The sequence below is a fragment of the Canis lupus genome, chromosome 14, assembly GCF_048164855.1.
Source record: "Canis lupus baileyi chromosome 14, mCanLup2.hap1, whole genome shotgun sequence".
NCBI lineage: Eukaryota > Metazoa > Chordata > Mammalia > Carnivora > Canidae > Canis > Canis lupus.
This window is the reverse complement of record NC_132851.1, coordinates 34263607-34335695: the sequence shown is the minus strand read 5'-3', so window position 1 is coordinate 34335695 and position 72089 is coordinate 34263607. Positions and strand designations below refer to the sequence as shown.

At 36.6% G+C, this 72089-nt stretch overlaps 1 long non-coding RNA gene across 1 annotated transcript; it reads left to right on the top strand.

The window, feature by feature from the left end:
- Positions 1 to 22627: 22627 nt before the first annotated feature.
- LOC140603428 (uncharacterized) lies at positions 22628 to 59914 on the top strand. Its single transcript, XR_012006412.1, has 3 exons — positions 22628 to 22855; positions 24917 to 24963; positions 59829 to 59914. It is a non-coding gene; the product is annotated as an uncharacterized lncRNA (long non-coding RNA).
- Positions 59915 to 72089: the final 12175 nt, after the last annotated feature.

Here is a 72089-nt window from a genome sequence, read left to right as displayed (position 1 = left end):
TGACTACACATTCCTGATACCTTCAGAGGTCTTAATAAGGGTCTTATAGGCACACTACTCATTGGGATTCAGTCTCAAATTCCAGGGTCTTATTATGTACATCAGATCTGATATGACTCCACAAATCTAGGAACTGAACAATGAAGTCTACCTGACTCTACACACTCTACAGATTAAATGGTGTGGTGGAGACAGGTAATTTCAACTATCATTTACTTCCACAAAAGGGGAAAATAGGGCCACAGCAAACACTGCTAAACAGTAAATTCAAACTCCATTTAGGCAAATGTTACAAAGCTCCCAGTTTCAGGGGTAGAAAAATTATTTGATTGTGCCCTGATCATGCTTCCTAGATGTCTTTTTGGGTGAGTTCCCCAAGGATCATGACTCTACCCTCTGAAAGAACTTTCCTCTTCCATTGTCCGTCATATTCATTGATGAAGGAGACATTGGAAATATGCCACTGAATGAAGTTGTCGGCCTGCTTCCTCCCTGCGGAGAGCTGGAGACCCAGAATTCTTTTAAAAATTAACCAGTCTCAGTTATTTTTATTCCAGCCTATGGCACCTTCACTGGTACAATTCTCTTAAAAATTTTGTGGGCTTGCTGTGAACTCACTTTGATAATGCTATAGGTTTTTAGTCGCTTAGAAATCCATTTGATAAAAGCCACACCCAAGACATGTCTCTCTGTCTAGGCTGAATCACTTCTATTTCGGGAACGTCTTGCTGTTTGGGAGAAAAACCCATGGGATTCCTTGAAGTTATTTTGTCTAGAAGAGACATTGAATACATGCTCTCTTAACTCATCCAGAAGGCTTAATAAAGAAGGGCCTTTATCAAAGCTATGACCCTGGCTTAACTTCTATGCTGAATAGCACTTTTTGCTTTGTATTTTACCAGCTTAAAAGGCTAGAGGTGATAATCCATTTTAATTTTTCTAAACATCAGTGATCTCTTTCCCAAATATATTCACTCTAAGTTACACTTTGCAAGTGTGCTAATTTGTTCTTTAACTCATCTCTTTCTTGTAATTTCTGATCCTATACAGTCTAGGTAACTTGTGGAGTCCTGTATCAATGTGCTTGGAAATCCTATTGCTCAAATCCAAAATTCCACTTGATAAGTTGTCCCAAATTCCAAGACTGCAGATGCTTTTATCAAATGTTTTCTGTCACATAACATGGATTGTCATTTTTATGCTCTCCTATAACTTCCAAACCACTTTCTCAAAATCCACAACTAATATTCTGTTTCTCTATCTTCTACTATAGCAACTTGCCTTGTTATCTCTGCCTCTGCCCACCACCCAATTTCAAAGCCAATGCCCCCCTCCTTTTTTTTTAATGAGAACGTCCCTCTTCTGGTAAGGATTTTATATCAGTGAGCTATTTGCTCTATAACAAAACACACCAAAAGAAAAACAAAATCCATCCTCTCTCTTGAACATATAGGCTAGCTGTTGGCACCGTTAATTTGGCCCCAAATCAGCTGACCGCAGCTGGGCTTGCTCACGTTATCTATGGTGAGCTGGCTGTTTAGCTGGGGGTTGGCTATTCTAGGGTGACTCTGGATTATGCAGCTGGGCTCTCCTCCGCATTTACATCAATTATCTTTTTCTTTGCAATGAACCGTCTAGAATTTAGAAGATTAAAACAACATCCATCTTATGTCATGCTGATTTGGTGGATCAGTAATGTGGGCTATGCTCAGGCAGTCTTATTCGAGGTTACCCAAAAGCTCACTTGGCTCAGTTAGATCCACATAGTTTAAAGTGGCCTTATTTTCATACATCTTGCAGTTGGTGCTGACTGTAATGATTCTTCTCTCCCTAAATGCTCTCTCAAACTCAGAAAGGCTAGTTTGGGCTTCTTCAGATAGAAGACATTGTGCTGCAAGAAAGTAAAAGTGAATGCTGCCAAGTCTCTTGAGGTCTAGGTTTGGAAGTCATAAGCTCTTCTTCTACAGTATTCTGGGAAGAGCAAGTCACAAGGCCAGGTCACATGCAAAAGAAGGTGAAACAGACTCCAGCTTTTGATAGAAGGTACAACAAAGAAACTGTAGGCATTTTGACTCTACCAGAACATGTCTTTTAAATCCCTCTTGAAGACTGGCAGTTGAGGAAAAGGAAGAGAAAGCGACCCCAGTGTAATAGAGAAGAAGCAGAAATGCACACACAGATTTTAAGACTCTACTTATGTCCCATCTGTTAACAACCCCCTGGCCAAAGCAAGGGCCATGGGGCCAGGTCAGAGCACCACGTCAGGATGGGAGAAAGTTATAAACTTATAGGGAAAACAACAGATATAAGAAAGTTATTAATTGGAGCAATTAACGCAATCAATCCACAACAGCTAATGACTGGCAGAAATAAAATTTAAACATAATCTTAACTTTACTACAAAGCTGGAATCAGATAGATTTACCTTAACTGAATAATTTAAGGACATTGCCTTAAGAATAAATGCCCAAATTAACTTTTTTAAACTAAGAATAGTTAAAATGCTCTCTATAGTTGGAAGAATTTAAACTATAGTTTTTAAAGACAGATGAAGATACACAAGATCAAATTCCAATTCTACAATAATTGTTTGATCTCTGGCAAGTTAATGTAGCTCTCCTAAATTCTCTTTTCTCATCTATAAAAAGCATTGCCAATATCTACCTCAATTACATGTTATAGAGTAAATTAAATAATAATGACAGATCACAAGGTCAAACATTTTAATATCTTTTGTTTCAATATTCAAACCCAGAACTTAGAGAATTTTTGAAGCATTGTCATTCCCATGGCATTTAGACAATTCCCCTTTTACATTCCAATTTTAATTACCATTAATTAGCCATATTGTTCTAAATTTATCTCATTAAGAAAAAGTCCCAAGTTTTTCTCAAAGCTTCTCTTTGTCTGTTTCTGGAAGGACTGTCTTTCTTATTCTGCTCAATGATCACTGTTCTTGTAAAGAATACTTGTTCATTGAATTCTTTTCCAATCCATTTCCCCTATAAAATTTGCTGCATCCATATTTTATGTTTCATTAGATTCCAGAGATTTCTAGCACAACACCTCTTAAACCTTGCAGTGTTTACTTATTTATATGTCTTGCTTTCCCATCCAGACTCTGAACTTCCCTAGGGTAGTATTAACCTTAAACATAAAACTGCTAGTTATTTTACCAGCAAAAGTGGGTTTATTTGGGAATAGTTGAGAACAGCAACCTGGCACAAACAAGCTATGGCAAAATGATAGGCAACTCCAGAGAACAAAGGAGAGGAATGCTCTTTTATGGAGGCAAGGGGGATTTGGGAAGGGCTGTTGTAAACTCAAAGTCCATGAGAGTAGGCCTGGAGATGGAAGCATAATGGCTTTCCAGTGGCTGAGTCTTGAGTCTCTCACTGGCTGGGCTGTCTCCTGGGAAGGAGGAAAGCCGTCCTCCTTCCCAATGGAGTGGTAAGTTAGTATTCCTGCCAAGGTCCCTCTTTTCCAGTTAGGGCTGCAATTGAGGAGTTGTAGGGCATGAGAGCTCCCCCTGCTGGCCTCCCAACGCCATTCTAAGTGATGTTTCCTTTAATTTTCATGGTAGACAGTCTCGAGTCACCAGTTTTTTGAAAAGTTTAAACCTGGCAGTGTTCCATCACATAATTTTATTTTATTTTATTTTATTTTATTTTATTTTATTTTATTTTATTTTATTTTATTTTATTTTTTTATTTTATTTTATTTTCAATCAATACTTTCAACCATTTTCTCTAGAATTTCCCATTTCCATCCCACAACATTGCATTCTAGTACAATCCTTTTGTATGGTTTTCAGTAGTTAGTTACATTCAGTTCAGTTTCAACTTTTTGGGTTTCTGGACCCAGTTCCAGTGTGGGGTGGGTTCCTTATACCAACATGCAATTCTCAGAACACCAGCAAGGTCTTAATGTGATTTGATGTGAGGGTCCTGGAGCAAACAATCAAGAAAGAATTTTTGCGACATTTTGAGTGCAAAAAAGGTGGTTTTATTAAAGCAGAGGGACAGGATCCAAGGGCCAGAAAGAGATGCCTTGGGATTGTGAGGAGCAATTGATTATAGACTTTTAAATTGGGGGTGGGGAGGGAGGAGGTAGAGACAAAGGAAGTTTTCCAAAAGATTCTTCTATCTTTAAGAAGACTTACAGGATAGTGCAGGTCTAGCTATTGTCAAGGTAAGGTTGCTTTTTGCCTCTAGCAAAGCATTAACACTAAGACAGTTGGAAGTTCCTGGAGGAATGCCATACTCTGCCTGTCTCCATTGGGCTGCAAGTTGTAAGGAGATTTAATTTTATCTACATTTCCTTTTGTCTTTGTTCTCCACATCCAGTTCTCTAATTCAACTCCATTTTGACACTTTCCACCCAGAGGCAGCATGAGATTCCACAGGTGAAAGCCTTGACCTTCAGGACTGCCCCCTGACCCCTCCTCAGCCCTGTTACCTATGGCTACCTATTGTGCTTCTCACATGCTACAGGCTATATGAGGTTCCCATGACCTCTTCCTTATTTTTTTTTTAATTTTTAATTTACTAGAACTACTTCCAGAACACAGAGGAACATTTTACTTACTAGATCACCTGTTCATTACAAGAAGACATAACTCAGCAACAGCCAGAGGGACAAGATGTTAGGGAAGGGCATGGGAAAAGGATGTGGAGCTTTCAAGTCCTCTCTGAGCCCACCTTTCTTGATGAACCTCCATGTCTTCACCAACCCAGAAGTTCTCAAAATTCAGTTCTTTTGGGCTTTATGGAGCCCAATTCATTACATAGACATGACTCACTAAATCATTGACACCTGGAGACTGAACTCCATCTCCAGCCCCTCTCTCCACCAAGGAGGTGGGGCCGGGGTAGGATTGGAAATTCTAGGTTATCCAATCACCAGGTTGTATCCACTGGCAACCTTAGTGGCATCCTTAGTGGACCTACCGAGGGGCATTCCAAAAGTCACCTCATCAACATAATACAAGAGACATTTATATCTTCCAACACAGGAAATTCCAAAGATCTGGGAAGCTGAGAAGGAGAAGCCTTGAACAAAGACCAAGAATATATGAAGAATATTCTGGTTGCCTGAATAACCAAAGAAGCATTTTTCTTATAAATCACAATATCGCAGCCCTCATGCCTCATGCCTGGCTATGCCATTCCCCCACTTCCTGCTCAGCACTGCCTGAAGTGTAGTCATTCCATTCTCTCCCCATCTCTTGTGGACTTGCTGCCTCCAGTATGGAAAATAGGACCCAAGGTTTTCTGCAAGTGGTTCTCTTGAAGCGCCCCCTTGCGGGTAGAGATGGTCATAAAAAAAAGGAAAAAGCCCGAGAGCCCAAGGGTAAAGAAATTACCTCAGTCCTACCCCAATCTTGAATACAAGGGGCTACAAGGAGAGGGACAAGGGAAAGGTGCAGTGTCAGGGGGGCAAATTGAAACCGAATTAGTCAACCTGACCAAGCCCCGGAGACAGGATGTGAATCACAGATAATTGCAGACTATTTTAGGGCAATGGTTCTCAAACTTGGCCTGCACATTGGAATCACCTAGGGCTATTAGGAAGCACTCCAGATAGTCTAATTTAATTCATCCCTAGTGCAGCCTGGGTACCAATTTTTAAGAACTCCTTATTTTATTCTAGTATGTTGCCCTGTTGGGGGCCATTGCTAAAGAATGCAATGCATTGCTTAACTTCTCTTTTTGACAAGCGTGTCTTTGTCAACAATGACAGGGACCCAGAAAACATACCCCTGAACCTCCCATCTTACTTCTATCCCCTAAATCGACATGATCCCTGCCCCCAAATAAGCCTGTTTTAAGTGTTTATCGAATGAAGCAGAGCATTGTCATTGCTTTTACTACTTTGTGAGCTTGGGTAAGAGCTTTGTTTGGTTGACTTCTTTAAATTCTGCATCTCATACTTTCCACGACAGGGGTTCGACTATTAAAGCAACTTAATAAGCATTTATAGAATTGAAACAAAATGTGGAGATAGTCACTCCTTTTATTTCATTGGTACTTTTCACAGTGGAGGGAAAAAAATCACTATGATCACTTCTGTGTATAGCTCTTTACAACTTACAGAAAGCTTTCTTTCAACTTCAGCATCTCTTCTTATCTTTACATCATTTTTTGTGGGTTTTATTCTTCCTTTTAAAACATAAGGGGGAATTGAGGCCAGGAAAATTTAATGGCTAGTCACCCAGTGGTTCAGAGTAAAACAGAGACTTGAACCCTGGCCCTTGATCCCAATTATATGTAACTCCCAGGACGCTTAGCCATTAATTCCAGTGGCTTCTGTAAATGTTTATATATATATATATATATATATATATATATATATATATATATATATATATTTTTTTTTTTTTAACCAAAACTTCCATAAAAGCTCCACAGGGAAATCTGATAAATAATATAAGAAAAACTTGCTTCCTTTGGTGAGACTGTGACACATTTAGCAGTAGAATGAGCAGCAACCAATATCTAACAAATAGAAATAATAATTTAAAAAAGACAATTATATGATAACTACCCACAAGGTGTTGCAATCAAGCAAGTATGGTTAATATAGGCCCTTTGCAAACGTAGCTTATTGTCTCATTAGAAAAGCCCAAAGGAAGAAAAAGGAAATTAGTCCAAATTAGATGTTAATTAGAAATGTATGATGAATGGCCTGTTGCAGATATATAGATATTAAAAAGAAAATGTGGATGTTACACACGTTATCAAGGAAAATATATGCCTCTTATTATATTTGGGGGAAGGAAGAAAAGACACATTAATTGCAACTCATTTAAGATTTATCTTCAATGAAAGCTAAAATAGGCACAGTGCAAAAGTTTATTCAAATCACTTCTGTTCAATAGGCCAGGAAGAGATGAGCTGTTACAGGCTGAAGTAACCAGTGGGGCAGGCCTTACAGCTCTTATTTTGGTATGAAATTAGGTAGCCAGATTCAGCAAATAAAAATAAAGAACTCCAAATTAAATCTGAATTTTAGATAAACAGGTTTTTTTTTTTTTTAAGGTATAAATGTGTTCCGTGCAATATTTAGGACACACACTTAAAATCAATTATTTATCTTAAATTCGAATTTAACTATACACCCCGTATTTTATCTGGTAATCTTCAAATGGGGTCAAAGACAATGAGGTTCCTAATACAAATCCAGTAAGTTTCATCTTAATTAAATACCGTTCCACATTTGAGCATCACATAATCTGGATTGAGAAATACAGTTCCCCTCCTCGCCCTCCATCTCAAAGTATCTATTCCTAGGACTTCTTTCGTAAGCTGAAATGGTTGTAAGCGAACCTTGGGTCTGTATTCCCAGACCCAAAGAATAGCCTCTCTTGGGTTTTTTTCTGATACATTAGGACACATCTTGCCAGTGGATGCACTAAATAAACAAAGATGAAGCGCAGATGCTCACACAGCTCACAGCTCAAGCGGCTTGAGGCCCAGATGCTGGGTGTCGTTCCCAGAGGAGGCGCTGGGTGGCGCCGCTCCCGCTGTTAGGGGTGCGCTGTCCCTGCAAAGGCTTGCTGCCAAACAGGTGCTCCATGCTACTTGCCCTTTTCATCTTTTTGTCATAAAGAAAGCCCTCTGGGGATTCCTCTCGGTTACCAAAAACAGGTCATAAAAATGTGAACTTTTGAAAAGCAGGAGATATCTGTCTAGAGAAGAATTTAAGCGAACTTATGTGAAATCTCAGCCTGAAAACTTCATTATTTTTATTAAATATTGTATTAACTGTGTTTTCCTTCTTTCTTTCTCTCTTTCTTTTCTTAAGATTTTATTTATTCATGAGGGATACAGAGAGAGAGGCAAAGGCACAGGCAGAGGGAGAAGCAGGGTTCCTGCGGGAAGCCCGATGAGGGACTTGATCCCAGGATCCTGAGATCACGACCTGAGCCAAAGGCAGATGCTCAACCACTGAGCCACCCAAACACCCTGTTTTCTTACTTTCTATATTGATGGTCTGGCATGTGGGGCCTTGCTGACTGGGACTGGGGGAGGCCTCCCCTCAAGGGCTAATCAATTATTAAAAACCACAGATAACTTCCCTGGGAATGCAAGGTTCTCAGGCTCACCAACCAATCCAGAGCATATACCTACAGCCTGCCTCTTGTACCATAGGCATCAGACAACTCAGGGCAGCTCTTACACTCCAAGGTCCCCTCATACCTTTCAAACTAGTCAAGCCAAGCCTGATGACCCTGCTTTGACCATTCTTTCCCAGGAAACCACAGTAAAGGCTCTTGTCCACATTTTCTTGTCACTCCTTCTGCCTCCTGACTGACCCTAATGCACCCTTCACAGTGAGCCATGCCTCTTGCTCCTGGGAATTTCCTTCATGACGGTCATTTCTGTGTCTTACCTCACCTAATTAAAACAAAACCCAGGTACTTAAAAAGCGATTATGTTACTACAAGAAAGCTAAAATCCCTTTTTAAAGTACTAAAAATGATACCTCAGCAATAACCAATCTTATTATTCATTTTGATAAGGGCTTCATGTGTATAGTAATCACATGAAAACTGGAGAAGACCTACCATCTAACCTTGGCCCTCTCATGGGCCACATGATTTTATCAAGTCACATTTTTCTATCTCTATAATTTAGATAAAGCACACTAGAAAACAAGTGAAACACAAAGCAACATTAAACACACACACCCACATAAAAAGACATAGGAGGACACTCTCTACCTTCACACCTGGATGTCATGCTACCTGAAATAATCTCCCATCCTACTACAGCTTCCTACTCCTATACAACTTTCATATTTAACTGTTGCTTGACGACTTGCTCCCATTTCAGATGTCTTTTCAACGTGTTCTCCAAATGCGTGGAATTTCCCCATCATTGTTTTAACCACGGATGTTATAATTTCAAATGGTCTTTCAAATAAGACCAAATGTCTTTCAGGTACATTATTGGAATGAAATTAAAAGCACTTTTTTTATCCCACTACTATCCCCTTAAAATCATTCAGAAATGAAAGCTTTTTTTCTTACATCAATTGAAAAAAATAAATGGACAGACCTTATGACTTTTCTGCTCATTCTTGGTCAATCCTTTGTCTTAAAGCCACTTTACATCCCAAAACACCCTTATTCAAGTAATTACAATGCCTAACTCTTTGTAAGAAGCAAAAATCTAGACTAGCTTCAACATATCCATGTCTGTCAAAGCCCTGATAGCCTTGCATAGTGCACCTTCTTCCTTCTCTCTTGCTACTCTAACTGATGCTCTTGAGGTTGTTGTGAACAGGCAAGGGAGATGGGGAAGAGGGAGATCCAGTTCTTACTGGATGATCTCATGATGGGTTCTTTCTTAGGATAGGTGAAAGGTTTTTCTCTTATGGGCTGTAGCTGGAAATTGCTCTTTCTCTCTGACATAAAGTTTCTTTGCCCTGGGTAGATGGATCACTACTCCAAGAAATCTCTTGCAAATCTTTTCAGAGCAGCTAAGAAATGAGTGTTCACTTTTAGAGTCTTTAATCCCCTTGGCAGTTCTATAGGACAGGACACAGACAGCACTGTTGGAGCTCTAATCCATAGTGAATGGTAATTCCTTCCATTCCCACAGAGAACACACCCGGGAATAAAGGTAGAGCTCAACATGTATACAACCCTGTTGGCTTACCCATCAGGCAGTTAATCCCTCTCTTATCTTAAGGATTTCATGGGCAGTAGTTTGCCTCCCACACACCAGGCCTCCCAACTTTCTCTCTCCATGAAGTACTCTTAAGCTTGAAGTGAGGGGTCAGGCCTCCCTAAAAGGTGGAAATCAGAGCATTTAATTGGTTCTGTTCGATCACCCCTCCCCATCCTCCCTCTCCCCCCAGCAAATCCTCTAATTTTTCTGCACTTTGTATATCCAACTGGACATAACTCTGTGAAGGCAATGTTCACACTCAGCTTTCCTACACATTATAGAGGATTAATGTGTGTAATACACTGTCATGTACTTTGCAAATGTCTGGTACATATTTTTGAATTAATTAACTAATTAAACATTTTTGTTTATAACAATTCGCTAAAACTTGATAACTATCCAAGCAAAGACAAATAGGCATAAGAACGATTTACTTACAAAGTGTCAAAATCAGCTGTCTCAGATTTTACCTAAATATTCACAGTGAATTTTAGGGTTAAGGATGTTTTACTTAGCTCACTTGTCAAGGTATCAGAAGGATCACTATGAAAATTGGATCAAATTGCATAAAGAAAAAATTCATCTAAAAGAAATTCACCCAATAAAATATACAAATGACTAACCCATACTTAAAGATTTGATCTTGTGAGTAATCACATGAACTATTTCATCAAAGGAGAGTCTTGATTTTTGGAAAGCTATCCTGTGTCAGCACTGGTACTTTGTTAGTAAAGAACAGATCTCTGCAAACTGCTTGGAAACCACACTAGTTGCATAATCAGATTTTTATCCTTAATTTTGTAATGCTTATTCTCAGAATCCAATCCAAATAATTCAGTAAAAACACTTTTGAAATGAAGGCTTCTGTATAAGTATCTTGATTACAGCATAATGCATAATAGATAATATTGAAAAACAGTAAGGGAATGTTTAAACATATTATGATAAATCCATAAAATAAGACACGATATAACTTTTAAAATGGTGACCCTAGCAGCACTAAAATCCTCCTTCTATAACTTCCCATTGATACTGTATTTTAGTGTATGCATATATGTGTGTTTACATTAGGTTTGGAGAGTATTGATCATAGGAGGAGCCATAGTTGTAGCCTATCCATGTATTATACACACTGATGTTTGTTCCTTTGTATTGTATTGTTGTGTTGTTGCATTTCCCAATCTTTACAATTTCCCTAAATGTCAGGTATTAGACCCATAGTATAGATAAGGAATCAGAACAATTAAGAGATAGAAAGTAGATTATAACTTAAATCTCAATCTCCAAGTAAATTTGTCCATCTTATAATTCTATGGGTTTTTGAATGAAATCAATGTTTTCTGATTCCCACTGTGCTAAATTTCTAAGTAAGAAATGAAGAGATAAGACAGTGTCTGCCCTCAGTTCTATTAGGGAATAAAGGTGACTAATGTCTGCAAGGGGGAGAAGTAAAGGCAATATTAAATATCTGCATTAAGGCAGAATGATATGTCAGAGAAAGAAGTCACCAAAGGTGTATGTTCTTTCCCTTTTTGCCGTGTAACTTTAGGCTAGTTGCTGGATACCATGGGTTTGTGATTCTTTAATGAGAATACCGACCTCATAAGGTGTTATGATGATTAACAGAAGTCATCCTTGTAATTAACACCGAATCTGATCGTAAGTGAACAGTAAATATGAGTTGCTTCCCCCTTTGCCCTGGTCTATAGATGTACCTACCAGTTCCTAGGCCAGCAAATCAGCTCAAGTATGTGAAGGAAAAAAAAGGCCAAAGTTAAGCACATCAGTCAAAGAAAATGGCAGAAAGAATTACAAGATATTATTCCAGAGCCAATTTAGTCTCCATTTATTTGACAGATTGACATCTTGTAAATATGTCACTTTTTATAATTGGGCTGTCAGAACTACAACTTGGCCTCACATAAATGGCTGCTCTAATAGTTACCTGCTGGCACTTTCTTTCTGCAAAGATATGTGCTAGCTTAATACCCAGTACTCCAGTGTGTCCTCATATTATTGGGGGGTTCTATGTAGTCCAGTACAATAGCTCCATTCTATGGATTTACATTGTTGTGGTTTCCTTGATCCTTCACTGGGTTGGATAATGAGCTTTTATGTTAGTACATCTAGTACCAGGTCACATTCACTTTACTTCCTAGGTACAATGACAATGAGCTCAGCTACCTATGCTTCCTTCTCCCATTCCAATTTCAATGTGTGTGTTGGGGAAGCTTGCTGTATATAAATCTGGGGGATGTTATCAAAGCAATTGAAAGTACCACTAATTCCTAAGCTAAATGGGTGATTATATTGCTTGGGAGGAAGTTATAACATTCCAACTTACTACTGAGAAAGGACAATATGCCAAAGCAGGAAATGGCAGTGACCCAGGACAAACCATTTTACAACTCTCACTTAGAGAAAAGGTGGGAGGTAAAATGTTTGGAGAGCCAATTCCCTCCCACCTGCCTAGAGCAAGGTCTAGGGATCATGCTTGGTGTATGTGGTTGCAGAGGAGGAATGTGTGATGGGATGAAAAGATAGCAAACAGAAAACAAGGACAGTGAACGGGAGTACTCAGTAGATAGCAAACATGTTTGACTTATCTTGGACACGGATGACTGGACTTCATTAAATACAACAAAGGAAAGCAGAGGCAAATTGTACTGCAGAAAATGTGTGATTTCAAGTATCTCTCAACTTACATAGGCTGATACAGTTCTGGACTTCTACATCACATTAAGAATATGCTTAAACAATCCAATCATAAAGAGAATAGCACCTACTCCTGTAATAATAGTTGGTAGAGGGACATCTGGGTGGCTCAGTGGTTGAGCATCTGCCTTCAGCTGGGGTAGTGATCCCGGGGTCCTGGGATTGAGTCCCGCATCGGGCCCCCTGCAGGGAGCCTGCTTCTCCCTCTGCCTATGTCTCTGCTTCTCTCTCTCTCTGTCTCTCATGAATAAATAAATAAAAATCTTTAAAAATATAGTTGGTAGAATCTATTTTTAAATGTCTAGATTAAGTACCAAATTTAGAAAATAAAGAAAAATCACCAAATCTAGAAAACCATAATTTAGAACTGCAATTCTATAGAAGAGAAGCTCTTTGGAAACTCAAATCAATGTTTTATTCTCCAAAAGATTAAAATATATATATAGAAACTGATTTTAAAAGTGAAGTGGAACTCCCAGTAGAAATTACAGAAGACATTGCTTCAATGAAAAGAAAGAAAGTAGTTATTAAAATGAAATTATTTTAAATCAAGAAAGACATATGAGCTTCACAACCAGGTGAAACATTTCAAATCTTTAAGATTATAGAAGAAAAAAAAATGTCATGCTGAAGCCTTTAAAAAATTTAACAACAGGAGAAGTCAAATTTTCAATTTTCTACCAAACATAACAGTAAAACCTGCTACAGAATTGAAAAGGTTGTAAGAAAGAATGTGAGGCATTAATAAAAGAATTAGGGCATAACATAACAAAGATAACAGAGTACACAAAACAGAAGCACTGATTGAAACCCATAGAATAAAACTTTATTGAGGTTTTGACAGAGTAACTGGTCCTGGACTGTCTGCCCAACTCTAAACAGCCATAAAACTAGGGAAAACTATACGAGGCAACAGTTTATAGACACTGGAAGACATCCGTGATTTTTAAAAGTGGGGGATCTCATGAGGTGATGCCCATGACCAGCCCAGCCTGCCTTTACTTTCAATGATTTCTCGATTATCACACTATAAGCTTTTGTCCAAGAAAAGCAGGCTAGTTTCCTTGAGCTGAAGGGGCAGAAAGCAGAGTTTAGGGCAGCTAAACTAATTGGAATTTCCAAGACAAAACACCAGAGGCAAGGAAGTCATACAAAGGGATCCAAATCCATGTGTGATTCCCCAGGAGTCTTGGGTTGGAGGGCAGGCTGAAGATGTAGTCAAGGATATACAAGTTTATCTGGATAAAAGCTGTAGAGTTGAGAGCAGAAGAGAAATACTAGGGTTTGAGCAGCTCGGGAAAATGCTCAGATTCTGACTAAGGCACAGTGCAAGACTTTTTAACTTCTAAATATCGAACTGAGACATCAGAAATCCGGTCTTAAAAGTAATAGCAAGACTTTAGAGCAAGGTGTTCTCTAGACATGCCCTAATTAAGCTCAAAACAAAGCCATGATCTGCAAGAAAGATAGAATGTGAAGGCGGAAATGGGGAGTCGCACTGGGCTTCCACAGGTCTTCCTTAACAAACCATAAAACTAAACCTTCACTAGTCTGTGGTGATCACTCAATAATTAAACTGCCTTCTAGGAAAAATATCAAAGCCTGCAAGGGACAGCAATAGAATCTAGAGTATCTATAGTGTATCAATCATAATATCCTCATATAATCAAATATTAGGAAACAATCAAAGAAAAGTTAAAGCATATACTAGAAAAAGCACAGGGGAGGAAACAATCCTGAGATGGCCAGAGGTTGAATTTAGCATAGGCTTTAAGTAAGCTAATCTGAATATGCTTGAAGAACTAAAGGAAAATGTACTTATAGTATCTATTTCTGTAGAATCAATTTCTCCCAAACTTAGCAGCTGAAAAAGCAAACTTTTATTCTGTCACAGGTTTTATGGATCAGTAATCTGGGCACAGCTTAATTTGTTTCTCTACTTCAGGGTACTCTGAGATTGCAAAGTGTTGGCCAGAGCTGGAGTCTCATCTCAAGGCTCAACTGGGAAAAGATGTTCCTCCCAGCTAAGAAGGTTTTGGCAGCATTCAGTTCCTTATGGGTTGTTGGATTGAGGACCTGGATTCCCTGCTGGCCACCCATAATCTCTTCCAGGGAGTGCCCCTCCAACAAGGCGGCACAGAAAGCCTCTGCTAACAAGGTGGAAATTATAACTTTTGGTAACTTAATCGCAGAAATGACGATCATATAACCTTTGCTCTATTCTATCGATTGTAAAAAGTCCTAACCAGCCCACACTCAATGGAAGGGGCCTATAACAACAGGGCATGAATTGTGAATATCCAAAGGTGGAGATCACTGTGTGTCATGATAGAAGTCTATATATATATATATAACATCAGCCATTAGGGAATGCAAATTAAAATCACAGCAAGATACCAGTGTACAAGCACTGAATGGTTAAATTTGCAAAGACTGTAAACACCAGATGTTGGTGGGTTTGTGGAATAGTTGGAGCACTCTTACACTGTTGAGTTGAGCATGGGAAATGGTACACTATTTTGGCAAGACAGTTTAGCAGTTTTTATAGAGTCAAGCAAACATTTAATTAGACTTTTCTTAAGGTTTATTTATTTGAGAAAAAAAGTGTGTAAGCACGAGCAGGGGTGGGGTGGGAAGCAGCAAAGGGAGAGGGAGAGAATCTCAAGCAACTTCCCATGAGCGTAGAGCCCCGTAGGGCTCATCCTAGGACCCTGAGATCATGACCTGAGCCAAAATCAAGAGTCAGATGCTTATCTGATGGAGCCCCCCACATGACCCTCAAGCGAACATTTATATTATAACCTAGTAACTGATTTTATGTACTTATCTAAAAGAATTACACATGCATGCCATACAAGGATGGTGCATAGAGTAGCTTTATTCACAATAACAGGAAACTGAAGACAGTCCAAACAAACAAGAATCAATGGGTAAAAGGATAAATATATTTAGTTAGCACAATACTACTGAAGAAATAAAAAGAACAAATTACTGATATATACAATAGCACAGGTAAAACACAAAAGCATTATGGCAAGTGAAAGAAGCCAGATATAAAGGAGAATATATTTTGTGATTCCATATGTTCGGTAACAGGCAAAATTAAGCTTTAGTAAAGGAGTCAGATGTGGGGGCAATTTGGAAAGAAGAATATGTGACTTTTTGGAGTGATGGAAATATTCTGTAATTTAATCACAGTGGTGTAAAATGAGTGTTTATATTCATCAAACTCAGAAAACTGTATAGATATAAATTGAGTATTAATTTATTTATTTATTTATTTATTTATTTGAAAGAGAAAGACAGTGAGTGTGGAAAGGAAAGGCAGAAAGAGATGGAGAGAACCCCTCAAGTGGACTCCATGCTGAACATGGAGTCTCACTTGGGGCTCAATTTCACAACCCTAAGATCACAACCTGAGCCAAAACCAAGAGCTGGACACTTAACTGACTGTGCCACCAGATACCCCTTAAGTGGATTATTTTTAATATAAATATATAAATTATGCCTCCATGAAGTTACCCTTAAAACTACATAGACAGTTATTAAGACCAAAAACTGAGAAGTAAACACATCTCAACCAAACATAAATAAAATGAACACAATCTTATTATATAATTCTGTGAATTTTTTAAATTAAAGTTTGGCAACATTGTCCTAGAAATGATAAACAGGTTAACAATGGGGAAGGGGGAATAGATAGCCTGGCTTTACACTAGCACCATCTTGAACAATAAACATCAAAGATACCAACTAACTGTGTGTGGGGACCCTAAGTATATTCTTAGACAAGTGGTCATTAATGTGTCAATGAAATATTTTCAAATAAGCAGGGCTCTAAAAGCATACTACCAATATCTACTACATGCATCATTAACTCCAAGCAGAACTGTTCACATAGAATACACTATAGGTAGTCTCCTAGAGCAGCGCAACGTAGCTGCTCTGGATTGTTCACATGCCTTTCCTGAAAAGAAGTGTGTGTGTGTGTGTGTGTGTGTGTGTGTGTGTGTTCATTTTATTATTTTTTTTAATTTTTTATTCATTTATGATAGTCACAGAGAGAGAGCGAGAGAGAGAGAGAGAGAGAGGCAGAGAGAGAAGCAGGCTCCATACACCGGGAGCCTGATGTGGGATTCGATCCCGGATCTCCAGGATCGCACCCTGGGCCAAAGGCAGGTGCCAAACCGCTGCGCCACCCAGGGATCCCTGTGTGTTCATTTTATATATAAATATAATGCATGTGCATGTGTATATGTATACACATGTGCATATATATATATATATATATATATATATATACTGACAAGCATGTATATATATTGTAGTTACTCAGATGTTAGCTCTTCAGAAAAGGGAAAACAGTTTATAAAAGCAGTGTAAAAAGTATAATGAAATAATTTTAAGTAAACTTATTTGTATATGGATGTATAACTATATGTATATAAATATGTGTATACTCATGCCAATATAAGAAATAGTTTTGAGGGATGCCTGGGTAGCTCAGTGGTTGAGCATCTACCTTTGGCTCAGGTCATGATCCTGGAGTTCCGGGATCAAGTTCCACTTTGGGCTCTCTGCATGGAGCCTGCTTCTCCCTCTGCCTGTGTCTGCTTCTCTCTTTCTGTGTCTCTCACAAATAAGTAAACAAAAAATTTTAAAAAATAGTTTTGAGATACAAATAAATCAAGAGATGGAATTGGACAAAAAAAAGAAATAGAAATAACACATGTAATGAAACAGATATTTTACTGATAAACACCTACAGTTGAAAATCTTGGTGATTTAACTCAAGGGAAAAATACATGGACAGAGAAAAAATTCATGAAAGTAGATTTTTGATAAATTCAATACGTTACTCAAAGATACTTTTTTTTTATTTCTGAGATGCATAATCAGAAACCAGTGGATCAAAAGTATCAGAAAATTCAAAGGCAGATATTAGTCAAATTAATAAATTGATGTATTATTTCCCAGTAGATTCAAAGCAAATGACACTTAAATTATTAAGCGAAATTCATGGATTTAAAAAAAAATCACTAAATTCTACATCTGAAACTAATATTACATTATATGTTAACTAACTGGAATTTAAATAAAAACTTGAAAAAAATAAAAAGAAACTAAAGCAAAACAAAACAAAAAACACTTAGCATTTAGAAAATAATTTGAAAAAGAAAACCAAGAATGAGGGTTATAGAAACAAATATAAATGATTCAACTAATAAAAACCATTTTCTTATGTCAAAACAAAATTCAAATACACATATTTTATAAATGCCCCACTAAAATATAACAGCTAAATATAAGAAAAGGCAAATATGTGATGTGTTTGTATACATGTGAGATTTTATTAATATTAAAATAAAATTGAAAATAAAACATGGACTAAGAAGAACTTTAATATATTGACAAGATTTATAAGCTGCAATGAGTACATAATTGCCCTAAACTGTAAAAACCCAGTAAGAGTATTGGAAAGTTTAAGTATTTAAATCATATCAAAATATTTAGAAAGTCAAGGCTGTGGTATGAGATTTTAACTCACTTTCATCCTAAGCAGCAAAGAATATTTCATTCTAAAAATATTATATTCAAAAAAGTATACAAATATGTAGTAAAAAGATATTAGCTATACTCTAATTATTGGGAGTCAAAATATGAACAATAAAAATATCCAAAAATTGAAAATAATTAAAAATGTTATAGCATGGCCTTATAAAAGTGATAATTCTATATAAAATATATTTAAGGAAAAACATACAAGATTTGATAATAATAAAATAGTATATAGAAAACTAAAAAAAATCAAATCTATTGAAAAAGATACATTTTGAAAATCTAGTGAGTGAAATAGAGCAGCTATTTGATTTTTTTGTACTTTTACACCATTATTAACGAGCACTGATAAGGTATTTCTATGTGTATTTGCCATTTGTTCTTATTTTTTTAATTATTTCTTTAAGTTCTTTGCCCATGTTATATAATTATTAATTCAAAAGAGTTCCTATACATAGTGCTTAAATGTTCAGATTTAGAAAAAGATGAGTACACAATAGGGACTCCACTAATCTCATATTGAAATAGCCATAAATATATGTGAAAGGATAAATAAAGCAGTATCATCATAAATCAATTATACCAGAAGCTGAAGGAAATTTTGGCATGGGATATAAGGACATTTTACTGAATTTTATGCAAATGTATTCAATAGCTCCACTTTTAATAATTTATCTTAGGAAAAGTCAGAAAAGTAGAATTAGTATATAACCAATGATAGAACCTTTACATAATTTTTAATATTATGGTAAAAGCTTGTGGTAGAATGTTAGGAAAAAAGTATAGAATAAAATAATAATTATAGAATATGAGCTCCAGTCAGTAAAGAAAACGTTTTAGAAGCAACTCTGAAAGTGAAATGTTTTTTTCATTCATTATCTCAATGATCTGAATGTAGGTGATTTTGTTTCTGCTTCCTTCAGTTTTTGGTAATTTCTATATGTACTACAACGGGCAGCGTCACTTTGATGCACAACAACATAATAAGGTAAAATTGTGAAAATTTATTGTAAAATATTTGGCATTTAAAAATACTGTAACTTGAGATGCTTCTTTTTTTTTTTAAGATTCTGTTTATTTATTTGAGAGAAGGGGTATGCATGAGCAGGAGGAGGAGCAGGGACAAGCAGACTCTGTGCTGATTGCAGGATCCAATGTAGAGCTTGATCTCAGGACCCCAAGATCATGACCTGAGCTTAAATCAAGAGCTGCTCAGGGCAGCTGGGTGGCTCAGTTGCTTGAGTGTCTGTCTTGGGATCAAGCCTCACCTTGGGCTCCCTGCTCAGCTGGGAGTCTGCTCCCCTCTCCCTCTACCCCTCACCCTGCTTGTGCTCTCTCTCAAGTAAATAAAAATCTTAAAAAAAAAAAAAAAGAAGTTGGATATTCAACCAACTGAGCCACCCAGTCTTCCCACTTGAGATGCTTCTTAAACGACAACAAAAATATCTGTGATTATTGAAGTAGGAACTTAAGTAAGAGGAAGAAGAAAAGTTCCAGTGTAGAGACATTGGGACAAGAGTACCTTTGGTTGAACGTGGCAGTTTCTGAGACCTAGAGGAACACAGTAGTCTACTATTTCCTTAGTCATAGAGTTATTATGAGTTATTGCCTCCTGGGGAGAGAAGAAATTGAATAGAGCTTTGATAGTGTTTTTTAATTACTAGATTTACCAGATAATCTTTCTGGTTATTACTGCAGAACATGCACTATGTACTCAACAAACCCTGCTGTGAGCTCCAGACGGTGCAAAGAAGACTAATTTGAAGAACTTTTCTATAAATGGATCTTCCCCTGGGATGAACGGCTCACTCATAGTCAAGAGTTTTGGTACCGTGTGAGGAAAAGTCTCTTAAAGAATATTGCCTTGGGTTGTCTCACTTCTTCCTAGGCTTGGGACATACTACATTGGCACTGTTCAAAGCTACAGTTGCCATGCTTGTCTAGCATTATATCCTTGGTATTATCTCCCCCCCACCCCCGACCAAGCTGGTGTGCTAGATCCTTCCCTTCTCACTTCTGTACAAGACACATGATCTTTAGAAGCTCCAGCTTTTCCACCATTTCATAAAACACCCTATCTCTCCCATTTTCTTCTTTTGCTTATTCCTATAATCAAACTCACTGAAGGATGGAGGGAAGGAAGGAAGAAAAAAAGGAAGGATAGAAGGAAGGAAGGAAAGAAGAGAAAAAGGAAGGATGGAAGGAAAGAAGGGAAGGGAGGAAGGGGAAAGAAAGAAGAAGAAAGAAAGAAAGAAAGAAAGAAAGAAAGAAAGAAAGAAAGAAAGAAAGAAAGACTGATTGATTAAACTCCCTTTTGCTCCATATATTTTCAAATTCTTTCCAGCTGCATTTAATATTTCCTTTCAGTATACTCTTGTATAAATTTACTTTTATCATAGCAGTAATCACAGGAAGTTTTATATTAGGATCTTTTTTAGGTAAGCACCTTTGCCTGTTAACCATAAGCTGTTGTAGGAAAGAAGTTCTCTCTTTAATTTTTTCATCCCTTGCACTGAAAATGCTCAAGAAGGAATCATTAGATTTTAATGTTTAAAAATCTGTGTAAAAATATTCCATTCAGGCACTTGTACATTTAATTCAATGAACATGTATCGCATCTAATTGTATATCAAGTTCTGTATTAGATATAAAAGACATAAAGATAAATAAGAAGAGAACTTATATTTAAGGAGTTTAATAACTATGTATCATTTTTGTAGGAAGGCGGAAGCACATTCTTCCTTGCTGATTAATCAGCAAAAATATTTCTATAATTTTATAAGTTTTCTGTGTAACGCAGATGCCAGTTGCCAATGATACAATTTAACTCGACAATGACTGAATTCCACAAAGACTCTGGAAGACCCATATTTGAATGGTTCATCTTGAGGGGTTTTCTTTGAACTCTTTGTCCTCCAATCAGAAAATTATATATATGGTTCCCTGTCTTGTGAACAAGCTGTTACACATAAGATCTAAAGGGAAGAAATCAATAGAACTTTGTCATCTCTAAACCAGAAGGGATTATTTCTCAGACTATCTCCCTTGTGTGTAAATATGTGCATTTTGTTAGATTGTATCACTTGTGACAAGAGAATCTGTTTAACAGACACTTGGTTTAGATGTTGGCCAATGTTGAGGAAAGGAAAATAAACCATCAATTATTTTTTTTTAATTTTCATTTATTTATGATAGTCACAGAGAGAGAGAGAGAGGCAGAGACACAGGCAGAGGGAGAAACAGGCTCCATGCACCGGGAGCCCGATGTGGGATTCGATCCCGGGTCTCCAGGATCGCTCCCTGGGCCAAAGGCAGGCGCCAAACCGCTGCGCCACCCAGGGATCCCTAAACCATCAATTATTAAGTATCATTTGGGTACAGTGTTAGACATGCTCACATTTTAGGATTTATCAGTGCCATTTCACAAATAAAGAGACTACAGCTCAGAGAAATAAGCCAACAGAAACATGTTCACTAATTTTAAATCATTTGACAACTATTAATTCATAGATTATTTTTTTTCAGGAATAGCTTCATAACAGATCATCCTCATCCTCTAACTTCCCATTATGCTCTCCAGTGTCTCACCAAATAGTTACAATGGGAATTACTGTGACACTTGGATACCTATTCTACTTTAAAATATTAAAATACATAAAAATATTTTTTCACCTTTCTCCCCACCTCCCCTCCTATCCATTCCTGACTACAGGAATTCATATACTGGAAAAGAGTTGAACATGTTCTTTTTTTTTTCCAGCAGGAGATTGGCAACTTCCATGGTCTTCTCTAGATAACATACAAGACTTCCCATGTTCAGAAACTGTAAGACGTCTACATTCCACTGACTATATCCACAGCAAATGATTCAGCATTCCCCAAACATCAGCTCTCCCATCTAAATTTACAACAACCCAATGACTTGGGGCTAATTATCTATTCACTTTTAAGTTTAAGAACCTGGATCTCAGAGTAATTAATAAACTCAAGCAATATCTTTATTTTTAACCATTATTCACTCTCTACCTTAGATCGAGTGAGCTGCCATAAATTAATATTCATTACAGGAAGCAGATGGAAAATGGGCAAGTGTTTGAAAATTCTCACCATGTGATTTTATTTTTTATTTATTTTTTTTCTTTTTTCACCATGTGATTTTAAAGTATAATTTAATCGTACATTTGGGGTGTCAAGGAGTATTTAGTTCATGTCTTTTGCATTCAAATGAGGGAACTGGAAATAATCAGTTTTTCTATTCATTCATTTAATTATTCAACTAATAAAAATATTGACAGAAATCACATCAACAGCTAACATATATTTATTTATTTATTGCTTACAGTATATCAGGCACTGGTCTGAGAATTTTATATGTATTAACTCACTGAAATATTTACTGAACACCTAACATGTACCAAGTACTGTTGTATCCTGGGGACAGAGTGCCTAATAGAGAGATGAATCTATCTTCATAGAGATGATATTTTAGTGGAATAGACAATGAATGTGCAACCGAAGAATAATATCATTAGAAATTTTTCTAATTGTACTGACAAAATTAAACAGGATTATAATACAAAGACTAACTGAAGTTGGTTATTTTAGTTAGAGTTATCAATATAGTCCTCTCTGAGGTCTCACACAAAACCAGCCAGCCCTATGCAGACAGAATTCGAAGTGCAAACGTGAGATAAATTACTAAAGATAAGGTTATTTATCCTCATTGTCCATAGTTACATGTTTGAGTTTTGGTTCAGATTTCTTTTTTCTAAGATTTTATTTATTTATTCATAGAGACACAGAGAAAGAGGCAGAGATACAGGCAGAGGGAGAAGCAGGCTCCCTGCAGGGAACCCGATGTGGGACTCAATCCCGGGACTCTAGGATCATGCCCTGAGCTGAAGGTAGGCAATTTTAACTGCTGAGCCACCCAGGTGCCCCTGGTTCAGATTTAATAGGGAGATACTGAAGAGTTTTAAGGAGGAAAATGAAATGGTATAATTTACATTTTGGAGCAACCACTTGTGGTATATGTGGAAAATGGTCTGGGGAGGGAAAAGCTTGAAATCCAAGGAGACCAATTAGAAGCCTATTGGTGATCCAGCTTAAGGATCCAGCTTAAGGATAATTCTGCCTTGGGCCACAGTGAAGGCTTGTGAAAAAGGAAAACAAGGCAGAGACTGACTATATTTTGAGACTGAATTAATGGATTTGGAAATAAAATGTGTGGGGATGGGGAGGAGAAAAAGAAATATGAAGATGACTCCCATGATTTTTGCCTTAGCAACAAAATAGTTCATGCTGCAGCAACTCACATCCCCCGGTGAAGGCTAAGAGAGAATCAGGTATAATGGGCAATCAAGAGCTCTCTTTAAAGATATTCACTCTGAGGTCTCTTTAGACATGCAAATAGAAAAGCCAAAGTGGTGTTTAGACTTATGGGGTTTGGAGCTCAGGAAGAGTAAGAAGCTTAAACGAATAGTTTGGAATCATTAATGCATAGATATTGATAAAATCTAGGAGGCTGATGAAATCACCTGTAGAAAGAATATAACAAAGGAGATGAATGGGGTGGGTTCCAGGACAAAATGCAAAGGCACACCTACGTTTAGAGGTCAGGTAGGGAAGAGGGCACATAAAGAGTAAATAAAGTGTCTGAGTAAAGAGGCCAGGGAGTAATCAGTGAGGAGGAAAGATGGGGAAGGTTAGTGTGGGATTACAAAATCCCTGAACGGAGAGGTTTTCGGGGCACGTGTGGTCGAGGGCAGAAGGCAGAGGATTTGGAAGCATGTTAAGTTTATCATGAAAAAAAAATCTGTGTAGTTTTGGATTTGAAAAGATTGGAATTGATTGAAGAAAGAACTGGAATTGAGAACACGTAGACAGAGCACATGAAAATTCATTGGAGAAATTCTGCTGTGAAAGGGAACAGATGGCCACGATAGCCAAACTGTGGAAGGAGCCTCGGTGTCCAACGAAAGATGAATGGATAAAGAAGATGTGGTTTATGTATACAATGGAATATTACTCAGCTATTAGAAATGACAAATACCCACCATTTGCTTCAACGTGGATGGAACTGGAGGGTATTATGCTGAGTGAAGTAAGTCAGTCGGAGAAGGACAAACATTATATGTTCTCATTCATTTGGGGAATATAAATAATAGTGAAAGGGAAAATAAGGGAAGGGAGAAGAAATGTGTGGGAAATATCAGAAAGGGAGACAGAACGTAAAGACTGCTAACTCTGGGAAACGAACTAGGGGCGGTAGAAGGGGAGGAGGGCGGGGGGTGGGAGTGAATGGGTGACGGGCACTGGGTGTTATTCTGTATGTTAGTAAATTGAACACCAATAAAAAAAAATGAAAGTAAAAAAAAAAAAATAAAAAATAAAAAAAGAAAGGGAACAGAGAGCCGGGGTCAGACGTGGGGTGGTATAATGTGTATGTGCATATTATGTACTCAGATACACAAGTATTATCATTATTACTTACATATAACAGACTTGAACATGTTCATGCAGAAACAGGCCTTAACCATCATTTAGAAATTGAAAGACTTGTGCTGGGAGTGAAAGGAGTTAAATAAAGGAGCTATTCTTGAAAAGATAACAGGGATTTCGAGACAAGCGTATGTGTTTCAAGTTAAAGAGGGAATATAAGTGGGACAAGAGTACAAGTCTCCTGATTTGTAGAAGGAAATATATTAATACCAGAAAGAACATCAGCCTTGAGATCAGTTAAAACCTTACTTGCCGTTTATTATCTCTGACACTTGGGAAGTTATTTGATTTCTTAGTTTCAGTTTATTTCCTGTAAAAGGAGGATAATCATATAGACCTAATAACATATAAGATGTTTTCATGATACTTCTTCCTATGACAGATTTATTAATTAACGATATTATTATGAACGAATGTCTCTAAACTACTTTGTAAATTTCATGGTCCCTCTTTATTTCCCATAGTGCCTATCCCAGTAGAGCCTCAACATTCTTAAAATGATGTCAACTTGGTAAGTATTACGTTCTGTGTTTTCCCTCTTCTCCTTTTGGACTTTGATGTAGGAAAGACGTTACGGTTAGAAGCCGACAGTCAAGAAAGAATTCTTGAGATGTCGTTGATGCAAAAAAGGTGGTTTTATTAAAGCACAGGGGCAGGACTGTGGGTAGAAAGATCTGTGGGGTCTGAAAATGGGGTCCCACTTTCAGGTTGGGAGGGGGTTAGGGAGAGTGTAAGCCTCCTAGATATTTTGGAAACTAGGTTTCCAGGATCCTGAGGGGGTTAGCTAAGCTATTGTTGGGAAAGGTTATTTATTATTTAGTAAACCTTCAGACCTGAGACCCTTCAGATGTATATTGGTGGGCCATATGCTTGGAGGATGATTGCCAACATGTATCTTGCGGGGGTAGAGATAAAGGAAATTTCCAAAGGAATTTGTGTATGTTAAAGTAGACTTGCAGGGTCCTGGGGGTTGAGCTAAAATTGCCTTTTGCCCTTAGCAAAGTATTAATGTGGAGACAGTTGAGTCCCTAGAGGAAGGTCACTGGCCGGTTTCAATGACTTGTCGATGAGCTGTAAGTAGTATGAAAATTAACAATTTTTCTCTGACTTTATTTCCCACATCAGATTCCATTTCATATGCAAACAACTTCATATAAAAATGATATTTGTGATCAAACTTGCAATTATTTAAAAACTTATTTCCTAACACAAAGCTCCTGGATGACATCTTTTTATTCCTGTAGTTTGTTAGCATATAGGATTGGATGAATTTAAAAACAACACAAATAAGAATAAAAGAGAAGTTCTCATTATGCCACTGCATTGTTTAAATATGGAATAGATTTCCCATTAATTTTGAATACCTTGATATACTGCCCCTGACCTGCTGTGATTTGGCTTCTGCCTTCCTTTCCAGACGTGTCTCCCATTTGCTCTCTGCCTCACCCCAAAGAGCCTCGGTTTCAGGTTTGCTTGGCCCTGTTAATTCAATAAATCATGCTATTTTATGCATCCTTGAGGTCTTTTCACATGTGATTACTTCTGCCAAAATGCGCTCTGACTCCTCTGCTTATTTATAAAGCTAAAGTTAGTTATCATTCAAAATAGAATGAGAATCACTTACTCTGTAAGACTGAAATCCTGGTCAGATCTAAATGTTCCAGTTTATTAAAATTAGACCTGGGGCCAAGAGTAGAAGTCAGATGACAGGCTGGCTACAAAGAACAGTGAGGGAATTTTGGAGGATGATGGAATTATTTTTATCTTGATTTTGGTCATGTTTATACAATTTTATGCATTTGTCAAATCTCCTAGAACTGTACAATGAAAAGGGTAAACTTTATAGTATGTAAATCATACCCCAGTAAACCTATGAGAAAGGCCGTTTGTGAAGTTTTCAGATCATGTGTGAATTATAAAGATGCTTTCTGCATCCTAACTTTACAGGGCAGAATAAATCATTTCCTTGATCCCTTTCCCCCAGTCTTATCTGGACTTTATGGATTGTCTTTTTTTTTTTTTTCCTTATAAAAAAGGAGAGAGAGAAAGGGAAAAGTCTAGAGTTTCCCACACTATGCTCTCTTTCCTTACATATCTCCTTATATACTTCACTCTTTCTAGACCTGGTTCAAATGCAAAAACTCCCCAAAGAGAAGATAGTCCAGGTCTCTCAAGGGTTCAAAGGACAAGGGAGGAAGAAAAATAAAAAAAGGAAAGAAATTAGTAGAAACGGAATTTGTTTAATTAGAAATTACCAACTGAATAAATACGCTTATTTTCCTTCTCGACTCCAATATATACATTACTAAATATCAAAACCAAAATCATATTAAAGGGAAAAAGAAGGATTGACCTTTAAAAATGTAGAATCAAAAAATGACACAGAAGATGAAAAATGGACATTTCTTCATAATGCAACTATAAAGAAACTAGAATCCCTTATCTAGCTAAACTGTCAATTAATATGAAGATCTTTTTTGAAAAGGCATTCCAAAATTTACTATCTTTTCATCTATTGTTAAGAATCTCAAAAAAAAAAAAAATCTCCTGAGATTTGTTCTCCACCAAAATGAGAGATTAAAACAAGAAAGAGAAAGGTGTGGGATTCTGCAGAGGCTCTAAGATAAATAGAAGCAACATGAATTCCTAAATTCAGGTAAAGGAAAATCCCAGAACAGATATGAGGCAATTACTAACTCTAGGAAAAACAAAAAGTTGTACATAACGAATGTAAGATGCCTATGCTGAGTAGTATAAATTATATAATAATAGAGGAAATTAAAACATAAGGAAATAATCATGTAAACTTATTGATTGATAATATAGCAGAAAATACTAGAATTAACAGCCCTAAGGAACAGAAAGTGGTTCCTCTGTGAAGCAAAACTTGAGGATGAAGTAGAGGGGAGTGTGGAATTCTGTTTTACTTCCCATCATTCTGGTACAGCTTGATTTTTGAATCTATGTACATTTACTGCATGGCATTTAAAAAATAATTTAAAAAACAGTGTGGGCGAATATACAAGTGAGGTAACAGGAGTTTTCTAATATTTATCACACCATGCATTGGTTGTCAATTTATTTCTCCATTTCTCCATCAGGGAGAGCTTCAAGGCAGGGATCATGTAGTAAGATTTTTAAAAAGATTTTATTTATTTATTCATGAGAGACACACAGACAGAGGCAGAGACACAGACAGAGGAAGAAGCAGGCTCCCTGCGGGGAGCCCAATGCGAACCCCATCCCAGGACCTTGGATCATCACCTGAGCCAAAGGCAGATGCTCAACCACTGAGCCACCCAGGTGCCACTGGGACCCTGTATTATTGACCTTCTGTGCCTACACAACTTGCATATAACTAACAGCATATGCTCAGATACTTCTTTGTTTTTTTAAGCAAATAATGTATGAAAACATGAATAGAGGTGGCTGCTGAGAATCCACAAAATAACAATGAATACACAAAGACAAGGCCAGTAATTGAGGGGACTGAACAGGCAACAGTGATTGACTTGAATCTTCTCACTAAATTACAGCTTTCGGCATCTCCTAGGTTGAGGGCATAAGGCTTCACATCCAGATTGCTTTAAATTCACATGGGTCCACCTCTCTGTCAAAAAACAAATGCCCTCTTGATGTTTTCTCTAGAAGTGTTGACAAACTTCAGAAGTCATCCACAAATTATCCACCTTCTTTTGTCCTCTATAATTTCATTAATGGAACCATCACACACCTGGTGATGGCTCACCTTCTATTATTCACCGTTCTTGTCTCTGGCCTTATATTTATAGATCGATCAGAAGTTAGTATAACAGTTAGTACCATTCTCAGATTCCTTTCTTTTAAAAAAACCTTTTTATTTTAAAATGATTTTAGATTCGCATGCAGCTGTATGAAATATATAGGGAGATTCTATGTACCCATCACATTTCCCCCAGTGATAACACCTTGCATGACTATGATATAATATCACAATCAAGAAATTGACATTGATATAATCCATTGACTTTATTCAGATTTCACCAGTTTTATATATACTTATCTGGGTGTCCCTAGATTCCTTCCTTCCTTCCTTTCTTCCTTCCTTCCTTCCTTCCTTCCTTCCTTCCTTCCTTCCTCCTTTCTTCTTCTTTCTTTCTTTCTTTCTTTCTTTCTTTCTTTCTTTCTTTCTTTCTTTCTTTCTTTCTTTTCTTTCTTTCTTTCTTTTCTTTTCTTTCTTTCTTTCTTTCTTTCTTTCTTTCTTTCTTTCTTTCTTTCTTTCTTTTCTTTCTTTCTTTCTTCTTTCTTTTTCTTTCTTCTTCTTTTTTTTTTTTTTGACAGCAGCTTGATTCTGTCCATGAAAGCATGTCCAACTGTGTGATATGTCCCCGCATGAGGTTCCTCTATCAAATCATTAGCCCTGGGAACATTTCCTCATCCAAGAGTCTATAGTTAAGTAAAATGTGGTTGAACTGCTACTACATCCCAGAAACTTTGCACTGAAAAGCATATTTTCCCGCTTGGTATTATCTCCAACAACCATATAAAAATTATTATTACCTGCAGATGAGAATGCTGAAACTTGGAGAGGTATGGTGACATGGATATTGTCACATGTTACAAAGTGGCATATCTATAATATTTACAATTGTCGAAAACAAGATAGCAGGCCCCTTAGCATTAGAGTCACTTATGCTAAGTAAGCCCCATATCACCAAACTCATATCACCAAACGACAGTTCTGTCTCCCCCAGAAATGGGAATTTTAAATCAGTCAATCTGTAATTACCTGATCAGCACTAGTTAGGTAATCTACACAATTGACCTGTCATCCCCTACAGGAAAGTAATCTTGCTTTAACTAACTTGCCTTTTTTGCTTAGTATAACTTCCTTGTTCCCACTCCCATCTGCCTATAAAAGTCTTTCATTTTGTACAGTTCCTCACAGCTCCATTTGCTAGATTTCATGCTGCCCGACTTGAATTGATTTTTGCTCAGATAAACCCTTAAAATTTTTGATATGCCTCAGTTTATGTTTTAAATACACTTTATCTTAAAGTCCAATTTCTTCTACAGTCTGAGAAAAATTCTTAACTGTTATTTCCTTTTTAATAACTTGTGATTTGTAAAACCAGAGGGAAAAATGAGTCAAAATGGATTTTAGTCCTACTAATTTTCATCTATTATCCATCCACTAGCCTTCCTGCATACACCTATTCCACAGTATTGGATAAATTTCCTTTGACAGACATTTTGAACTCTAGCAAAAATTTCAAAAAACATGAGGTATGACCTTCAAAGGAATTGGAATTCATCTCTGGTGTATTATGGTTTTTATTTCTGACTGTTGCTAGTCTCAAAAAAGATATCTTGATATAAAAATAAGCACTTATGGTCATTGAAATCCTTCTCTTATGATTAGCTATAAAAATATGCCCATTTCAAACATACCCTGAAATAGTAACAGAATCAGCATGTAGTTCAATTCCAAGAATTCCAAGGGTGTTTTTCCACTTTCATTAAAATGCACTGCAATGAGGAAATTATGTGAATATCATTTTAAGCTTTACAAGGAAACTTTTTAAAATTGATAGTTATAAGTGTTTACAATACAAATTCAAGGTGATTACACGATGATTAGCACTTGCTTATATGTCTCTTAAGAAACCACACAATCTGATTCCAAACAGCAATCTCTTAGAATACTTGACCTTGATGAGCTTGATGATGATTTTGGTGACAGACTTTTTAAATTAAAATTTTATTATAATGCTGTGACTTGTCACTTTCTAATATTTATGTATAACAGAGCAGCAATAGAATACTCACCTACTGGTAGCCTAATTTTGGTTTCATGTATATAGAGTTGGCAATTTCAGGGATAGCAACAATAATACTGAACATTTTTGAGAGATTAGGACATGCCAGATAATATTATGAGCAATATCTTGGTATTAATTCTATTAAAATCTGCACATTAAAAAATATTTTATGTATTTATTTCAAAAAGAGAGTGAGAACGCACACACAAGTGAGCATGAGCATGATTGTGGGGAAGGGCAGAGGGAAAGGGAGAAGCCCTGAGCAGGGAGCCCAACCCAGCTAGATCTCAGGACCTTGAGATTATGACCTGAGTCCAAGGCAGACACTTAACTGACTGAACCACCCAGGCGCCTCTAAATTCTTCACACTTTCAACAGAAGCAATTGTAGTATTCTTCAAAGGAAATCTAGGATCAAATTCTATCTTGTCAGTCCTAATTAATGGTGATTCATCGATTTCTGCACAATTCCTTATACGTAAGTTCTTCATGCCAGCCTCTAGATGGAGCTCAAGTCCTCTTCACTTCAAGGGATGTAGGAGTTGGATTCAGGTCAATGATGATGTCTGGGTCATTGAGGTTGTTCTGCTATGGGCCACCATATCACCAATGGCACCCACTGAGATGAATGAAACTTGTCTTTGATCCTTCTACATTGAAGATTCTATTTACCCTCTTTGGACCCAATTATTAGAATCAAGCAAGATCAGGGTGAGGCCCAGAGAAACTGGGGTAAAGACAAGAAATATAGGGACTATTTTTAGTGTGCCATGTTATAAAGACAGTGTAAACAAGGTTTTTGATTTGCATATAGTCCAGCTTCACTAACAACACTAGATACAGCTGCTCTTCTAGTCATCAAATATTTGGCTTCCTCTCCCTTCCTCACACAAAATACACTCACTCATGTCCCTTTGATCAGTAGAAGTAATCAGATATCATATCCACTTATGACATCAGCACTACCTATCAGAAGGTGTTTTCTAGATCAGGTGCAGTTGAAGCTCTTTGTATTTTGGAGACCTGCAAACTAAAGTTATCTCTATCAGGAATACCCAACACGAGAAAAGAAAATGAGCAGGATAACAACCCCATCTAGAAAGATAACTATGGGAAACAGAGATCAGATTTAACCCTGTAGAAATTCTGATACCCCTCTTACCAACCTTTGGGATGGGGAAAACTCCACTTGCAATCCACTTATTTTCTGGGAATAGATCTCTTTGTTCTTTGTTCTTTGGGGCTCTTGGTCACTCTCAGAAAATTTACTCACTTCCTATTATCTGATTCCTTAACCATATCTAAAATGGGCATCCAGGAATATGTCTTCCCTGGTTCCTAATAAGCTTTCTTAGCTTGGTTCGCGCTTTAAAGATTTTTTTAAAAAATTTATTTATGATAGAGAGAGAGAGAGAGAGAGGCAGAGACACAGGCAGAGGGAGAAGCAGGCTTCATGCCGGGAGCCCAACGTGGGACTCGATCCCGGGACTCCAGGATCATACCCTGGGCCAAAGGCAGGTGCTAAACTACTGAGCCACCCAGGGATCCCCTAAAATAGGCATTCAGGAATATGTCTTCCCTGGTTCCTAATAAGCTTTCTTAGCTTGGTTCTCGCTTTAAAAAGGTTCAGGATAAAGAGTAGTTTCAATCTCAAACAATCTCACTCTTTCTTAGTCTATGTTGGTAGATATTTGGACAATACACTTCTCTCAGAAGGTTAACCATCTTTTAATTTTTTTTCTTTTCAATGTATTTAAATCTCATCACTTCTATGTGGTGATTATCATCCACACAATTATTTTGAAACTTAATTCTGATGTTTGATGTTTATTTGCCTACTTACTCCACTATTTCCCCTTAACTTTATTTTTTTTATTGAAGTATAGGTGACATAACATTATATTCCCTTTAATTTTTTATTCAAATACAAATACAGTCTCAAGCCTATCAGTTTGGTGGGAAAACCACTCCTTTAAGTTCTCCTTGAGCTATTTTGCCTAATTAAAAAAAAAATCTACTGAATGACATAATCTTTTTTTTGTAAATTTATTTTTTATTGGTGTTCAATTTGCCAACATATAGCATAACACCCAGTGCTCATCCCATCAAGTGCCCCCTCAGTGCCCGTCGCCCAATCACCCCCACCCCCGCCCACCTCCCCTTCCCCCACCCCTAGTTCATTTCCCAGAGTTAGGAGTCTCTCATGTTCTGTCTCCCTTTCTGATATTTCCCACTCATTTTTTCTCCTTTCCCCTTTATTCCCTGTCACTATTTTTTATATTCCCCAAATGAATGAGACCATATAATGTTTGTCCTTCTCCGACTGATTTATTTCACTCAGCATAATACCCTCCAGTTCCATCCACGTTGAAGCAAATGGTGGGTATTTGTCGTTTCTAATGGCTGAGTAATTGAATGACATAATCTTGATTGAGATTTCCCAGTACCCTGGGGATATGGGCTCCAGTTTGAATAGCAGATTTATTGAGATTAGAAATGAGAGTGTCATTGTAATATTAAGTTTTGAGTACTGTCTTAATAGTAATATGGTTGAGAGAAGAGACTAGGAGGAGAGGCAAGTTCAGAAACTATTCCCATTCATTCACTAAACATGGATGGTGTACCCACTATACTCTAGTCAGTATTCTAGATTCTGAAGATACAAAAGTGAAAAACATAGGTAAGAATTTCTGCCATTTTGGAGCTTATATTTAGTGAAGGAATAGAATATTGGGAGGTAAATTTGAAAAGGTTTTTCTGGCCTGGGCAATGGCAGATATTCTAAGACTAGAGTTTCTTTTTCTCTTTCAGAGTTCCCATCCTTAGTAAGCATCATCTCCTTCAGGCTGCTGGGTTCCTCTCTGATTCTTTCTCCTAAGTGTAGAATAAGATTCATTAAGATGGGGGCCTCTGGATTCTTCTAAATTAGATAAAATTCTCTAAAAGCTCAGTCTCTTCCGTCCCTTTGACACCACCCCATCCTCCTCAGAATGTCAGAAGATGACAATTTCCTCGCTCATCAGAAGGGAGGCCTTTGATGAAATAACTATGAACTTTATGAATTGCAGTCTACTTTTAGTAGACTTTTCTTATTTTGATTTTCTTTTCAATCACAGGGTATTTGTCATTTGATCACTATGTACTCTTTTTCTTTTTCAAAATAGTATGTAGAATTTTGGATGTTCAAAATGCTCAACAATAAATTAATGACCCTTAAAGGAGAAGAAAAAAATTCAGGGGAGAGCAAGTGGAGAGATGGTTATAATTATACAATTTTAACAGTTTCTATAAGCTGATATAAAGAATTCCCATAGAGTTTACTGGAAAATAACAGTCTTTTTTCTCTTCTTATGAGATTATTGAAGCTTAGATTTGACATGACTTTTAACTTATTGTATGATAATAACACTTAAGGAATCATTTGAGAATCATATGACTATTGATTGATACCAGTGTAATATACTATTTTCTAGGACAAAAATCTGTCATATTGTGGAACAAAACCTAGATTTTTTTTTCCATTTGATATTTTCTGGAATGAGATTTAAGAAAATTGGCTAATTACTGGATAACTATTATTTGCCCTTCTTCCATAGCCCAGAATATCAATAGGATAATTTTCTCCTGAAGAAAAACATATTCACTTCTTTGACACAGGGAAGGGAAGAACCCCAGAGACCAATGACATAGCTTCTTCAAATGGAAGACAGCTGACCAACTCAAAGAATAATAGATGAGTAGTCTATAAACGATACCATCAAAGTCTTTGTGGAAAAATAGACATTGTTGTCCATGAGGCATATTGAATGGTCAATGTTTACACAGCTTATTAGTCTGCAGTAACTAAAATTATTGATCAATTTTACTGAAAATGCACCATCTACTCTCCCTTCCTTTATCTCTCCCTCTTGTTGTTCAAATTATCCCGTTAAATTAAAAATATATATGAGATTTCCTTTAATTATGTTTTTCTTTCAAAGGACTGCTTTATCTTTCTCTTTTCTCTTTATGGCTATATTTCTAGAAGAAATAGTCTTCTGTTACTATTTCCATCCCAATATTCCTTAACAATAATAGGTTTTTAAATTATTATTACTATCATAAAAGTTTAGACATGGTGAATCAACTGTCAATACCCATTCAAGCCTCTTCCCTCTAGTGTGCTTTCTATAGTAGGGATGATGGATGTCCTACATATGCCACTGTGATTTGTCAGTCCAATGCACACAAAGGTGACTCAGAAGGTAGACGTGAGAAAAGTCTGGACTTCTGTGTTTTCTCTCAACAAGCTTAATCTTGGAGCCTTCTATGCCACCCCCAAGGGAGCATTGGCACCTTCCAGTGTTTGGTCACTAGCCTCAGGCTGTAGAGATGCAGGATGTGGGGCTTCCATTCTGCTGAGGAAACCATAGGGAAATGGCAGCCTAGCTCTAGACCTGCCAGCAATAGCAACAGACTCTGGGCTGTGGTGTGGATGTGGAATCTGGAGCAAGCAGTGACAGTGCCATATCCCAGATGGGCAGATCGGAGGATAGATGGCAAATTTCTTGGTAGCCCTCTTCTCAAATGTCGCCTAAGGAGATATTTCTGAAACCTGAATCTACAGGATTTTTTTTTCTTTCTTTTTTTTAAGCCCTGAAAATGACTTTGTAATCCATTTAATATCCTGCAATAAATCCCTTTAAGCTTAAAATGGCCAAAGTAGATTCTTTCTCTGAACTAAACTTTGATAAATTCGGTATCACTTTCTACATATTTCATCACTTGCCTTTCCCCTCCCCCGCTTAACTCATGTTTTTTTGTTTTTGTTTTTGTTTTTTTTTAAGATTTTGTTTATTTATTCATGAGAGACACAGAGAGAGACAGAGGCAGAGACACAGACAGAGGGAGAAGCAGGCTCCATGCAGAGAGCCTGATGTGGGACTCTACCTGGGGTCTCCAGGATCAGGCCCTGGACTGAAGGCAGCGCCAAACCACTGAGCCACCACGGCTGCCCCTTAACTCATGTTTGAAAGCAAAATTGATACCTGGTTAGTATCATTACCATTTATTCTCCCACAGCCTCACAAGTGTCTAGTGGCATCTTAGTCGTACAAGATGCTCAATGGATATGTATCTGATATAGGAAGATGCTCAAAAAATAGTGGGCTATAAATTATACACCCTTTAACAACAAAGAAACAATATACCCATTACCCCAACAACTTCAACTTTTATAAAAGCAAGATAACTTCTTTCCAAATAGTCTAGGTCAAATGTTTTTATTCTTTATAACTTTTTTCTACTTCCTTCCCTACAATTGTCTTTTTATTAGAATATGATTGAAGAAAAGGATTTATCTTTAAAACAGAGATACTTCGCATGGCTGTTAGGTGGTTTATTTTATTATTTTATTTTATTTTATTTTATTTTATTTTATTTTATTTATTTTATATTTTTGTTAGGTTGTTTGAATGGATCATATAGTTAGGATTTTGAAACTAAATTTCCATCTTGATCTCTCTTACATTTCCTATTGTCACTTAAATGAAACAGAACAATGTCCCAACTTGGCAAGTTTAGAAACCTTGAGGATCATCAAAGATGATGACAGGACTTGATTTTTTTTTTTTTTTCCTGGAGCCACCCATCAGATTTCAGAAATGCTTTATACAAACTTCCTATTGTGTCACATAGAATATTAAAAAGCTGTATATTGATGACATGAGGTTTAATTAAATTAATGTTTTTACTGCTACGGCTTCATCAAATCTAATGCCTGCTAGTAACTTTTGGTGCCACTGTCTTGATTCATGCTGAGGCACCAGTGGTTTTACTAACATTGCTCTTGTGCAGTCATCTTTGCAAATGTCAACACAGTGAAAAGTGTGTTAATTAACATCTTAATATTCTTATGAAAAGAACCTTTACCTGATGAACTCCCTAATAGAATGTTAGGGACCATTAGCATGGGTTAAGGGTGTTCTTAAGTTTTTGATACCTTTTCATAAGTTTTATCTCTGGATCTTTTAAAATGTCTGGCTAAGGAAATTAACTAATGAGGGGATCCCTGGGTGGCTCAGTGGTTTGGCACCTGCCTTTGGCCCAGGGCGCGATCCTGGAGTCCCGGGATCGAGTCCCACGTCGGGCTCCCTGCATGGAGCTTGCTTCTCCCTCTGCCTATGCCTCTGTCTCTCTCTCTCTCTCTCTCTCTGTCTATCATAAATTAATTAATTAATTAATTAAAAAAATAAAAATAAGGAAGTTAACTAATAAATAAATGAATGTATGTACAATCCAGTTACTTTTTGGTAGTACTCAAGTCAATGATTTTTTTTCCTTCGGATGCGTAGCCAAACTATATCAAGTCAAATATCATTTTCATTCAATTTCAATTTTTCACATGTGAGTTTTTTCACCCCCACTGGAAGGGTCACTAAAACTTTACCCCCAAGCATCCATTTAAAGAGCAAATGCAGTTAATTCTGAAAGTCAAATTTAGTTTAACTAGAGGAGCAGTTACTAAGGCCCTTTTGTAATTGATGTGTTTTACATAAAAGCAGCATTCCATCCATTCATGAGTTCTTAACATAAAAGACATTGCATTTGAATGGAGACTACAATTTTCCTGATAACTTTTCATCACCAAGGGAGTCCTTTATTTTCTGTCAATCAATGCTGGGAAATAGGAGAGTTTTATCCACTCTAACAGAGGAGGCCTAGAGCAGCCTTTAAGTAGACAATGCTACAAATGTTTATATCTTCCTTTCTTTGCTCTGTCTAAACTAAAATGTTTTCCCCAATAGTAGACAATCTGGTATTGTTATAAATAATTACAGATTTTAAGTCCTAAAAGGAGAGTTTTGAAAATGTAGAAACTTGATTTTAGGTGCACATATTCCTTCTTAGTCTAACTTCATGCTGGTATGTACTGGCAGTTTAATTACTTAATCATCTATCAATGACCTTTGTCTGCTGTATGTATTCTTCAATAGCATTTATAGAAAAAAAAATCTGTGGTTCTTTTTTCTGTACCCTGGAAAATATATTGTGAGAGCTCTCAACAACCATTAAAATACAATGCCTACATTCTAAAAATGAAAACTGATCACTGACCCTTACATCTTTATTTGTACAAAATGACATTTCTGTGCTTCAGAATTAGTTCAAGCACTTGTTTGTTGAGCATGTGACGAAATCAAAATGAGTCACTCAACTTTCATTAACGCTTAAGATTTTTACAGTGAAAGAGGAATTACCACTCCTTACACTGAAAATATTCTTTTATGGATGAAAATATGGAAATACAAAGATGTTAGGTAACTTTCTCAATTCTTCTCTTATAATGAAAAAAAAAAGAATAAAATGAGATGTTGGCATAAAGATAATTTGTAGAGTGTTTTGTCTACTCAGCCATTCCACATTCTAAATCAATTCCGTTCTGTAGATACTTATTGTTACCTTCTGTGATCTTGAAGATAAGCAGGAATTAACCAGGAAAATGAGAGGGAGAAGAACATTAAATCAGCAGTGAGAGTGTCTGAAAATCCATGGGAGTATAAAACAACATGGTATACTGAAACACACTGAGGTGTTTCTGCAGGTTGAATTGAGGAGCAACACGAATGGCTGCTGGAGAAAGAAGTGGATGACAGTCCCTAGAGAACCCTGGATACTGTGCTCAGGAGTTTGTTTACCCTGAAAACTGTAGGAGGATACTTGTGGATCTTAAGCAAGAAGGAGACATAATCATATGGTCCATATGTGTGTTTGTATGCTTTTTAATTTTTTAAAAAACACCATGGCAAGTGTGTGGAGGGTGGATTATAGTATGGTAATGTAGACAGGGAGATCTTAAGGACTGTTTTTTGTTGTTGTTTGTTGTTTTGTATTTCAGTCACATTTTATTTATTTTATTTAAATTTAATTAATTAACATATAGGTATTATTAGTTTCAGAGGTAGAGGTCAGTGATTCATCAGTTGCATATAACACCCAGTGTTCATCATATCATGTGCCCTCCATCGTGCCCATCACCCAGTTACCCCATATCCCCAACCCCTTTTCTCTCCAGCAACCTTCAGTTTACTTCCTATGATTAAGAGTATCTTATGGTTTGTCTCCCTCTCTGATTTCCTCTTGTTTTATTTTTCCCTCCATTCCCCTATAATCTTCTGTTTTGTTTCTTACATTCCACAAATGAATGAAATCATATGATAATTGTCTTTCTCTGATTGACTTATTTTGCTTAGCATAATACCCTGTAGTTCCATCCACATCATTATACTGAGGAGTGTTTATAGAGATTGGAGTTAAGTCAGTAGTAGTGAATCTAGAGAAGAAGGGGTGGCTTTGTGTGACATTTAAAAAGTGGCATTAAAATAGCATAAATTAAATGTCAGGGGAGAAATGGAAACTTAAAAAGACTAAATTTTCTGATTTGGACAACTGGGTCCCATTATCATTAACTCAGACGGAGAAGAATATATGCCTAAGGAACTTTTTTTGGTAAAGATTATTCGATCGCTTTTGAACATTTCAAATTTGTGTTATATTTAGAGGATAGTGCCCAGCACATGGAAAGTATAAAAAAAAATAGTTGTTTAGTAGATTATGACCATAGATTCTAGGCTGAAAATACATATTTAAGAAATATTGGAATAAGAAGGTTAGTAATGAGATTTTCTCAGAGAAATTATATGAAATAAGGAGAAAGAATGTATATTCCTTAAGAAATGATAACTTTTAAGGATCAACACAAGATTCAAGATTTAGGCAGGGGGTAACAGAAATTAAAGAGACTTCTGAAGTAGCCAGGGTCACGCAGAGAAAGGCAGAGTGATGAAAAGAACTCATGTATACTGGTACCTGCACCACTGTATTTTTTTCTTGACCAGAATTTTAATATGTTTCTCAAAAATATAAGTTATTCAACCACTCAATTAATTTCCTAACCAACAAACATTTATCCCATTTGCCTGATACTTTCCAAGGTTCTGGGGTCATAAGATAAAAATTTCAGGAGCTTTTATTAGCAAACATTCTATGACAAACCAACATATTTATTGAAGGAGGTAAAATGAACATAAATCTTAAAGTCACTACTGTCTTTTTTCTCTTTGTTGTCAGTAATATTATTGTAGGAGTCTCCATCAATCCATCCCCAAGATTCCCCATCTTCTGTAAGACTTACCACAAAAACGGTTTTCTTAGGTCAAAAATATTTCCCTACCACTCTGTGCACTGAAAATTGTACTGCTTCCTTTCCTTTCATCCCATAAAAAAAAGATGAAGTAGTTATATCCAATACTCTCTTGCTGAGCAGGACACATCTTACATTTTACATCAATACATTATTGAACCATGATTTCATTGGTTTGTTCATTTACTTCTTCACTCAGCATACACACTGAGCTCTCCTTTAGCATGTCATTGAAGAAGCTAGAGTTTGCATTCATGCTAGGAACTGAAGGAAGACAAGGAAATCCTGGGAGAAAGTGATGCTTGGTGTTCCCCTTTCTGTGTGAGCAAGAAGAACCAGAAGGACTAGGTAAGGAAGTCCCTAAGCAGGTGACAAATTCATGTGAAAAGGAATGGCCCAAAGTGAAGAATCCGAGGAACCAGGGAAAAGAGTATCTGTAGTTAATTGAAGGAAGATTAAATTACAAAAAAAAAAAGTTAAAAAAATAGAGGATGAATAAATTTAATTGCTAAATTAAGGAGGTGACACTTTATTACAAATCTGTGGGGTCTCTCAGGGGAGTTTCAGCCTGAAGGGACAATTCGACTGGCATCTTAATGCCTTCTCCCTGGCAGCTGAGCTGAGGAGGCTGGCCCAGAGGCAGCACAGACTGGAGGCGGAGAGACCAGTTAGGATGCCAGTTATAATCTCATTACCTTGTCATTTATCCAGAGGGGTAAATTACTTTGAATCAGTATCATAAACATCTTGGCGAATTTTGGCAATGACATTCCAATCCATTATGATTAAAGAAATGACTTCTATTCTGGTTCCTGGGAGATTTTTCTTAATATCCCGAACTTCTGATAGTTGCCTCTGACACTGTTTTCCGTCTTTTTTTTTTTTTTTTTTTTTTTAATTTATTTATGATAGTCACACACAGAGAGAGAGAGACAGAGAGGCAGAGACACAGGCAGAGGGAGAAGCAGGCCCCATGCACCGGGAGCCTGATGTGGGATTCGATCCCGGGTCTCCAGGATCGCGTCCTGGGCTAAAGGCAGGCGCTAAACCGCTGCGCCACCCAGGGATCCCTGTTTTCCGTCTTTTGAAGACACAATAAGCCCAGCAATGAGGCCTGCCTGTGGGCAGAGGATAAAACACAATGGCCAGATTATAGAGATGAGCCAACAGATGAGGGTCCCAGGGTCAGAATTAGGTTCCATCAGTCTGTTGACGTCAGTATACATTATAGAAAGATGTCATCATGTGTTTATAGTAACAATGGCAAAATTAATGAATTTTCTTTCAAATCTAAAGAACACACAATATTACAAAGAGCAAAGACAGTAGATTTTGGAGGATGCCCCGTCAAGTGGTATATACCACATCATTTACCTGCACTGAAGATGCAGCTGTAACAACTCACTTGGTGTGTTTCACTCTTATGTATGGCTTCCCTCCGGCCTTTTCACAGTTTTGCATCTGTTGTTCCCAGTATATTCTTAGTTGGTAAATAGTTTAGGTGCTATACACAACATGGATACTGCTTTGTTAAACACAGCCTGGGGACACTAACAGCTCTCTTAACCTCATCAGACCTGCCCTTTTTTCCTAGCGTGCCAATAAGCCTGACTTTGCCTGAATCTTACTTTTCAGTTCTATAGTCACTGTCACACTTTTTCAGTCTCCCTATGTCATTGTTGCTTTGCATAAGTCTACCACTTGCTTGAGTTCTTCCTCTGGTTCTCATTTGAGACAGTCTGGCTACTGAAACCACCTGACAGGTGTGCTCCATTATAACCAGATTGCTTTAAATGAAACCAATGACTATGAGCTGACTTTATTATTTCACAGGTAAAACAAAAATCATGCCCATAATCTCAATGGATCCTTCTAATAACTATAAAGAAGGCATTATTGTGACCTTTATATAAATAAGAAATGGTGTGACTCAGAGAAGCAAAGCAACTTAATTTAAGAGGGTATACCTATTAAGGGTTGAGCAGGATAGGACATGGAGTCAAGTCCTTGTTCTGCTTGGCTAGTTGTAAGACCCGGAGGAACTCTTTTTTTTCCCCTGAGACCCATTTCCTCATGCAACAATATTGATGACTCCCATGAATCTTGAAACTTTATAATTTCAGTACCATTAAGTCATCATTGCTCTTTATACAATCTTAGGTTTCATCTCTAAATATGACTTTATACAGTACGATGATCCTCCTTTCCTTTGTCTTAAGAAAATATAAATGGATTTAAATTTCTAAAGCTATTTTTGAGAGCTTAAGATGCTACACAGGATCAGAAACTTTGATATTATACAAGATTTCTTTTACATTAGGATTTTTTTCAGGCAACTAAAGGAACTGATGATTATAGTTAAGCCTTCATTCTTCATATTCTTTTTTTTCTCACATTGTTTCTTTAAAAAAATATTTATTTACTTGAGAGTGAAAGCATGAGCAGGGGGGAGGGGCAGAGAAGGAAGCCTCACTTGGGGCTCCATCCTAGGACCCTGAGATCATGACCTGAGCTGAATGTAGATGCTTACCCGGCTGAGTCACCCAAATGCCCTTCACATTCTTTCTTAATGCAACACAACCAACAACCAAAAAAGCAAGACTTTAATAGAAATAAAAAGATTTTCCTTAAAAAATCCTGTTGGTTGCTGACATTCAGTTTATAGGTAAAAATTCTGAAATCAAAGACTAACATGGTGATTTGGCCTTCTGGCTGCCACATTCCTTCTCTGCAAGGCAGCCAAAAATATCCTTAAAAATGCAAATGCTGGAGTCAGGTTGTCTGTATTGGAGTTGTAGCCATATCACTCATCTGTGTAAGCTTGGAAGTCATCAGTGAGACATGACACAGAATCAATCCCTCTATGCCTCAGTTCCCTCATCTATAAAATGGGATGATCGGACAGTGTCTCAATTCAGACTTCTTTTAAAAGTTATAAGCAGCTAACAGAGTGACTGCTAAGTACTAAGTATCTCAAATCAGGGTTTAATATTTACTAGTATTTTTAAGGTTCTAAATACAGTACATATTCTATCTTTTAAAAAAGATTTATTTATGTATTTGGGAGGGATAGAGAGAGCATGAGAGAGCAAGTGCACCAGTGTGGGCAGGGGCAGAGGGAGAGAATCTCCAAGCAGACTCCCCGCTAAGTGTGGAGCCAGATGATATGAGGGGGCTTAACCTTAGGACCCTGAGATCATGACCTAAGCCAAAACTAAGAGTTGGAGGCTTAACTGAGTGGACCCCCCAGGCACCCCCAGTACCTGTTCTACCTTCTTTATCTTCAAAACAGCTCAATTAAGGAGAGGACATTAGGGGCACCTGTGTGACTCAGTCTGTTAATCATCTGCCTTCAGCTCAGGTCATGATCTCTGGGTCCTTGGATGGAGCCCCTCCTTGGGGCTTTCTGCTCAGTGAGGACTCTGCTTCTTTCTCTTTCTCTCCCTCTGGTCCTCCATACCACTTGTACTTTCTCTCTCTCTCAAATAAATAAATAACGTCTTTCAAAAACAAAGAGGACATTATTATCCCTATTTCACAGGTAAGGAAACTGAAACATACTTTTCCCATTAAAAGTTGAAGAACTATTAATTACTGAATGCCTGCTATTTGTTAAGCATCGAATACCTATTGTGTCATTTAAGTATCATAAATGCACTTGAGGTAAGCATTCTCCTCTCCATTTTTCAAATGAGGAATTTCGGTTACCGATAGAGTGCAGTTTGGAGTTTCCTCAAAAAGTTAAAAATAGAACGACCCTATCATCCAGGAATCACACTACTGGGTATTTATCCCCACAAATACAAAAACATTAACTCAAAGGGATACATGCACCCCTATGTTTATAGCAACATTACCTAATGTAGCCAAACTATGGAAGCAGCTCGAGTGTCCGACAGATGAATGGATAACGAAGAGGTGGTGTATACAATGGAATATTATTCAGCCATAAAAAGAGTGAAATCTTACTATTTGTAACACATGGATGGAGCTGGAGAGTATAATGCTAAGTGAAATAAGTCTGTCAGAGAAAGACAAATACCATATAATTTCACTCCTATGTGCAACTCATATTTAAGAAACAAATAGAGTATGTGACTATACCTCAGTGTCATATATCTGATGAGTGGAGACTCAATCCCAAGCTTATTTTACATTAGACTCTGTTATATTTCTGTTTTCTTTTTTATTGGGTCATGCCATCAACATACTAAGGTAAAAGTTTTGATATTTAAGGAATATTGGTAAGAATTAATAACTTTGAATGGAAAAAAAATAGCCAATTGATCAAAGATCCTGAAAAATAGTGGTTTTCTTATATGAACTATGATAAATAATAGATAGAAATATTGTAAGCTTTTCAGGCAAGTAAGGGTAATATACTATTGTCAAATCCTGAATAAATAAGGCACACTTAGGATTCTGAATGACTTGGCAGTATATATATTTGTAAGAAATAAGATAATAAAATAGAATAAAACAAAAAACATGAGACATCAGTTTCTGATTCTGTTTTCCTTGGATGCAGGGTATTGGGCACATTACTAACTTCACTAAATTTCAATAAATGTATCTTTATTTTTTCAAAAAATTTTTAAGATTGTATTTATTTATTTGAGCAAGAGAGCATAAGTGGAGAACAGAGGCAGAGGGAGAAGCAGACTCCCCGCAGAGCAGGGAGCCTGATGCAGGAATCGATCGATTGATCCCAGGACCCTGAGATTATGACTTGAGAAGAAATCAGTCCCAGGATCCTGAGATCATGACTTGAGCAGAAGGCAGACACTCAAACGACTGAGCCACCCAGGCATTCCTCAGTAAATGTATCTTTAAATTGTAAATTATAATACCTATTTTCCAAAGTTGTAAAGATTAAGTAAAATAATATATGGGAAGATTAGGGCCAATTCCACTTTATGTGGAAATAGCATCATCAAATTCACAATCCCCTTATAGTCTTTAAATTTGCTTTAATTTAATTCTTTACAATCATCCTAAAATGAAATCATTATATTTTATTTACTAATTGTTTATCATGTTTATTGAATCACAAATGTCTGCTAGAGTGCCTGGCATTTAGTGGATGTTAAACAATTAGGAATGAATGATTATGAATGGATGAGTGATTACCAGCCAGAACCTAGCATATACTCAAAAAATATTAATTTTTTTATTTGAAATTATTACTTGTTAGTAGCAAATACATGTTTTCTAACTAAAAATATTCCACTAACGGTACTAGAGGACTACAAGAGGAAAGAATCATGCAACATGATTTCTAAAAGTTCTCTACTTGCTTTTCTGCTGATAGATTTCTGAGGGTCAAGTATAGATGCGGAGACCAGGGGGTTGCTATCTCTTCTCATGAGTTTTTATATTAATTCTCATAACAAGTACTTCAGATGCCAATTAACATTCTTGCTTCTTTACATTATATAGGTTTTCCTAGTTTAAATCAAGCCAGTGAATGGGGAAATACCATAGTGTTGCAGCTTATAAAATATCTTCACCATATGTCCTTAATGCAGACCAGAAATGTATGATTTGGAAAAGTAATGAGGTGGGTGTGGAAAATCAATGTCCCGTTGCTGAAAAACAAAGGAAACTCGTATCCCAGGTATAATAGCAAAGATATACCTCAAAATGGTCAAATTCAGAGAGTTTTGAAGGCAGTCGACAGGATTTGCTGATGGATTTAATGTAATATGAAAGACATCGAGGAGCCAGAGATGAGTCTTAGAATTTTTTTTTTTTTTTGGTCGGAGCAACTAAAGGAATTATTGTCATTTACTGTCATGGGAAAAACTCAGTGAGAAACAAGTTTGGTGAGGAAGAGATAGGGGTCAAGTCAAGGTCTGTTTCACAGAGGTTACGTTTAAGATGGCTTTAAGTGAAGATATTGGAAAGTGGTGTATTTGTTACTTGTATCTGCTGTGATAAATTGTCATAATGGCTCAGAGGCTGGAGGAGCCACTGTGGTTCAGAGAGTGTAGCCTCCACAGGCCCAGGGAGCAGAGCATGAAGCCAGAGGATTACTTACAAGCTATGGAATCTAATGGTATTTGCCCTGCTTGAGTCTGAACGTACGTGAGACCAGTAACCTCTTTATTATTTTCATTTTCTTCTCTTTGTAGTGAGAACCTCTCTCCTTGGCCTGCATTTTGGGAGTAGATTTCTGTTTTCTAGTTTCACAGGTCCTTAGATGGAGATAAATTTTGCTCATGATAGAATCTACTCAGAATCTTACCCATACTTGATTTAAATGATTTTGATGAATACATTTGGGATTTTTTTAGTTTATGATATTTACATAGGACTTTGGGCTTGGAGTTAATAATCTAATGAGCTGAGACTTTTGGATGCCGGGCATGAGGTGATGTATGCCGCATGGGAGGTGGACGAGAATTTGAGGGGGCAGCCAAAGGACAGACTATTGTGGATTAAAGGAAACCCCCCACCCCCAATATACATCCAACTCCCAGAAACTATGAATGTGACCTTGTCTGGAAAAAAAAGAGTTCTTCTAGATGTAAATAAATTAAGGACCTCAAGATGAAATCACCCTGGATCATTTGGGCAGGAACTCAATCCAATAACACACATCCTTATGAGTAAAAGGCAGAGGGAATTTGAGGGAGAAACAAAATAGAGGGCCTTGTAAAGGTGGAGGACAAGGCTGCAGTTACACAGCCACAAGCCAAGGAGCTCCTGGGGCCACTGGAAGCTGTTAGGAGAAAAGCAGAGTTCTCCCCTAGAGACTCCAGGGGAGGGTGGCTCTGCTGAAACTGAGATTTTAGAGTTCTGGTATCCAGGACTATCAGGGAATAGCTGTCTCTTGTTTAGAACAACTTAGTTTATGGCAATTTGTTATGACAGCCATGGGAAATAATAAAGGTAGTTAGAAACATGGGACTAGAATCCAGGAGAGAAATCAGAGATGATCAGAGATGGAGATGGAGATATGACTTTATAAAATCATAATACTCAGTAGGATTCCACAGGAAAAATCATATATATATATATATATATATATATATATATATATATATATGAGAGAGAGACAGAGACACAGACACAGACACAGACAGAGAGAAGAGCAAAGGATTGAGCTCTGAGGCAATACAGTGTTTTGAGAAGTAATGAAATTGAGAAAGATCCATAAAAGAATACTGAAAATAAGTAAGCAGGGGAGAGCAGAAGAGCCAGCAAGGAAGAGGACCCTTGAAACTACATAAAGAATTTCAAAAAGGAAAGGCTTAGCAACGTGTCAAATGCTGCTAAATGTCAAGTGGTATGATGACTAAGAATTTAACACTGGATTTGGCAAGTAGCAGTAATTGATAACCTGAACAATGATAGTTTCAAATATAAAAACCCAGTTACAAATATAAAGATCTGAGGGCCTCTTAGGCTCAAGAGAGATTATGGGGAGAGCCTATGGAATTGCAAAGACACAATATACTTGGAAATTTTTCTATAAAATAGAAGCAGAAAAATCATGCAAAAATTTCCACGTTTCAAACTACTTAGTATTGCGTCATTTATCTGCTCCCATTCCACAGGAAATATATTCCAAACATATTATATTTATAGTAATGAGGAAAAAACCTTTGTACATGAAATCCTATTAAGAAAGATCATATAAAAAAAAAGAAAGATCATATAAAGCAAATGCATGAGACAGAAGAGAAAAGAGGTAATCACGTGTCTTGTACTGTGCGGTTGAGGGAGATGGGATGCTGTGTACAAGTATGAAGGCTTATAGACAGAGGTGGATAAAGTTACTACATTGCATTCTCCTCTGGGAGGTAGAAGGGATGTTTATGAACATCTGGGGTCTTTGACAGGAGAAATCAACTTTGACCTTGAGTAAACACTGACCAATTTTTCTCCAATGCATTCTGGTTACAGATGCCTAAAATGTAAACATCATTGTGTTGCTTTATAACAGTTATCATACAAACCATTGAACATGATGTAGTCTTTAAACTAAAAAAAAAAAGACAACTTTATTTTCAGATGGAGCCCAGACATGTCACTAAGTATGAGGTCTGAAACAGCTTTTAAGTATGAGATCTTAACAGCTTTTTGGTTTGTCAAAATACAGTAATTGCTGCCTTGTCCATTCGCAGAGGTGGTAAGGGTTATCACTGACATTGAAACATGGTGTCTGATTCTGAGCAAGGAAAACAGTTTTTTTATATGTACTGGCCTAACGACAAATGAACTCAATTCAAATATTACCCTTAAATATCAATACCCACGAGACTGAGATCCGATACACAAATTCTTCATAGACGTTTCCCCATTTGACTATGAAGAGAACTATGTCAAACTCAACTGGTTGCTATGAGAAATTTAAGATAATGAATTCAAAGTGCATCACATATATATGGTTTCATTAATAAATATTAACAATTATCATTTAAAATTAGTTTATTATTTTGAACTACCCTCATTCCTGCCCTCAAGTAGCTCAGCATGTAGTGGAGAGAATTTTAGTCCCTAACTAAGCAAATATGTGGCAGCACAGCACACGTACTCTAATCGGGGGAGAAGTTCAAGTGTGCACTAAGCTCAGCCAGCTGTACCACTTCGTTAGTGCTCAATTAAACACACCCATAGCATCACATTTGGAAATGCATTAAGTTTGCTCAAGAGCGCAGAATGATTTATGGAGTAATGCTCTGCTGCTCCAACAGGACTTCATTTGCATGAGAAAAGGACAATTTGATCCTTCAGTACGCAATTTTCAGAGAACAGCTTTCCTTGAGCTTTACTCTTGGTTTGTTTTCACTTGGGAAGGAATTTGTCATTTTAGAAATACATGTTGTAGTCACGTGGCAACCTACAGGAGGAAAAGGCTGGAGAAAAACAATTTCTGGCCTTGAATTACTCATGTTTGGGTAAGAAGACTAAGTTGCTGTTGGCATTTAAAAATGTGTGTCTGAATAACAGTCTCCCACACAAACTTCATTCATTCAATAAATTCCAACAGTTTGACTAAATGTTCTAATTTCTGAAAGCTTAAAGCAGAGAGAGTAGTATGTGCAGGTGGTTCAGTGATTGCCTTCAGACTTGCTGGAAGGGCACCAAATGGACACGGTGGCCCCATGAGTGGTGGTTGTGCCAAATCCCCACTTCATGACCATATCCCAACTAACCTTGCTTCATCCTCAACCTCATTCAATCCATTCTTCATACTATACAGGCCTATCTTACTGATTTACACATAGTCCTTCAGTGGTCTTCTGTTGGTCTCATTACACTTAACATAACATACAGGGGCCTCCATCATTTGTCCCCTCATCCCCTGTTAAATTCCCCACCTTTTTCATTTTGATTTATGTCTTGGCTAAAAGGAAGTGCTGGTAGCTCACCACAGATATACAGATATGCTCTATATCAGTGCCTTTGCTCCTTTGGGAGTCATTTTCCTCCTCCTTGATTGACTTCCTTCTAGTTAGGCAGGTACCAACTCCTGCATGTAGCCTTTTCCTGATCTCAGCTTTTTTTTTTTTTTTTTTTTTTTAATAGAGAGAGACAGAGCAAGCAGCAAGCACACATGCAAGAGAGAGAGCTTGGGGTGGGGGCAGAGGGAGAGACAAAGAGAATCTCAAGAAGGCTCCACACCCAGTGCAGAGCCTGACATGAGGCTCAATCCCACAACCCCAAGATCATGACCTGAGCTGAAATCAAGAGCCAGACGCTCAACTGACTAAGCCACACAGGAACCCCATGATCCCAGCTTTAAAGTTCCTCAAGGCATCCCAATCTGTGTTCCCATAGTACTATGTTCTCATAGACAACCTCACATCATTGCCAACATTTGTAAGTTGCAGATACCTTTGGGTATTTGTTGATTCATAGAGATTCATTCCAAAATAAATAAATCTGCAACTTCGCACATATACATATTATGTCTAACTTGGATTATCTTGAGCTTTATCTCTGGATATATTTTGGGAATCCCCCCCTCTTGATTATGAGCTTTTTAGGATCAAATACTGTAATTTGCTATTCCTATCGATAGCATAGTACTGCACCTGTAACAACCTATTCATAAATATGTGCTTAAGTGAATCAAGTTAATAAGCGAGGCAATAAAGGTTAAGGACCTAATATATTCCAGTCACTGGACACAAAAGAGTCAGAGGCCAGCATGCTGAGGTATATAATTCTGGGTTTGCTCTACTGAGATACTACTAATTGCTAAATTTAAAGGTGCCAGTATATGTGGGACAACTTTGTGTGGGGAGTATGAGTAGGCAGTCAAGTCCCTACACTTCTTTTCACTTCATAGTTTCACTTTAAGCTCTGTCATAAATCAGCATGGTTTAATTACTTTCTTTATGTCAGCAGCACTTACATTTCTGTCTGTAGCCCTGATTGCTCCTCTTACCTTCTGACCACTTAAAATGTTCTCTTAGATATAAGAAATCACCTCAAACAAGCATGTACAAAATAAATTTTGTGATCATTTCCACCAAGTGTGGTTTTCTAATGTCTCTGTTGTTCACACGATTGACTAAATATGCACACACACACACACACACACATACACGCATATATATATATCACCTCAGGTATATTATCTATAATATCTCCTTCTGCTTCACCACCAATGTAAAATGTATTAAATATGTATGATTAGTTATCTGGATGTGAATGTGTATAAACCTAATTACTTCCTGCCATATAGTCAGTTCATATGGAGTCAGTATTTCTCATTCTTATATTATAAGGGTCTAACAAAGTGCCTGGAACTGAAACCCAGTAGACACACATGCACATATATACATATGCACACACATGCGCACATGCACACACACACACGAGAAACAAACACTTTCCCTCTGTCATTCTGTTCTCTATTGATTAGGATCCAGATTTGATGCTTGGGATGGGATAGCCATTTTGGCCTGGGAGCAGGAGGCTGTGAATTAAGGGTAATAGATCAATAATATGGAAGCATCTTGGGTCCCTGATAATTACAGAGGCACAGTAGTAGCTATGGACTGCTTTTGGGTACTAGAACAAGGAATAAACCTCTATGTTGTTGAAGTCTCTAGTGTTCTGTTCTCAGAATAAGGCTAATTTTATTTAAAACAAGTAACCTATTCATCCCTCATGAAGCTTTCTGGATATTTCCAATTTGCCTTACTTTTAGTTTCCATTTAATAAACATTCAGTCTTGCCTGAGATAAATGTTCCAGTTTCTTTACAAAGCATTACGTTTACTCCAAAGCCTTTCTGGGTTTCATGTGAGAAGCTGCCCCAATCACACTGCTCTGCTGCCCTAGCCTACAATGCAGACACCCAATGTTCCCAAGTCTTTGTTCATGATCTCTTTTTTATTGGAAATTCTTTATCCTGCTTCCTTTCTTATCTAACTCTTCTGGCATAAAGTACTGTGCTCAACAGTATTTATTGCATAAGTGAATTTATCGAAAAAGAATAAATGAATATTAAATTTTGATTCTGAGTATAAATGCAGAAGTTCTTCCATGAAAGCAGAGATTCTTGTCAGCTTTAATATTAAGGAAAGGTGCCTAGTGTGTATTAAAAGTGATATAGTCCTTGAATATAGAAAAACATATATTAATAAGGAGGAAGGTAAAAGTTCTTCTTTAATCATTATTTTTTTTTTGAAGAAAAAACTCCATAAACCATGAAACAATGTTGGAAATGATCAGATATTTGCTGAATATTGCTCTGTGATTGCCACCATCATCTGTAATGTGACCTATGCTGTACACTAGCTTAGCTCTTGATTAATCATTGTTGATCTTTGCCAATCCATCATCGTCCAAACTTTTCACTTTGAGGGGCACTATCTTAAATACTATCTGTGTTGCTATCTGTTTACACATAATAATCCTCAAGGTGCAAATATTATTCAGGTAATAAATACATATTAGGCAAAACCATATTTTCTGTTTCTTCTCAATAACCAAGCCATCTATTGAGTACAATTTATAGCAACAATCATTGTTCTCTAAATCTTCACATAATCTAAGTCCATTTAAATTGTTAATTTACATCTACGTGTCAATTTTCTTAAATAATTTCCAACTTGAATCACTCTCAAACTTGGTATATACAAACAGGAAATATATGCACTTTTGACAATTCAGTCACACAAAATAAACATCAAAATCCTTAAATGTGGCCAGGTCTCTAAATTTTAAATAAGAGACCTAGGTTAAAACCAAAGCTTTGCTACATTTTGTTGTTATTTTGGACAAGTTACTTGAGCTCTCTGGGCCTCAGATCCTGTAAAGGATAATGGTAAATATCCCACGCTTTGATTCTTTATCAGATTTCCCCAGCTGAGTGCTAAATTCTTTGAAAGCAGAGCTTGTGGTGTATTTTATTCTCAGTTACCAATAAGATATTCAATAGGCATTCCTTTTATATGGAATAGATATATTTTTATTAGACAGATTAATTTTTATAAAATAAACAAATACTACTGATAGAGCAAGGCAGACAAACAGACAGGAAAGGAGGTAGAAAAGAATAATAATCTTAGATGTTCCCAACCATGATATCCCCAAGGCACTTTAGTATTTATTGGTTATACCTCCACTTCCAGCAGTAACACTTTATCAATCATAGAAGCCCCATGGTTTCATCTTTTCTCCAGTATAGTACTGGCTCTCAAATCTGGCCACACAGATCTCTGCCAGCTCTTTCTATTGCAGAAATTATTTTCTAAAATGCTCCCAGTGAGAAGTTTGTCCCCTTTCCTCTATATAATATATATAACCATTTATATACAACTATATACACATTTTAAGTAACATACTCTGATCATATCTTAGGATCATTCACAATCTTAATTTTGCTTTATGGAGAAGGGGGTGGTCCAATATGATAGCATAGAGAAATCCTCAACTCATTTCTGCCCATAGACACACTAGGTCTACAGGTCATGTGCAACAATTCTCTCTGAAAAGGACTTGAAAATCAGATGAACAGTTCCTTCACAACGAACAGTAGAAGGGTGGCATCAGGATAGGTGGAAAAGGCAGCAATTTGGTTCCTCCACCCCTGGCAGAGTGATCACAATCAGGAAGGATCTCAGAAATCCAGAACTTCTTCCTGAGGAGGGAGGGGTTCATGCCCCATATCAGGCACACCAAACCTTGGGATCATCAATGGAAAGATGAGCCCTCAAAATGTCTGGCTCTAAAAACCACTGGAAATCATGTCTAGGACACCCAAAAGACCATAGGGAGCTGAGAAAGTTCTCTTAAAGGGCTTGCATGTGGGCTTGCTTGCCCCAGAGACCAGCACAAAAGCAGCAGTTTGAAAGCATGTAGACTATTCATGAGGGACATTTGCTATTCAGAAAGTATCTTCCATAAGGGCAGGAGCTTATTGGTACTCTTTCTAAGGACAGAGGGGCCAGTGGAAGCCATTTTTGCTCCTATCTTCTGCTTTAATGGCATCAGAGGGCATGCCTTAGCCTTGTGTTTCCCACAGCCCTGTTAGAGCTGATAAGCACACACAGTCCACACAAAGGACACTTTTTGATTGCCTGTTTCTGGTGGCCAGGGGGGCTTGCATTCTGGTTCCCAAAGGACTATAACAATCAAAGAAACATCTTGGCAGGCTACCACTCCCATAGCACTAAACATAGAACAGATGAAACATATACCCAGTCTTTCTGTGAAAAAGGCCTATTTACTTGTCCTGGAGCTTCAGCCTATTGGGCAGACTTCAGGTTTGCCATACATTTAGAGGCAAAATAACTCTTCTCAGGGAAAGTAGGCCAAGGGATGCCATCTTTGTGCTCTCCCTGGGCATTCCTAGACTTTTGATAATTCCCATTTGTCTTAAGCCCTGATTTTTGCAGTTGTTGCCCAAGTGACACTTCCAGATCCTCTGGTCTGCAGACCAGCAAGGCTTATGATTGCTGACCCATAGGATTGTATACCTTTGTATACTTTAAAAGCTACTTCCTGAGGGTCTGGCTTCCAATCAATCTGAAACTCAGTGTTAAGATCCCTCCCTTTGGAATACTGACAGGTCTTGGCACACTCTTAACAACTTGGACCCATCAATAATACATCAATCTGTTTAGACAATTGCAAAGGTTGGAGAGGCAAACAAGAGCTAGGTTATGGTTGGAATATAAGATTCATATCTTATACAGGTCCACTCATTCAAGATTGGGATGGATATTTCTTTTCCTTAATACATAGAAATGAACACGGAGAGGTAAGCAAAATGTGGAAACAGAGGAAAATGTTTTAAATGGAAGAACAAGATCAAGCCTCAGGAAAAAAAATTATTTAAATGGAAATAAGTAATTTAACCAATAGAGTTCAAAGTAATGATAGTAAATATACTCACTGGACTTGGAAGAAGAATGGATGAACACAGTGAGAACTTCAACAAAGAAATAGAAGATATAATAAAGCACCAAACAGAAGTCACAGAACTGAAGAATACAATGACTGAACTGAAATTTATACTAGAGGGGTTCAACAGCTGACTAGATGCAGTAGAAGAAAGGATCAATGGTGAAAACCCCCAAGCTTTTCCTCTTAAAAAGGGAACAAGACAAGGATGCCCGTTCTTATCACTTTGATTCTACATAGTATTGGAAGTCCTAGCCAGAGTAATTAGGCAAGAAAAATAAATGAAGCTCCAAATGAAAAAGGAAAAAATAAAACCATCAGTATTCACAGATGTCATTATTTTATACTGAGAAAACAATAAAAAAAATCCTGTAAACAATAATATTGCAGAGTATGAACTCTGCATATAAAATCTGTTGCCTTTCTCTATCCACTTACAAGAGATTTTATAAATCTCATTTACATTGGCATCATAAAGAATAAAATACTTAAAATAAGTAAAACTAGGGACATGAAAGTCCTGTACACTGAAAACTAAAACACTCATGAAAGAAACTGAAGAGGACACAAATAAATGGAAAAATATTTCATGCTCATGTATTGGTAGAAATAATATTGTTAAAATATTCACGTTACCCAAAACAATCTACAGATTCAATGCAATCTCCAACAAAATCCCAATGACATTTTTTACATAAATAGAACAATTCATCCTGAAGTTTGTATGGAACAGCAAAAGACTCTGAATAGTCAAAGCAATTTTGAGAAGGAACAATAAAGCAGATGCACCATGCTACCTGTTTTCAAACTGTATTACAAAGCCATGGTAATCAAAACAGTATGAAACTGGCATAAAAACAGACACATAGATCAATGGAACAGAGCAGAGGGCCCAGAAATATACTCACATGTATACGGTCAATTAATTTATGACAAAGGAGCTAAGAATATGCAACGGGGAAAGGACAGTCTTTAATAAATGGTGACAAGAAAACTGGGTAGCCACATGCAAAAAAATAAAATTAGACTATTCTCTGATACCATACACAGAAACTAACTCAAAATGGGTTAAAGACTTGAATCCTGGGATCCCTGGGTGGCGCAGCGGTTTGGCGCCTGCCTTTGGCTCAGGGCGCGGTCCTGGAGACCCGGGATCGAATCCCACATCGGGCTCCCGGTGCATGGAGCCTGCTTCTCCCTCTGCCTGTGTCTCTGCCTCTCTCTCTCTCTCACTGTGTGCCTATCATAAATAAATAAAAGTTTAAAAAAATTAAAAAAAAAAAAGACTTGAATCCTGAAAGCATAAAACTCATAGAAGAAAACACAAGTGGTAGGTTCCTTGACATTGGTCTTAGCAATGAGATTTTTTGGATCTGACTTCAAAAAGAAAGGGAATAAAAGCAAAAATAAACAAAGGGACTATATTAAATGAAGAGCTTTGGTACAGCAAAAGAAACCATTGACAAAATGAAAAGTCAGTTTACTGAATGGGAGAAAACATTTGCAAATCATGTATCTGATAAAGGGCTAATATATAATATATATAAAAGATACAACTCAAAATATATAAAGAGATAGAGATATATCTATATATAAATATATAAATATATATAAAGAACAGATACAACTCAAGAGCAAAAAAAACCCCAAAAATACATGTAAAAAAATGGGCATAGGATCTTAATAGACATTTTTTTTTCCCAAAGAAGATATACAGATGGTCAATAGACACATTAAAAGATGTTTGATATCACTAATCAGGGAAATGTAAATCAAAACCAGAAAGAGATATCACTACACTGGTTAGATTAGCTATTATCCAAAAAGACAAGAAGAAATGACAACTGTTGGGAAGGATGTGGAGAAAAGGAAGCCCTGTGCACTGTTGGTGGAAATGTAAATCAGTGCAGCCACTATGGAAAACAGTATAGAGGTTCCTTAAAAAATTAAAAATAGAATCAGAAATTCCATGTCTGGGTATTTATCTAAAGAAAATGAAAATACTAAATTGAAAAGATATATGTACCCCATGTTCACTGCAACATTATTTACAAAAGCCAAGATATGGAAACAATCTAAGTGTTAATTGATGGATAAATGAATAAAGATGTGAGATATACACATACACACACACACATAAATGATATATATAATATATATGTGTTATGTGAGATATGATATATATCATTTTGTGAGATACATAATATATATGTGAGATATATATGATGTATGATATAGAATATATTTGATATATATAAAGATGTGTATATACACATAGTGAAATACTACTTAGCCATAAAAGAGGATAAAATCTTGATGTTTGTAACAACATGGATATAATTTACATCAATATGACTATAGTCATTAATGTTATAGTATATATTTGAAAGCCACCAAGAGAGTAAATTTTAAAAATTTTCACACTAAGGGGAAAAACATCTTTGTGTTACTTTGTATGGTGATGGATGGTAACTAGACTTGCTATGGTGATTATTTCATAGTGAATACAAATATATATTTTTTAATGTTTCAAGTTTTTATTTAAATTATGGTTAATTAACATATACTATAATATTGGTTTGAGGGGTAGAATTCAGTGATTCATCACTTACATATAACATCCAGTGCTCATCACAACCAGTGCCCTCCTTAATGCTCATCCTCCTGCCCACCTCTCCTCCAGTAACCCTCAGTTTGTTCTCTACAATTAAGAAACTCTTTTCTGGCTTGCCTCTTTCTTTTCTTTTCTTTCCCCTGTGTTCATCTGTTCATTTCTTAAATTCCACATATGAGTGAAATCATGTGGTATTTGTCTTTCTAGGACACATTTCACTTAGCACTGTAGCTCCATCCACATTATTGCAAATGGCAAGATTTCATTCCTTTTTATGGCTGAGCATTGTATGTTATAGATGTATTATATATAATATGTATTACTTTATAGTATAATACAGATATATATTGTATACATATATATACACACATGCACACATATATGTATAAATACACATACACACTTTTTTATCCATTTATCAGTTGATGAACATTTGGGCTCTTTCCATAATTTGGCTATTGTTGATAATGCTGCTATAAACATCAGGCACATTTACCCTTGCAAATTAGTATTTTTGTATCCTTTGGGTAAATATCTAGTGGTGCAATTGCTGGATTGTAGGGTAGCTCTATTTTTTTTTATCTTTTGAGGAACTTCCACATGGTTTTCTAGAGTGGCTATACCAGTTTGCATTCCCATCAACAGTTCCCCTTTCTCCACATCCTCACCAACATCTTTTTTTTTTACTATGTTAATTTTAGCCATTCTGATAAGTGTGAGGTAGTTTTGATTTGGATTTCCCCAGTGATGAATAATATCAAGCATATTTTCAAGGGTCTGTTAACCATCTGTGTATCTTTTTTGGAAAAATGTCTATTCTTCTGCCCATCTTTTAACTGGATAATTTGTTTTTTGGGTATTGAGTTTGATAAGTACTTTACGGATTTGGGATACTAATCCTTCCTCAGACATTTCATTTGCAAATATCTTCTCCCATTCTGAAGGTTACCTTTTAGTTTTGTCAACTGTTTCCTTCACTATGCAGAAGCTCTTTATCTTGATGAAGTCCCAATAGTTCATTTTTGCTTTTGTTGCTCTTGCCTTTGGAGAAATGTCTAGTAAGAAGTTGCTGTGGCCGAGGTCAAAGAGGTTGCTGCCTGTGTTCTCTTCTAGGATTTTGATGGTTTTATGCCTCTTATTTAGGTCTTTCAACCATAATGAATTTATCTTTGTATATGGTGTAAGAAAGTGGTCTAGTTTCATTCTTCTGCATTGTTGCTGTACAGTTTTCCTAACACCATTTGTTGAAGACACTGCCTTTTTTGGATTGGATATTCTTTCTTGCTTTGTCAAAGATTATTTGACCATATAGTTGTGGATCCATTTCTGGGTTTTCTATTCTGTTCCATTGATCTATGTGTCTGTTTTTGTGTCAGTACCATATTATCTTGATCACTACAGTTTTCTAATAAAATTTGAAGTATGGAATTGTGATGCTTCCAGCTTTTCTTTTTTTTTTTTTAAAGATTTTATTTATTTATTCATGAGAGACACAGGGAGAGGCAGAGACATAGGCAGAGGGAGGAGCAGGCTTCCCACAGGAGCCCAATGTGGGACTCAATCCCAAGACCCGGGATCACAACCTGAGCCAAAGGCAGACACTCAACCCCTGAGTTACCCAGTGCCTCACTTTGCTTTTCTTTTTCAATATTTCTTTGGCTATTTGGGGTCTTTTGTGGTTCCATACAAATTTTTGGATTGTTTGTTTTAGCTCTGTGAAAAATGCTAGTGGTATTTTGATGGGGATTGCATTAAATCTGTAGGTTGCTTTGGGTAGTATAAACATTTTAACAATATTTATTTTTCTAATGTATGAGCATGTAATGTGTTACCATTTCTTTGTTTTCTCTTTAATTTCTCTCCTAAGTTTTCTATAGTTTTCAGAGTACAGATCTTTTACCTCTTTGGTTAGGTTTATTCCCAGGTATCTTGTTTTTGGTACAACTGCAAATGGGATGGACTCTTTGATTTTTCTTTCTGCTGCTTCATTATCAGTGTATAAAAATGCAACTGATTTCTGTATATTGATTTTGTATTCTGCAACATTATTGAATTCTTGTATCAATTCTAACAAATTTTTAGTGGAATCTTTTGGGTTTTCTACATGGAGTATCCTGTCCTCTATGTAGTCCTCTGAATGAAAGTTTGACTTCTTCCTTGCCAACCTGGATGCCTTTTATTTCTTTTTGCTGTCTGATTGCTGAGGCTAGGACTTCCAGTATTGTGTTAAATTACAATGGTGAGAGTGGACATCCTGTCTTATTCCTAACAGAGGAAAAGCTCTCAGTTTTGCCCCATTGAGGATAATATTGGTTGTGGGTCTTTCATATATGGTCTTTACAATGTTATGTTCCCTCCAACCCTACTTTGTTGAGGGTTTTTATCAACAATGGATGCTGTATTCCATCAAATGTTTTTTTTTTTCCTGCATCTATTGAGAGGATTATAAGGCTCATATCCTTTCTTTTATTAATGTGATGTATCATGTTGATTGGTTTATGAATATTGAACACCTTGCAGCCCGGGAGTAAATCCCACTTGATCATGGTGAATGATTCTTTTAATGTACTGTTGGATTCAATTTGTTAGTATTTTGCTGAGAATTTTTGCATCCATGTTCATCAGGGATATTGGCCTGTAATTAATTCTTTTGTTGTGTGGTCTTTGTCTGATTTTGGAAAGGTAATGCTGGCTTTGTAGAATGAGTTTGGAAGTTTTCCTTTCATTTCTTTCTTTCTTTCTTTTTTTTTTTTTTTGAAACAGTTTGAGAAGAATAGGTATTAACTCTTCCTTATTATGTTTGGTAGAATTCCCCTATGGAGTAATCTGGCCCTGGCCTTTGTTTTTTTGGTAGATTTTTGATTACTGATACATAAATATTGAATCATTATGTTGTATGCCTGAAAGTATTATGTCAATTAATTAAAAAATAAAAATACCAGTTCATGATGAAATAAAAGCAACATTTCATGATGAAATGACAGTTTTATTTAAAACTCTACCTTTAGTTTTTGTTAATAATTAGTAAAGATGATTAAATATGTTTTGGTCTTTTAGGTTTAGGTCTTTTGATCACATTTAAGTTTACAGTGAAATTATTGAGAAAATCTGTATAACATCTTAAAATAGCGTAAAGTCATTGGAAATCAGGACATGGAAATAAAATTCAGAACTTGCCACAAGAAAACAAAACAAAATTAAACAAATAAAAAAAAATTTTAAGGTTCCTTTGCAATTTTACACAGAAAATACAGCGAAAAAAAAAAAAAACCCAGTATTATAGAACTTTATGTATTTTTTTTTTATAGAATCAGAGCTAAATTAAGTATAGGAATAAGGAGACAATATTAGCCTTTTGCATTGCTGATAAAAAACATTGACTCAGCTTGAAATCCAATTGTTTTTGCAGAAAATTTCTGATAACAACAAAAAGGAGACAGTAGAAAAGGTCACATCAGTGATGCTGCATAGCACAGCAAATGCCAGTTCTTCCATGTGAGTTACTAATATTTTAGTGTCCTCCAAAAATTAAAAAAAAATTTGCACGTCTGTCATCTTTCAAGAAATCCCAACACTCCCAGCTCTTACACGATTGCTGTAACAGAGTAGCCACAATTACTAAATAGTATATGAGAACAAGATAAGAGGTTAGGAATATTAGGGAATGTATCTGTATCCAAGAGAAACCAAATTCTTATATTTGACTTTTAAAAATTATTTTCCTAAATGGAGAGATTATTATACTGTACCATCATTATGGACTACTTTTACTGGTTTCTAAACTGCTTTAATTCTTCACTTCTGTCTTGGTTCCTGTTCCTTAGAAATTATTTACAGCTTATTTCTATGGCTCCTTCTCCGAGTTCTCTCTTATATACTTTGCCAAATTTGTTCTCTATTGTTTGTTTACTTTGTTGTCGTACCCTAATCTGACTCCTAGGACCCAACTACTTAATATTGATCTCTTAAGTACCCATGGGATTAGAACTGGGGCAAAAATGGATCAACAGTACCAAAGCAAAAATTTCACTGGACAAAGTTAAACAGTCGAGGAGGACTTTATTCAAAACTACTGTAATAGGACAGACAGACCAGGCCTAAGTATGAACTCAAAGCTGCTGAAGCAAAGGGCAGGAAGGGTTTAAGGGGTGTAATGAGCTAAAAGAAAAGTGCTGGAGGACATTAGGAGTGAAGTTGATCAATGGGGTATGTTAACACATTATCTCCTGATTTTGTAGATATTTTAATCTGTGATTAGACCATCTGTGTTTGCTAATTGGTGCCCACCCAAGTTCAGGTTCTATCCTCCTGCAGAGACTATGGGACAGGGATAATTTATTTAATGATTGCTTTCAAAGGGATGGTCCTCAAGGCTCTGAGAAAGATATTCCTGGATAGTAAAACTGAGGCTTTTATAAATATTTACCTATATCTCAAAAGGGCAGAAAAAAACCCCTTACGATTTGCAAGATTTCTAAGCTAAATACTTAAGAAAGGGGAATTCAGGGTCTAGAATAAGGAAGAAGCCTGTCTACAATATGGTCAATTTAGGGAAACATTAAGGCATCTCGGTAAATGGAAAACTTCAAGAAGCAGGGTTTCCTGTTCTGTTCCAAGGTTCTTGGCTTATTTGCTTTGTTTCAGTTCCCAATTATTCTATTTTCTATCTCCTTTAGTGATTTCTAAATGCCACACATAAAAAATACATTGTTTAATGATAAAATGCATTTTGGAAATATAGCATTAAATGCAAAGTCAAATACATTTCATTTTTGGAAGAGTCCTCAAGTCTAATATGTTGATGTGCAAAATGAATACAATGGAGAGGATTATATGGAACAGTGTTTACAGGGGATGTTCCTTTTTAATAGATCATATTCAGGTTTAGTTTTCTACAGAGTCAAATATGAGAACAGTCACTCTAGAATAGTTTTCTTAGAAAGTTTTGGTAAACACATAAAAATAAATTCTATGGGGATTAAAGATCTAAACGTGAAAATCCAAATGTGCAAACTTGGAAGAAAATACAGGAGACTGGGATCCCTGGGTGGCGCAGTGGTTTGGCGCCTGCCTTTGGCCCAGGGCGCGATCCTGGAGTCCCGGGATCGAATCCCACATCGGGCTCCCGGTGCATGGAGCCTGCTTCTCCCTCTGCCTGTGTCTCTGCCTCTCTCTCTCTCTCTCTGACTATCATAAATAAATAAAAATTAAAAAAAAAATTTAAAAAAAAAAAAAAAAAAAAAAAAAAAAAAAAAAAAAAAAAGAAAATACAGGAGACTATCTTTATGGCCTCAAGGTAGGGAAAACTTTCTCGAACAAGGCACAAAAAGCAAAAGCTAGAAAGAAAACAAAGAATCAACTTTACTACAAAAGACCCCATGCATAAAATCAAAAGACAAGCCACACACTGGCAAAGGGTCAGAATCTAGAACTTTACTATATCTTATGAATAGCTCAAAAACACATAAAGCCGGGATCCCTGGGTGGCGCAGCGGTTTGGCGCCTGCCTTTGGCCCAGGGCGCGATCCTGGAGACCCGGGATCGAATCCCACGTCGGGCTCCCGGTGCACGGAGCCTGCTTCTCCCTCTGCCTGTGTCTCTGAGCCTCTCTCTCTCTCTGTGACTATCATGAATAAATAAATAAAATCTTTAAAAAAAAAAAAAAACACATAAAGCCACACTGTGTGCTCTATGTATGTTCATGTGCATGTGAGTAGAAATCTACATGTGAAATGTACAAAAACAGAAAAAAGAAAGACATACATAATGGTGGTTGTTAGTGGAAAGAAGGGGAATAAAATTGTAGAGACTTCCATTGTTATCTGTAACACCTTATCTTTGAAGCAAAATCTGAAGCCAAAAAAGAAAAAAAAAATTTAAAAAAGTTTTGGTAAGTTTCATCATTTCTGTCAGGATAAGAATTAAGAAATGATAAAGAAATTAAGCCAAATTCTTAAATTTGTTTTTCTAAAATTTTTATGTGCTAAATAATTATTTGATTAAGTTATGTCTACCTAATTTTTCATGTCTGTACTAATTATTCTACATAAGATACAAAATGCTAAAATTGAAATTGCATAAATAAATATTTTTTTTCAAATTTTTATGCTTTTATTTTTTTAAACAATTATTTATTTGAGAGAGAGAGTGGAGGGAGGGGCAGAGAAAGGGGGAGAGGGAGAGAATTTCAAGCAGACTACCCACTGAGGATGGACCTGGCTGTAGGGCTTAAATCCATGACCCTGAGGTCATGACCTGAGCCAAAATGTAGAGTTGGATGTTTAACTGACTGACCAATCCAGGTGGCCCTAATATATTTTTGCTTTTAAAAAGGCATTAATCAGGGTGGCTCAGTGGTTGAGTGTCTGCCTTCAGCTCAGGGCGTGATCCTGGGTTCCTGGGATCAAGTTCTGCATCAGGCTCCCCAAAGGGAGCCAGCTTCTACCTATGTCTCTATGAATAAATAGATAATAAATAGATAAAATCTTTTAAAAAAGGCATCAATCAACAATTTTACCCTATGTACATTTACAAGACAAAAAAGAGGTTTATAATTTATCCTATGATTCTTCAGATGTAGATTTCAAATAGATCAATTGAGTCAAAATCAACTTCTATTTCAAAAGAACATTAACTAAAGAGATAGAAAATGGACTATGCAATTGTAACTTTACTAAATAGTCTAGATAATGCCCACCTTGGTTTCACCCACTGCATTGCTGTATGGATATGGTTAAATTACTTGTTTTTTTTTTTTTTTTTAACTTGGTTTTGAAGAGCAGAGTATCATCTACCTTCTGATCACCTTGTGGAAGAATTGAACTTAATATATGAAATAGTGTCCACAGAAAATCTGCAAAAATGACTCCCCTTCTCCAACAAGAAATAGCAGCAACAATGAATCCTGTTCAGAAAATTTCTTTGTCATTGTGAGCCTGAGAATCCCCTCTCTCATCTATAGACAACTGGCAGCACAGGTTGAGGCTTTTCTCAAGGTTGAGAAAAGCCTTTCTTCCCTTACAGGCAGAACCAGCAGGGACTAATGGGATTCTCAGAGGTACCAGAAGATTTAAAACAAAAAGTGAAAATAATGTTTCAAAGGGTCTCAAAATCATTGAAACCCCAACTCACACGAGTAGACCAGCCCTGTGTGGTATATGATCGTATCAATTGACATTAAGAAAGCCTTTGACGAAATCAAGGTTCAAAGGTTCAACAAAATCCAACAGTTATTCATGGTATAAACTCTCAACCAGTCAGGAATAGCAGAGAATTATCTCAACTTGATAAAATAGCATCTAAAAAAACAAACAAACAAAGAAACAAACAAACAAAAAAACAAAAAAAACCCTCTACAATTAACATCATATTTAATGATGAAGATTGAATGATGCTTTCCCCCTAAGATCAAGAACCAAACAAGGATGTCCACTCTCACCAGTCTTAGTCTGTATAGCACTGAAGCTCTAGCCACTTCAATAAGGGAAGAAAATAGAAATAAAAGACAAAGATGAGAGAGGAAGGAACAAAATGGTCCTATTCTCAGATAACATGTTGTTTAGATAGATAATCTTGAGGAATCTACAGAAAAGTTCTACAATAAACACATTCAGTAAACCGCAGAATACAAGATCACAAAAACCGATCACAATTCTATATGCTGATAAGCACAAGAAACTGAAATTCGACACACAAGTATGATTTACTATTGATCCAGAAGAGAAAAAAAGAATATATAGATGTATGTTTAAAAAGATATACATAGGATCCATATGTTTAACATTATCAAATACAATAATGAAAGAATTCAATGAAGGCCCAAATAGAGAGAAATGCCACATTCCTAGAATGGAATACTCAACATAATAGAGATAGTTATTCTACCCAAATCCATCTTCAGGTTAAATGTGATTCCTAACGATATCCCATTAAGGATTTTTGTAGAAACAGACAATATTATTATAAAATTTATATGTAAAGATACAGGCCCAGGAAACTCCAAAACCGCCTAGACAAAGAAGAATAAAGTAGAAGGTACAATTCTCTCCAATATAAGAGCTTACATTATAGTTACCATAATCAAGATAATGTGGTATTTGTGGGGACATAAACATATAGATAAATGGAACAGAAGACACAGAAATAGAACCATATAAATCTACTGAACTGATCCTTGACAGAGAAGCAAAATCAATTTGATGAAAGAAGGACAGTATTTGCAACAAATGATACTGGAGCAACTGGACATAAAAATGAACCTTACAGTAAACCCCATGTTTTATATAAAATAACCACAAAATGGATTACAGATTTAAATGCAAAAATTAAAATTAAACATTTTAGGAAAAATAGGAGAAATCTGAGGAATGTGCTTAGGTAATAGATTTTTATCCTTTATATCAAGAGTATAATCTATAAAAGGAAAAAAATGGAAAGACTGGACTTCATAATTTTTTTATTTTCTCTGTGAATGTCCATGTGAAGAGGATTAAAAGAAAAGCCACTGAATAGTTATGAATAGGCAAAGTGTGAGATCCTATGGTGACGAAACTGTTCAATATCTTAATTCTGGTGATGGATACACAAGCCTACATATGTGATAAAATTGTATAGTATAAACACATACTCGTATAGTAGGAATATGCATACATATGCATATGAGAATAAGTAATACTAGAGAAAATATGAATAATATTGTTATACTGTATTAAGCATATTAATTGACACAATATTGTATTAGTATCAATATCCCAGTCCTGATCAATAAAAAGGCATAAGGTGGCAATGATTGGTAAGTGGCAGAGTCCAGATATGAACCCAGGCGTCCTAGCTCTCAAATCATCCTCTTAACTTAGCACACATACTACACCTTACTGAATGGGGGTATGTGGGTTCCCCATCTGAAAATCAAAACACAGCTTGGATTTCTATTCTGGTCACCAAATTATCTGAATAACTTGTGCGAACTGTTATTTCTTCCTTATGTGGCATTTTTCACATGAAGTTAGGAGTACAGTTTCTGCTATTACATAGATCTGAGTTTAAATTCTCTTTCTGAAACTCTAGGCAAATTGCTTCACTTTCCTGAGAGTCTTTATCTGTCCAGTTTATCCTCCTTAAGAAATGTTATAGATATTAGGTGAGATCACACTTGTTCATCACTTGGAAAAGAGAAAACAAGTGATGTAGTCTGTTCTTCATTAACCACAAGTACAATAAAGGAATTACAAACAAAAAATTATTTTTGGCAGTTTATGATACATACATATATATATATATATATATTTTAAAAGTCATATATTTAAATAATTTCCAAGGTCTTTATCATAGAGAAGATTTTATGGAGTTTGTATGAGTGTGATTTGTTAGTACATATGTCAGTGGGAGTCACTAATTATAGTAAATTTATTTTTTCAAGATTTATTTATTTATTTGAGAGAGAAAGAAAGAGAGCGAGTGAGCAAGCATGGAGGAGAGAGAGGCAGAGGGACAGAGAGAGTCCCAGACTCTCTGACAAGTGCAAAGCTCAGCACGGGGCTGGATCTTACCATCCTGAGATCACAACCCAACCTGAAATCAAGAGTCAGATGCTCAACTGACCAAACTACACAAGCACTCCAAATTTATTTTAATATTTAAATTATTATTTAATTTAAAAAATCAGTAAGGGTCTAATATGACATTTGAAAACAAAGTAAATGAACCTATCAATCCTAGAGAAAGCTCTATTCTAGTAAAAGCAAAGTCTGCAATATAAATTCTGTCCAGAGAAGTGCACCCAGTAAAACTTTCTGTGTTGGTGGAAATGTTTACATCTGCTGTGCTGCCAATACCATAGTCCCTAACCACAGGCAGTTATTGAACACTTGAAATGTGGCTGAGGAAATGGGACAACTGATTTTTAATTTTATTTAATTAATTTATATTAAGCAGCCACATGTGGCTAGTATCTAATGAACAGCTCAGGGTGGAGGGGATTGTATACTAAGTAAGTAACCCTAGGCTTGAGAAGACAAAGCAGGAACAAGGTGCAAAAGCAGAATGGTGGAGTCTTTCTTTTCTTTGGAAATTTTTTTTCTCTTTGCATACATGCTAAAAAAAATTCTGAAAAAATATGTATACCCTATCATAGTTTAGGTTATATTATCTTTAAAAAAATCTTTTATCTTGGGTTAAAATACTTGCAAAGGATACTTTAAGTATATAATGAGTCAAATGAAAGTTAAACATTAAAATAACTTGATACCCATCAACATCCATTTATAGCAATCAATAAATAAGCTCCTTTTAACAGTCTAGAATATTGCAATATTCATCTTTCCCCTAAAATGTTTCTATTGAAATTCCCTCTCAGAATTTCTTTATAATGAATATTTTATGTTTTAAGTATTTCATCAATCAATACAGTTCTCTGCAACAAAATGATTTTATTTTTGTTGGTCACGTTTCTAATAATATAAAATAAATTAAAAGAACATTTAACAGATTTTTTCATTATCATGATTAGAATTACTTTCAGCACAGCAATGTTTTGCACAACCATAATATATTTTTAAAATTTGAGAAGAAATAATTATGAAATATAATTATATTATTAACAAATTAAAATATCTTATTCTCAGAGTAAGACTGGTGCCAGTTTCAGTTCTTTTTCTATTTTTCATTTTTATGCTTCAAAGTACTGAGATTTTGTACACAAGAATAAGTATATGGAAATGGAAGAGGTTTTGTTCTATCAACATCTAATTGTTTAAACTTCTACCAAGTTATATGTCACAAATCACAAAGTGCTCTCTCATCATATTTTAAATCCCTTAGCTGACGACGCAAGTCAAACCCATCCTTATTTTGTTCAAAGGGAAGAATGGCAATCTTCCTGTTCTGCTAAATGATTAGTTTCTAATAAAGTCATAACCTTGCCTGCATTAACACTAACATTACTAATTAATGTCCCTTTAATGAATTTCAGATTTTCCATTTATATTCAAATTAGGAAAATGCAGACATAACAAATAATGGGCCAAAGTAGAAAGTGTCTTCACAGTAAAAGAAACAATCAACAAAGTGAAAAGTAACCTATCCAATGAGGGAAAATATTTGCAAATCATATATCTAACTGGGGGGGGGGGAGTGAATATCCAAAAAATATAAATAATTCATAAATTCAACAGCAAAACCCAAACTACCTAATTAAAGAATGGGCAAAGGAGCCAAATCAATACTTCTTCTTGAAAACATGCAAATGGCCAACAGGTACATGCAAAGATGCTCAACAGCATTAATCATCAGGGATTTTCAAGTAAAAAACAAACAATGAAATAGCAGCTCACGCCTGTTAGAATGACTATCATCAAAAAGACAAATAGCAAATTTTGGCAAGAATGTGGAGATAAAGGAATCCTTATACACTGTTAGAGATGTAAATTGGTGCAGCCACTATGGGAAACAATATGGAGGCCCCTGAAGAAATTAAAAATAGAGCTACTATTTGATCCAGTAATCCCACTTCTGGGCATATATCCAAAGGAAATTAAATAAGAGTCTTGAAAAAGTATCTGCACTTCTGTGTCCATTACAGCATTATTTACAATAGTCAAGATATGGAAACGACGTAAGTGTTCATCAAGAAATGAATGTGTGTGTGTGTGCGTATACACACATATATATGCATATACGTATCTTCATAAACATCACAGAATAGGGGGAGCCCTGGGTGGCTCAGTGGTTTAGCTCCTGCCTTCAGCCCAGGGCTTGATCCTGGAGTACCGGGATCGAGTCCCACATCGGTCTCCCTGCATGGAGCTTGCTTCTCCCTCTGCCTGTGTCTTTGCCTCTCTCTCTCTCTGTTCTCATGAATAAATAAATAAAATCGTTAAAACAGAATATTATTTTGCCATAAAAAGAAAAAAAAATTCCTGCCATTTGCAACATGGATGGACATAAAAGGCATAATGCCAGAGAAAGACAAATACTGTATGATCTCACTCATATGTGGAACCTAAAAACAGCAACAAAACCAAAAACCAAATAACCAAAAAAAAAACAAAAACCAAACTCATAGATACAGAAAATACATTGGTGATTGCCAGAAGTGGAGGGTGAGAAGTAGGCCAAATAGGTGAAGGTGGTCAAAATGTACAAGCTACCAGATACAAAATAAATAAGGCGCCTGATGATTTCCAAATTGTGTGTGGGTATAAAATAAATAAGTCCTAGTATAATGTACTGCAGGTGACTATATAGTTAATGATACTATATTGCATATTTGAAATTTGCAATGGGAGTAGATCTTAAAAATTCTCATCACAAGAAAAAAATTTGTAATTTTGTATGATGGGGGATGTTAACTAGAGTTATAATGGTGATTATTTTACAATATATACAAATGAATCATGATGTTGTGTTGCATGAAACAAATATGTTATATGTCAATGACAACTTTAAAAAAATCTTCTGACCGGTAGGCTACAGGATCAAGTTGACGAGAAAGAGAAAGTATGTGTTCAAGTTCATTATCTCAACTAATCCAATATGCTGTTGAAGGTTCTACACCCCAGGGCAATGTACCAGAGAGTAAGGGCCTGGGTAGGTGAGAGACAAGTTCTTAGGTGAAATGGAAGAAGGACAATTGTGAAAGGAGCAGTGGGGAAGGAAAGACTCCATCAAAAGCCATTTATTAGGTAGGTCAGTATGAAGAAAGAGAAAATTTGGGAGCTCTTGTAATCAGCTACCCACGCTATCCCTTGCCATCCTACAGATATATTTTCTCCAGTTGGGAGCTTTTGTCTAGATGCCCGTGGTTTCCAGAACTGGCTGTCTGGTGTGGCTGGAGCATAATACAGAGAAGAGAGATAACTTGAAGCCAGATGATGACAGTATTATACATATGATAATATTAAAATCATGTGGCCTAAGTCAAATTTACTGACAAATTCATTCATTCTTTTGACAGATTCATTCATATATGTATGCACGTATGCATTCAGCAGGTTTTGAGTTCAAATGTGAGCCAGGCATCCAGCTAAGCCAGTACTCCTTAATCTTGAAGGTGAATCAAAGTCACAAATGGTGATTTGCAAAACCAGATGATCAAATCAGGCTCTCCTAGGTTTTCATTTACATATTTTAAATTTATAAAGAACATTTTAACATGAAGACAGGAAGAGTAGCACTCTGTAAAGAAATGTAAAAGGAAGATAAATAAGAGCCATCCCCACAGGGCACTTGGGTGGCACAGTTAGTTGAGTGTCCAACTCTTGGTTTTGGCTCAGGTCATGATCTCAGGGTACTGGGATCAAGCCCCGAGTCAGGCTCCATGCCTAGCTTGGAGTCTGTCTGAAATTCTCTCTCTCTCCCTCTGTCCCTCCTGCTTGTGCTCTCTCTAAAATAAATACATATTTAAAGAAAAAGGAAAGAGACAACCCAAGGCAGGGAGGCATCAGCAAGCTAGGAGCAAGAGGGACATCCCATGAGCAAGACATGCAGCAGGTACTGTGGGGTGTCACTCAAATGCCAGCAAGCCACCCACTTGCAAGCCACTTCAAGACTGACATTTTCTGCCTCATTCTGTTTTTCTTCCAGCCTCTTCAGGGCCTCGCATATGACACGGGAGTGGCAGGGTCGGCACAGACAGGGCTTATTTAATGAAAAGATGTAAATATGCGCTTTCATAATGCGGAGGGCATCTCTGTACAATTCAATTGAATCTCAGCAAGATTACTCCTGCCCCAAATTGCTTTAGATATGGTTATATTTATTGTATATTATCATATTCTAAATTACTTTTCCTATTTTATCTTCTTTTGTCCTGAATCATCAGGCGCCTCAACCCAGTCAGCGGCAATTTCAAGGAAGATTTTCCATTTTGTGTGTGGGTATAAAATTGAGATTCTCTTAGGGTCTGATCTTCAGGAGATGCATTGATTCATTTTCTTTTTCATCAGACTCTCATTCAATATACTCCCTTTGTGACCCTGAGCTGGATGACACACTGAGCTAGGACTTGACTAAAGAGAATGCTGGCCCATGCCCCCCAGTAGATGGAATGCCCTATAGAACTTACAGTCTAACCCCTCCAGTTCCAAGAAATCTGAGGTTTAAAAGGTGGGGTGACTTTACAAAAGTCACATAGCTCATCAATGGGGAAATAATGGTAAAAGCATCCCACATATCTCTTTGTGTTTTGACTCTTCACATATTTGTTAGGGGGTATCCATGCCTGTTATTGAAGAAGAAGTCACCTGATGACAGAGCTCCATAAATTAGCCCATATCTACAGGAACTAGAGGTGGCCAGATTTATGCCTCAAAAATGATCAGACCTTCCTATGGCTTGGAACACATGCAGAGCTTTTGAAATGTGCAGACGTTTTTGATTACTTGCTTCGTATGAAAAATCCCATGATAGTCACACCCTACCCTTATCCAGAGGCTTCTCTCCCATTAAATATTACCTCCACTTGTATTTCTGAAATTAGAAATTTCATATTTACCTGATGAACCATGTGCTGCTGTCACATGCTTTTGTATACATTAGTTCCACTTACCTAGAATCCCATACTTGCTTCATTACCATGTGAGGAAGTCAGTATTCCCACACACTTTCTCCAACGAGCTTCCCTGAAGCTTCTCTGAGTAACCTCTGAGAGGGTCAGACTCCACTTTTGTGGAATGTATACCCTTGCAATATTGGGCAACATTCTTCTGCCCCCCCCCAATATTTCAGCTTTCCATTATTATTTCTATTTTTTTCTGAGGCTAGCCAAAGAATAGAAGTCCTCAGTTTCCTCCACTTTGCTTACTTAGTAAGCTAACATATCATAAATAAAGCCCCCATAAGCTTTTTTTGCAAAAACAGTAGCAGTTCTTTTTAGCTCATATAAAAACATCATATACGTGAGAGACTCCTAACTCTAGGAAATGAACAAGGGGTAGTGGAAAGGGAGGTGGGTGGGTGGGGGAATGGGATGACTGGGTGATGGGCACTGAGGGGGGCACTTGACGGGATGAGCACTGGGTGTTATACTATATGTTGGCAAACTCCAATAAAAAACAACAACCACAACAACAGCAACATCAAAAACATCATATGGATGAACAACAGGTTAACAGGAAAGGGATACTCCTGATTGTAGGCTGATGGAGCCCTGCCCTCTTCATCACATGACTTTGAGGTCATCTTTAGGTTTGTATCCATTAAAGTCAGCTACTACAGTTAAGCGCACAGAGGAGCATGTATGAAGATTTCAGAAACAGACCCCATCATTACTGTTCAACTTTGATGGCTTAGAATTGGTCCTGAAGCCACCTCTGAATGCAGGGGAGGCTGGACTATGTAGCTAGCTTTGTGTCCAGAAGAAGAAATGTCTGTCAAAAGCTGTCAGTTACTGTTTCAGTACAGGCTTCTGTTGACCAAACATGCACTTGCATCTTTCTCCCAAAACAAAGAACACTGCATCATCTTTCCATAAAGAAAGTGACCCAACATTCATCCCAGTTACCAAATCCAACTCAGTGTTTAGGGTTTCTGTGTGAAGATGCCTTGTGTTAGGTCTAGATGTGGTTTACTATGCTCTAGAAAACCATGAACTACAAAAGTAAGCAATCTTCACCCTAGGTGCACACACATGCACACACACATACATACACATACATAATTATTAGAATAGAAA